Source organism: Trachypithecus francoisi, unplaced genomic scaffold, assembly GCF_009764315.1.
Source record: "Trachypithecus francoisi isolate TF-2019V2 unplaced genomic scaffold, Tfra_2.0 Lachesis_group6, whole genome shotgun sequence".
Lineage (NCBI taxonomy): Eukaryota > Metazoa > Chordata > Mammalia > Primates > Cercopithecidae > Trachypithecus > Trachypithecus francoisi.
The window spans coordinates 26,503,362-26,564,309 of NW_022681471.1; the positions used below are offsets into that span (position 1 = coordinate 26,503,362).

General features: G+C 38.0%; 2 protein-coding genes across 3 annotated transcripts; both read left to right on the forward strand.

Annotated features, from left to right (window-relative positions):
- The first annotated feature begins 12,646 nt into the window (after positions 1-12,646).
- Positions 12,647-49,889, forward strand: CLIC2 (chloride intracellular channel 2). Of its 2 annotated transcripts, XM_033200953.1 has the most exons (6): positions 12,647-13,091; positions 25,317-25,426; positions 25,551-25,676; positions 47,039-47,145; positions 47,746-47,927; positions 49,033-49,889. In XM_033200953.1, exons 1-6 carry the CDS (start codon positions 13,035-13,037, stop codon positions 49,192-49,194), a joined length of 744 nt encoding a protein of 247 aa, XP_033056844.1. In that variant the 5' UTR covers positions 12,647-13,034; the 3' UTR covers positions 49,195-49,889. The 2 variants fall into 2 exon arrangements, with proteins under 2 accessions (XP_033056844.1, XP_033056845.1); XM_033200954.1 differs by lacking the exon at positions 25,551-25,676 and having other exon boundaries at positions 12,744-13,091; positions 49,033-49,862.
- A 5,039-nt stretch (positions 49,890-54,928) lies between these two features.
- RAB39B (RAB39B, member RAS oncogene family) lies at positions 54,929-60,664 on the forward strand. Its single transcript, XM_033201498.1, has 2 exons — positions 54,929-55,497; positions 58,257-60,664. Exons 1-2 carry the CDS (start codon positions 55,283-55,285, stop codon positions 58,681-58,683), a joined length of 642 nt encoding a protein of 213 aa, XP_033057389.1. The 5' UTR covers positions 54,929-55,282; the 3' UTR covers positions 58,684-60,664.
- Positions 60,665-60,948: the final 284 nt, after the last annotated feature.

A 60,948-nucleotide genomic window follows, 5' to 3' on the forward strand; every position in this document is an offset into this window, starting at 1 on the left:
CATCTCGGGTTTGTTTTGTTTTGTTTTGTTTTGTTTTTGTTTTTTCCTTTTGATGGACTCTTTAGTGTCCTCTATGTAAGAACATGTCATCTATGCATGTATGAATAGAGATGGTTTTACTTGTTCCTTTCCAATCTGGATGCCTTTTATTTCTTTTTCTCGACTAATTGCCCTGACTAGAACTTTGAGTACGATGTTGAATTAGAAGTGGCAAGAGAAGACATCCTTTTCTCATTCCTGATCTTAGGGGGAAGTCAACCAGTCTTTCACCATTAAGTATGATATTATCTCTGGGTTTTTCATGGATACCCTCTATCAGGTTGAAGAAGTTTCTTTCTATTCCTGGTTTGTTGAATGTACTTTCATGAAAGGGTATTGCGTGTTTTTGTCAGATGATCCTTTTTGTACATGATTAAGATGACCATGAGTCCCCCCCCCCCACGCCCCCCGCCGCTCCACCATGCATTCTGTTAATACGGCGTATTATATAAATTGATTTTCACATGTTGAACCAACCATTAATACGGTGTATTATATAAACCGATTTTCACATGTTGAACCAACCTTACATTTGTGGGACAAATCCTGTTTGGTCATAGTGTGTAAAGAGTGGTCAATAAACATTTCGTTGAAAGAACAGGGGTGGATCTGGCAAGCTTCTTGGAGGACAGTGTGTGTGTTAAAGAATCTGTAGCATGATGAGAAGCCAAGGCACTGGTGGGAGGAGGGGAGTTGCAACCAATTCATTAAGGCTGGAGAGTAGGATGCCAGTGGAGTAGCAGTGGTTGATGTGGCTGGGAAAGAGGTAGGCAGGAGCCAAGACATGGAGGCTCTATTATACCATGCTCAGGTTTTAGAATACACTGTAGGCTACACTGAACCCACTGTGGTCTTTCAGCTTGGGAGTGACATGGTCTGATTTGCCTCTAGAAAGATCACTCTGGAAGCTGCGTGGAGATTGAACAGAGAGGATTGCGTGTGGAGAATAGAACAGAGAGGACTGAGATTGGAATTAGAAAGCTGCTGTATTATACCAGCCAAGAATGACAGATATCTCAACTAAGACAATGGCATTGGTAGATAAGATTAGGGGACAGAGTCCGTGCAAAGTTTAGGTAGTAAAATGGCACACAGTAGGCACTCACTACATATTACTCATACTGGCGAACCTAGCTGGAGACATGATAATTCATTGGCTCATTCTTCAAAAAATATTGAAGGGTAGTGCCAGGCATACTGTGTTAAGCTTTGAGACAACACCAACGAGAAATATAGATCAGATCCCTGCATGCAGTCTGGTGGAACATACAGACAAGGAACCAGTGTATAATTACAACACTATACTGTGATAAGTGCTATGAGAGGGGAAGTTCAAGGTGCTGGTTGTAGTTTGGTTTGTTTGACCCCTCCAAATCTTATGTGGAAATTTGAAACCGGTGTTGGAAGGTGGGGTCTAATGGAAGGTGTTTGGGTCATGGGGTGGATCCTTCATGAATGGCTTGGTGCCAGCCTCACAGTAATGAGTGAGTTCTCACTTGATTCATTCCCACAAGAGCTGGTTGTTAAAAAGAGTGTAGCACCTCCCCCTCCACCCGCAACCTTGATTCCTCTCTCACCATGTGATCTCTGCACTTGTCAGCTCCCCTTCACCTTCTGCCACGAGTGGAAGCAGCCTGAGACCCTCACCAGAAACCAAGCAGATGCCAGCACCATGTTTCCTGTACAGCCTGCAGAATCATGAGCCAGATAAACCTCTTTTCTTTATAAATTACCCAGTCCCTCAGGTATTCCTTTATAGCAACACTGATGGACTAAGAAATTGCTGTAGGAACACATAAGAGGAGTACTTTACACAGACTTTTGGGATTGGGGAAATGTTCCTGGAGAAATGGTGTCCAATATGAAGCTTGAAGAATGAGTACAAGTTAGCCAATTGGAAAAATGGGGCATTGGTTGGCAGGGAAGGGGCGTGGTGATGGGGAAGTGAAAAAGCTCTAGCATGACTCCACAGGGGTAGAGTGAGCTGACTACAGACTTTGGAGTCATTCCTGGACAAATGGGATGAAGGAAGAGGTCTGCGTATGGGTAGGAAGATGAGTTCAGTCTCGAGCATGTGAAATTTCAAATGCTTGTGGGATATCCATATGGAGATGAAGGATATTGGCTTAGGAGTTCAGGAGCGAAGTCAATACTGAAAATAGAGATTTGCAACTCATCAGGGTAGTTCTTGAACCCATGAATGTAGTTGAGACCATTCAGAGAGAGCACATAGAATATATAAGGGGACCAAGGACAACTTCTTTTAAGGGGCAAGCAGAAGAGGAACATCATTGGAAGAAGACTAGAGGAGTGTCTCCACAGATAAAGTTGGTGCCAGGTGGGTGGAGGGGGGGGCATGCTGAAAGATAATCAAGCCAGAAAGAGATGAGAGCAAAGGTTCAGAAGGAAGCCAGAGGAACTGAACAAGAAGTGACAAACTCAGAAACACTTGCTGAGTTCCAAAATGATAAGCATTAAAACCTGTTCACTGAATTAAGCAATGCAAGTGTTGCTGGGGGCCTTGGCAAGAGCAATTTCAGTGGAGGGGTTGGAGGCAGAAACTAGACCAGACTTGTACTAGGAGCTGATGAGAAATTCCAAGACATATCTTCCCAATACTGGGCAGCATGATAAATGTCCACATTAGAGAGAACTGGTGAGCAGGTCATGCTCAGCCAAGGCATTTTACATGCCTAATGGAATCTCACGTAGAAACCTTCTCCAAGCGTAGAGGTAAGCGTAGGTCTGATGGCAACAATCTCACTTACTTTGCCTTCGTCTGCGAATGTCTTGATTTCCCCTGCATCCTGAAGGTAATTTCGCTTTGTAGACAGGGTTGCGGTTCTTTTGTTTCGCCACTGACAAGTGTTATGCCGCTTCCTCTGGCCTCCATGGTTTCTCATGAGAAATATATTGCCATTCTATTTGCTTTTGCCATATAGGTAAGGTTTCCTTTCTCTCTCTCTCTCTGCTTTTGAGACATTTTTCCTAGGTCTTTAGTTTTCACAAGTTTGACTGGGATGCTTCTTAGTGTAAGTTCCTTTAAGATTATTCTTAAAGAAGCTGATGTTTACTCAGCTTCTTAAATGTATAGGCGTGTGTGTCTTTTGCCATATTTAGAATCTTCCAGCCATTATTTATTTGAATAGTTTTTCAGTCCCACCCCCTTCCTCCTTTCCTTCTGGCACTACGATGACACAAAAGTTAGCTCTTTTGTCATATTCCCACAGATCCCCAAGTTTCCACTCATTTTTCCCCCCGTCACTTAGGCTTAGGTCACATGTTCTGACTGGGGGTTTTAATGTTAGTTCCACTTCAAAGCCTTTCCAATGGTATTTGGTTCTGTTAAGCATGATCAGCAGTCTTGAACTGGCGAGGTCTATATCCCTTACTCAGTGCAGTTCTCAAAGTCCTTTGTATGTTGTATAGGATCACATCTGTACATACACAGCTTGGGGGTAAGCCCAGAAGTTCATACACAGCTTCATGGGTTTACTTTCCCAAGCACTTCCTCCCTCCCTGCAATCTCCCCAGCACTTTCTGGTCCCCTCAGCTTCCCCTTTTTAACCTTCTAGCCAGAAAGCTGTTGCTATCGCTTTAGGTACTCTTCTCTGCCACACACTTCCTGTGCCTTTGCCTTCCTCTGGTGTCATTCGGCAGGAAGACCAAAGAGAGAAAAAAGAAGGCATGGGCACCCTCTTGGGACCTACAATCAGGGAGGAAGGTTACTTTCCTTCAGAGTTTTAATCACCTGAAGGCCCTGGCGGCTGCCACTGTCACTGTCTCTACCTCTGTCACCACCACTGCTGCCACAGGATTGCCTGTGGGCTAGAACATGAAAGTACGAAGAAAAGAAGAAAGAAAAACTGGGGATCCCCTTAACTATCGCTGAGGGTTAGTATTCCCTTTTCCCTCTTCTCAAGTCAGAACCAGAGCTCTCTCTGTTTACACCACTGTCTACTTCTAACTTGCAGGCTACATTGAGCCAAGGATACTAAAGGGGGAAAATGTCAAATTCACTGCTGTTTCAGTGGTGCTTCAAATTGTAGTCTTTCCCCAGTCTGCCTCCTTCCATTTACTTTTCAGAGTCTTCAAATAGCTGGCCCATGCACTGTGTCCACATTTTATAGCTGCATTCAGTAGAGTATGCATGCTTCATCTCACCCAGGAGCAGAAACATTCTGGATATGTTACATTTTACTTTTATATTTAAGTGGAACAAATTTGTTCCCTTGTAAGTAATTGATTGTGTGTGTGTGTGTGTGTGTGTGTGTGCGTGCGCGCTTAGGTGCAGAAACAAATTCTTTGTTTTTGAAGTACCATAACACAACTAGAATATATCTCAATATTGATTGTCCTGCATCAATTTTTCCTGGTAGAGACTTTGTCCTTTTGAGGAGCAGGTTCAATTCTTCCTTTATTTCTGGAAACTTTTCACATACAGCATCTGTGGATATTTTTCTATTCCATTTATTAGGCTCTTTACTTAAGGCATGTAAATTATCGTAATGTTGGATAAGCATTAGCATGACCACCTAAAGTTCTTCCTCCATGCGCTTGTTTTGATTTGTATGCATGTCTCTTCTGCATCTTGCTCTTCCTAATTTACTTCTTTGATCCACCATGTGGTACTTTGGGTTCTCGGTTTCTTTTCTGAGCTCAGTAATCTCCTTTTAAATCAAATTTGGTTACCAATCATCTGGTCTTTGAAACTTTGTTAAGTTGAAATCGTATTTTACATGGCTTAGAGAAGTCTAGGATTATTAGTTGCATCTGTTCCTTGTTTTATGCATTCTTCCAGTCTGTGATGGTTATCTGTCTTTTGTATACTATGATGATTTCTTTCCTACTCTTCTTTGTTTTCTTTCTTTCTTTCTTCTTTCTTTCTTTCTTTCTTTCTTTCTTTCTTCTTCTTTCTTCTTCTTTCTTTCTTCTTCTTTCTTTCTCTCTTTCTCTCTTTCTCTCTCTCTCATTCTCTCTCTTTCCTTCTTTATTTCTTTTCTTCTTTTTCTTCCTTCCCTCCTCCCCTCTTCTCTTTTCCCTCCTTTCTTCCTTCTTTTTTTCCTTCCTTCCTCCCTCCCTCTCTCTCTCCTTTTCCCTCTCCCTCTCTATCCCTGTAGATTGTCAGCATCATTGCTAAACCATTTATTTTTTATTTCAATTATGGAAAACATTGTCAGACTTTCTATTTGCTCTAACATTCTGAGGCTGATAATTTGAGGGCAGGCGGGATGTTGATTTCAATCTACCTTTTTTTCTAAGATCTTGCTAAATATCGTCTATCATGCTCCACTCCATCCATGCAAGGGTGTGTCTTACTCTGAGGGTTTTGTTTTGTTTGCCCAACTCAGCACAGTGTCTCGGAAAATGGAAAGAATTGGGAGCCTTCCTACCACTGGTGAAATCTAGGAGTGGCAATTGAGGGCTTCTATTCCCAAAGGTATTTACTTAATTTTTTTCTGCTTAGTCTCTCAGTCCATTTCTCCTCAAGTCAGAGAGTCTTACATCCCATTCTCAGGATCTAACTGGCTCACATTGTTTTTCCTCAGTATTGCTTGCAGGGGGTGGGGACAGAATCAGAAGTGTGCTAAACCAGCCATCCTCCCCACTAGTGTGTGTGTGTGTGTGGTATACACACACACACACATTCCTGGGAAGCCACTTTCCTCCCTCTCTCCTTCCTTCTCCTGCTTCTCCTCCTTATTCTTCTCTTCTTCTCATTCTGCTTTTTACCATTATTTATTTATTTATTTATTTATTTATTTATTTTTTATTTAGTACGAGCGGGGAAGGGAGATTCTTTTATCTTTCTTCACTCTACCATCTTTTACAAATAAATTGTAACAGTACTGACTCCAAGTTAGATAAAAGCTTGCGTGCTTGAATATGATTATTGCTTTGCTTGAGTTTGTAGATTATTCACTAAAAATAGCCTCAGGAAAACGGGACCTTCAACAGAGACAAAAGAAAACACGCCAACCAGCAACTCTGGGAAGGGGCTGACCAGCCTGGTAAGAATAGGCTGACGGTGCCTGTAGAAGGTCAGAAAACATTGACCAAGAAAGCAGTGATTAACTGCCCACCTGAGACTGAATACGTTTTAGAAGAATGTTTTGATCATTATTTCCCCTACTTTCCCTGAAAAACCCCTAATCCAGAGGCACAACTCAGAGAGGTGATCACTGAACTCTAGTTCACTGACTCCTCCGGGTTGCTGACTTCTCAAATAAAGCTAACTTTCCTTTCATCAAAGCTCCTCTCTTTGAGTTTTTGGCCTTCAGGTGATGAATGGCCTGGACCGGAGTTCAGTTACAAAATCTCTGGTTTTGGAGGGTTATTTTTTGATTCCTGGGATATATTCTGGCTGACTTGGAGTCAGTTTTAGATAAATGTAAGCTTTCTAGTGGATCTGAATCCACACTAAGGGATATGAAATTTTCAAGGTCTTTTTATTTTTAATCGCAAACACTTCATTTTATCAAATCTTAATCGTCTCCAATTTCACCACAAACAATACAAGGACCTTGTCTTACAAGTCAATGCTGTCCAGTATTTAGTTATAATTTGGTCAGTTATATGGTTTTCATGCAGTGTTTTTTTTTTTTTTTTTTTGACTCATAGCCATGGTTACTAGTTTCTTTGTTTACCGTTCCTCTGTTGCATCTTGCTTTGTTATTTTCGTTCAATTTCCTTTTAATGGAAGAACATCTTTAAGTCATTCTTTCAGTGAGGGTTTGTGAGTGGTCAGCCCTCTCGACCTTTGTTGAAGAATACCTTTACTGGCTGGGTGCGGTGGCTGACACCTATAAGCCCAGCATTTTGGGAGACCGAGGCGGGAAGATCACTTGAGCTCAGGAGTTCGAGATCACCCTGGGCAACATACTGAGACTTTTTCTCTACAAAATAATAAATAAATAAATAAATAGCCGGGAGTGGTGGTGCTCACCTGTAGTCCCAGCTACTCGGGGGAAAAAAAAATTAGCCAGGCATGGAAGTGCACACCTGTAGTCCTAGCTACTAGGGAGGCTGAGGCGGGAGGATCCCTTGAGCCCAGGAGATCGCACCACTGTACCCCAACCTGGTCGACAGAGTGAGACCTTGTCTCAATAAATAAATAAATAAATAAATATTTTAAAATATATCAAAAAGAATATCTTTACTTCACTCATTCTTGAACTGTAGTTTAGTTGGGTATGACATTTCCCCCCATTCCCCGAATGCATTAGTGATGTGATTCCATTTTTATTGCAGTTGGTGAAAAGTCTGCTGTCAGTTTACTATCCCTTTGATAGCACTGTCACTTTTCTTTCTAGTTGATTTTAGATCTTTCCCCTTTTCTTTGTTGACCTGCACCGGTTTCCCTGTGATTCAGTTTTATTGTTTCTTGCTGTGGCTCATGCTTTTAGAATATGAGGAACTATGTCTGTTTTCAAATCTGAAAATTTCCAGCCAGTATCCTTTTGATTATTGGTTTACCCCTATTCTCTTTATTCTCTGATTCTGTCATTCGTATTAGAGGTTTTTTGGACCTTTGCATCATTCTCTGTATCTCTTAACCGTTTATACATTTGCTATCTTTTCTTGCTGCCTTCTGAATAATTTCCTTACTTCTATCTTCCAGTTCACTAAAGCAGATGAATCTGCTTTTAAACCCATCCTCTGAGCTTTTGCTGTCACTGGAAATAATGTATTTCATTTTTGGAAGTTCTACTTGGTTCTTTAAAGAAAGAAACCGGCCTCTTCTTTTTCCATAGAGTCTTGATCTTTCTCATATGTTTGGATTACTTATTATTTCTAAGTATCTTACACAAACTTATTTTATACTCTCGGTTGGCTCTATTCTCTGAAGTTTTTGGTAGTCTAATCCTGCTCATCATTGTGTTTGCTGATACTCAATCACAGGCGACTTTTTTTTTCTCAGGTGTTTTATAATTTTGTTTGTGAGTTCAGGGATTTGTTCAGATGACTTCATCTCTGTGACTTCAGTGAGGTTTGACTGGGCATGTATCTCTGGCTGTTATCTTTTTGATGTTAATTTGTAAGCTTGGGGTTTTCAAGACCTAAATAAGAGGTATTAATTCCAACCCTAGACCTACATGACAATAGCCTTAGAGTTACAAATGACCAGGGGAAGCATTTTATTTTCTCCCACCAGAACCCATGAAGAAACAAACTCTCTTGTCATCTCACCATGGTGGTGGGAAGACTTTTTTTACCTAGTCCATCCTTTCATTGACTGTGTAGCCCTTGTGAGGCACCGCAAGGCTTTTCTCTTCTCCCTGGTGGTTATTGAATCCATTCCCCTACCAGCCTAACATAAATTCAAATGCCCGTTGAGCTGCTCTTTAGGTTCCTCTTTGTTTTTTGACACCTGAGGGTCAATTTCCACCGTAAGTTCATCATATGTGCATTCAAAGGAATATTTATTAAATTTTATCCTGCCTTTTAAAAGGTGCTTTGTAACAGGAGGGTTTTCAGGTTATCTAGTGTGCCCTGTTTTCAGAAATGGAAATTAATTTCCCCTTTAAAACTCCAGAGCACTAAGAAGCTCCCACAAATTTTCTGGAAGAGGAATGTGATGGTGGGGAAGACTTTTCATGAATATGTAGCCTCAAAGAAAGATTGGTGCTTTGGGGTGCCAGACACTCAATGACAGCTTAAGATAAGTGAGGAAGGGCCTAGGAGTTGAAGGAGCCCTAATCGCTCAAAGCCACATGTCACAAGAAATTTTGGGAAGAAGAGCCACTTTATGAGCTGGTTACCTTCATGGATTTTTCTTCCCTAGGCTCAGAAGTGGAAAAATATGAAGATCCATTGCTGATGGGAATCCTGCCCTAAGCAAATGGTGGTGAGACATGGCTGCTTTTAGTGCATTTATTATATGTGACCATTTAAAAACAGGTACTGAAGGCTGCGGAAGAGTCACGAGGTGGTACTCAAAATATGGTTATAGGTAACTGGGTGTGGCTCTTCCCTGAGGCACAAAGAACTGATTTTTGTAGAAACTAAGGCACAGAGAGGTCGAGCAATTTGCCTAAGGGCAAGAGCGAATACGTAGCAGAGGTGGCCATGAAATCAGATCATCTGCTTCAGTCTGGTTCCTAATCACAGACTACGTGTGATGTCGAGAAGTTGTCATCCACTGACTACAGCTATGTAGGTCAAAGAGCTTAGCACATCAGAAGAGTGAGCAGTGGGTGAGGAGTCAAAGAGGAATCTCATTCCACGTGAAGAAAAGCATGAGCTGAATGACTGGGATTGTGGAAGAGTGTGTATTCAGGTTAAAAAGTCTAGGAGAGGAGAAAAATACAACATCATATTGTAAAAACGAGCTCATAGTCTAGCAAGAGGTCCTCCTATTCTTTTGGTGCTAGGAAAACGGGCTAGCCATATGTAGAAGAATGAAACTGGACCCCTATCTCTCACCATATACATGAATTAACTCGAGATGGATTAAAGATTTATATTTTAGACATGAAACTGTAAAAATCCTGTAAGAAAATGTAGGAAAAATTCTTCTGGACATTGGCCTGGCTTAGGCAAAGAATTTATGACCAAGTCCTCCAAAGCAAATGCAACACAAACAAAAATAAACAGATGGGACTCACTTAAGCTAAAAACCTTCCACACAGCAAAAGAAACAATCAACAGAGTAAACCTACCTAATGAGAAAAAATATTTCCAAATTATGTATCTAACAAAGGCTAATATCCAGAATCTGCAAGAAACTCCAACAACTCAACAAGAAAAAAAAGAAAAAACAAACAAACAAGCAACGCCATTAAAAAGTAGGCAAAAGGCCATGAATGGGTGTTTTTTGAAAGACATACAAGTGGCCAAACAAACATGTAAAAGATGCTCAATATCACTAATTATCAGAGAAATGCAAATTAAAACCACACAATACTATCTTACACCAGTCAGAATAGCTATTATTTAAAAATCAAAAAACAACAGATGTTGGTGAGGATGTGGAGAAAAAAGTAAAGCTTATGCACTGTTAGTGGGAATGTAAATTATCACAACATTTATGGAAAAACTATGGAGATTTCTCAAAGAACTAAAAATAGAACTACCATTTGATCCAGCAATCTCACTACTGCACATCTGCCCATCTACATTTTACATATACATGGAATACTATGCAGCCACAAAAATAATGAAGTCATGTGTTTCACAGTAACATGAGTGGAACTGGAGTACATTATCTTAAGTAAAATGATTCAGAAACAGAAAGTCAAATATCACGTATTCTCACTTGTAAGTGAGAGCTTAACAATGGGTACACATGGACATATAGAATAACAGACATTGGAGACTACAAAAGGTGGAGGGTGGGAAGTTGACAAGGGTTGAAAAATTACCTATTGGGTGCAGTGTTCACTATCAGGTGAATGGTACACTAAAAGCCCAGACTCCACTACGATGCAATATATGCATGTAAGAAATCTGCACTTGTACCCTCTAAATCCATTTTTAAAATGGAAAAAAAATCACCGTAGGATACCACTTCATAGCCGCTGGAATGACTATTATAAGCAAACAAAGCAAAGAGCAAGCAAGTTTTCGCAGGGCCCTGGTGGGAGGTGTTTTCATCATGGGGGCAGGTCCCTCATGGGTGGCTTGGTGCCACTCTCATAGTAATGAGTGAGTTCTCCCTCTGAATTCATGCAAGAGCTGGTTGTTTAAAAGAGTGTGGCATGTCCCCCCACCACTTTATCTCTTCCTCCCACTTTCATCATGTGAGATCCATGCTCCCACTCTACCTTCTGCCATGATTGGAAGCTTCCTGAGGCTCTCACCTGAAGCAGATGCTGGCACCATGCTTTCTGTACAGCCTGCAGAATCATGAGCCAATTAAACCTCTTTTCTCTATAAATCACTCAGCCTCAAGTATTTCTTTATAACAAAGCAAAAATGGACTAACACAACATTTATATGAAATATCTAGAATAGGCAAATCCATAGGCACAGAAAGTAGATTACTGGTCGTCTGATGCTGGGAGTGGTAATGAAGACTGACTGCAAATGGGCAAGGAAGATGTTACTGACGTGATGCAAATGTTCTAAAATTAGATTGTAGTGATGGCTGCACCACCCAATAAATTTATAAAATCACTTTAAATACATGAATTTTAGGGCACGTTAATTATCCTAAACATGTTTTTAAACACATTCAGCATCAAGAAAAAAAAGAGAACATTCATCTCTTTACTTTGCCTATTTATTAGGGATCACACAGAGGTCTTTAGGCTGTTTGTTGTTGTTGCTGTGGCGGTGGTGGTGGTGGACAGTAAGGGTTGTGGTTTTCTCATGAGCGTCAAAGGTCAAGCAACCATTTGGTCTTTTAAAATAAAAATTTTAAAATCAATTAAAAAAGAATGTTGCTGGCTTGAAATCTGGAGTAGCCATAGGGGCAAAGAGAAGAGGATGGATTTTTTAAATATTCAAGATGTAGAAGTGACAAGATTTTGTAGTGGTTAGATATAGGGAGTGGGGAAAGGTGAGGAGGCCTCAGACTGAGTATGCTTAAAGTTGAATTCCTGTTGTCCTCCCGAACTGGCTGTCCTCCCGTGCTGCCAATCTCAGTGAATGGGTCAGCATCCTGGCACAGAGCTGACATTCATTGATTGCCTTTGGAGTGAACGAACAGAGTATGATGAATAGAGTAAAAATATGGCTAAACGAGGCAGACATCAGGTCCTGCCAAATAGCCAGTACAAAACTCACCCTTAAGGTTGGCTCAGTAGATGTCCAGCACAATTTTCTTCTCACTTTTCAAACCATCTGGGGAATCATGAGGGCTTTTCCCTCATCCAGAAGAACATTCACCTACATATCAGTCACTCCTTCCCTAGAACCTCCAGGTATGGAGCAGGCTGAGTTCTTTCAAGAGTTTCTTATCCTGTAAATCTTTACACAGGGCAATGGCAGGTGCATGTACAGCCCATATGAGCAAGGGGGATGCTTAGTGTTCTAGAAAGGGGACCACAGTGGTGCCCAACTGATGGATCTGCGTTCTGTTTTGTGCCAAGCAGGAAGAGACTCTTTCCACCAAAGAGGTTTGTTGTTCCCGGGGTCCTCCTCCCAGATCCTGGAGGCATCAGATACAGCTGTCAGAAACATTGCAGACACAGAGTGATCTGTTTGACTGGTTTTGCTGCTGTTCCCAGGGTTGACAAGCAGAAATACAGAACAAATGGTGGTTCCTGAAACAGACGCCAAAACAAGGAAGTGATCTGTTCCAGTCCAAGCTTCCAAGAAATAAAGAACTAGGTGGGGCACACTAAACAAGCCCCCAGACTCAACCACCCCAGTGAACATTCTCTGGTTGTAGAGAGAAGTGAAATTTGCAACCCAGAACAGAAATCTGGCTGTGTGAGCAGTAGAATTGGGGGTGGAAACATTTAATAAAGTACAATTTTTTAACCCTCTTTTAGACAGTATCATTGGATAAACATCCTTTTCAATAATAAAAATCCAAGTCATTTCTGGCCCTTTTCCTGGAAATGCTTTCAAGTTACAGGAACACCAATAAGAGGCCCTTTTCTGGGCATGGAGCCCAGGACTCAAAGGGAGGCTCTAGAGAACATCTGGTCTGCTTGATATATAGAAGCTAGCACTGCATGTGTGTGTTTGTGTGCATGTGTTTCTCCTATGCTGACTCATGGCATTGAAGCCTCTCTGGAAACACCCCCACCCTTCTAGCCAGCCAGTTTATACACAGCCCTTTGGCTCCTCCTTGATTTAAATGTTAGGTCAGGAGGAAGAAGGAAAACGAATTCAAGAGCTGCACTTAAGCATCTAGAATTTTCTGCGTCACACCTCTTGAGAGAAGAGACTGGCTCCAGGTCTGACTCAGTCCACTACAAACTAGACTCTCTTCTTAAAGCACCAACATTACTTGAGTCTTTGGATAAAATTGAGAAAAGAGTCTACAAGTATTGTGGACTCTACGGGAGGCAGGAGGCTGACAACTGGCAGTAAAGACAAAGATGTCAGGCCTGAGGCCCAGCACTCAAGTGGACCCTGAGATTGAGCTTTTTGTAAAGGTAAGTTTTCCAGCTATAATAACTGCATGTAGAATATATTAGTTTTTGACACTGAAGTCCAATGTTTTTAAAAATTCTCCACATTTGGGCTAGAGATAGGAAAGAATGTTGTGATTATTTTCCTACTCTTGAGTTCTAGAAAAATGCCCGGGTGTGTGACTGTTCTTAGATGACGACAGGAAAAGAGAACTCTTCTGAAAAAGGCAAGGTGATATGGTGGAAAAGCACTAAAGCACTAGACTGGTTTGTAGTGAGCAACTAACTTATCTTCTCAATGGCTTCCTATATAACCTTAGAAAAATCCCTCCCTCTCTCCAGACCTTTGTTTCTCCATCTATATAATGAAGGAGCATGACAAGATGATCCTTAAGGGCTTTCCAAGTCTCAGAATCTGTGTTTTATGAGATAGGTTTTGAAAGGCCTGACTGGGTGGAGGAGAGGGTGGAGAATGACCTAAGAACTCCATTCCCACACATAGCCCAGACAGAACTTTCTAAACTTCTACAATGGACAAACATCACAGCAGGGTCACATGGACACTGTGGGAGAAAAAAACAGGAGTCTATGTGCCTGTTATGTGAGGAGGGGGACATTTTAGAATGCTCTGCTTCTTCTTTTTGGTCTGCCATGGAGTTTTTTGTTTTGTTTTGTTTTTTTAACATGTCTTAACTTTTCAGAAAAGCACTTTGGAAAACCCCTAAATCAAGAGAAAGGAACATGTGTTTCCAATTAGCTCATCAAGGAAGAAAAACTTATATGGTTATTCCCAGTAGAAATTAAATAGTTACTAAATCCTTGCTTGCATTAACTGTTTAGCTTTTCCCTTTATTTTCATTGACTATTGGAAGTATTCAGGATAATAAGAACAATAACAAACTCATATTGTGCCTGGCTCTTTTCTAAACACTTTACATATGTTACCTAATTTAGTCCTAACAACTTAGGAGATAGGTTGTTATTAACGGTGCTTATATATTACTAGCATCATCAGTAGTAGTGGTGATAGTAGTAGTTATTACTACTTCATTACAACTTTTAGTTATTACAATATTATAATGTTCTCATCATTTCTAGATAGGTAAACTAAGGCAATAAAGTTTAAGTAACTTGCCTCTAAAACTATACAACTTCCTGATGGCTTACAAAGACATAAAATGAGATATACTTACCAATGTTAAGTTAAATACCTATTGGCAAAAGTATGTGTTTACAGCCATTTAGATTATTTAACAGTTTGTCACATATATACACCAAGGACATCATCAACCTGTCTTTTCAAAATTGTAAGAGAAAGACCCTTGAATTCCTGCAGTGTTAGGTAATGCGATTAAGTGTTTGCTAAACTATCGGGCATAAGAGCGACTTCTCCTGTCTCTGGGTTGTAGCAAAACATATAACTGCTCAGATAGGATATAAATGAGCTGTAATTTCCTAACTAGCTTTTTACATTTACCAATTCCAAATCAGAAGTAATGTCTCTTCACTGGGTAACTAAAGTGTTCCCTTTGTCCGAACTGTTCATTCAACTCAATTAGACACCTTAAATCAATTGTTGGCTTTGATGTATGTGTTTATCTTCATAGACTTTTTATATTTGGGTGGTAATCTGGACAGGAAACTTTAGCAAGTCACACATGGATGAGAAAATGTTGAATTAAATAATAACTTTCAAAGTAACCAATAATTCATTGAGTACTTACTATATGGTAGGCACTGTGCTAAGTGGTTTATTATTAACCCTCTTTTATGAATACAGAAATTAAAGCAAAGAGCAGCTAAGTAACGGTGTCCAAGGTCACATAGCTAGTTAGTGGCAGAGTTAGAATTCCAACACTTTAAAATAACTATGTCTAATATTATTCAATTGTTTTCAGTTGTGTGAACTTTTTAGTAAACTATTCCAGACTTTTATCAGGTGGAGTGCTCTAGATGTAAGCTTATCTGATGACATTGATACAAACTACAGATTTTCTGGAAGAACCTCAAATATCATCTGGTCCAGGTTTTTGTTTTATTTTAAGCTGTGTTCCACAGATCTCTAGAAGTTTCATGGAAGATACTGGGAGGGGAAATAGGGGTTGAGAAGGACTAAAAGTGCTAATGAGTAATTTTTAAAAGGCATTACTACAAGAGATTAAGCATTCTCCTGTCACAATTAAGAATTTATACCACAATATCTATGTGTTCTGTGTAGTCAATAAAACATTGTCTTTTAGCTCTGAATGATTTGAGCAAGGTTTCTATCTAATAACTAAGAACAAAGGATTTGATAACACACATTTTATCTTCTCTAAGTGCAGGGATGAAATAATCTTAATGGTTTGTTGTTTGTTGTTATATGGAATGTTTGCATTCTGTACCAAAGACTCTAAAATTAAGTTTTAGTATATTTGTACATAAAATTATGGAATCTAATATTTGGACCAAAATTCTGAATGTAATAATTTTGTCAGAAATTTTTTTAATGTGTGGGGGAAAGAGGGAAAAGATGATACTCTTCTCTGAGTGTTCAGACCATTTCAAAGTATCTTATAGCTATTATAAATACTCATAAAGACTGATTAATATAAAATTCAACAAAACTATTAAATGAGAGAAGGCAGTGTTTAAGAGTATAGCGTATGGAGGATATAGTCCTAGTCCTGAATTTGCTAAGTGAGAAGAGGATGTATGTCATCATTAGCCGACTGTACTTGAGCAAGTCAGCCTCTCTGAGCCTCAGTTTCCTCACCTGTAAAACAAGAGTAATAACAGAGCCTACCTCATAGCATCATCCTATTTGTAAGCATTAAATAAAACAAGTATATAAAGCACAGTAGTTGGCAATGTAGTAAATACTATATAAATGTTAACTATTGTTACCATTATTATTTTTCATGTTTAAAAACTTAGATCACAAACACAAAGAGAAAAAAAATTGTTTTGGTGAATGGCCGCAGCCTGTCTTTGCCAGCTGAAGATAATTAAGAGGTCGGTAATTCATCAGTCAGGCTAGTGAATTTATATCCTAAAATTTTATGTGATGGCACTTTAAATCAGCATAACATTACAGAAAAAAAAAAAAAAAACTTCTGTTTTCCTGTAAAACTTTACTGCATTTCCCCCACACCTCAGTGTTTTGATTCTCCTTTTGCCAAAGGCGATCCACCCTTCCTGCTGTGTCTATTATCAGACTCCATTCTTCTTCCTGCCTCCCACCCTTAATCATGTTTCCCCTCACTAAACCTAGTTTTGATTGGATCCTTAGTCTGACTTCTATTACAAAACAAATGCAGCTGCTAAGGTTGGTTGCCTCTTCCCATAACTCTTCACACCCCGCCATCACAAAGATCAACAATATCATTTTCTTTTCACATCCACTACCGCGGAAAGAAAATTTGTCAAAAAAATTGAAATTTTGTCCAGTGTTTCTGGACCTTAATAATGCTACGCATAATAGATCAGAGCAGCCGTAAGATGAAGTACCTTTTATTTCCTTGTATAGGCTACTCTCTCTAGTCTTTCTTATCATAATTCTTGGTGATTTTGATATCTACACAGATGATTTTTCCAACACTCTAGCCCCTCAGATCCCTGACTTTCCCTCCTCCAGGGATCTTAGTCCTTATCATCTCTCAGGTGCTTCTTCCCATAGTCATATCCTTACCTTTGTCATTGCAATGTCTGCAACCTCTGCATAATATCATTTATTTGGGGGTGTTTTTTGTTCTTCTTTTTGAATTTCTCTATATTCATATATTTTATCAAGGTAAAATTTACATAAAATAAATGCATGCATTAAGTGTACAGTTCAATAACTTGACAAATGTATATGCACATATAACCACCATTCCAATCAAAATATGGAATACGTCCATCACCTCAGAAAGTTCCCTTATGTCTCTTTGCAATCTGTCTTCCCTACCCTACCCTTTACCTCTCTCCGCCACAGCCAACCATTGATCTGCTTTCTGTTAGCCTTACATTTTCTAGAATTTTCTGTAGATGAAATTATATGGTATGTACGCTTTTGTGCCTACTATCTTTCACTCAGCATAATTATTTTAAGATGCACCCATGTTGTTGTGTGTTTCAATATCTCATTCCTTTTATTACTGAAGCATTCCATTGCATGGATATACCATATGTGTTTATTCATTCACCCATTGAAAGACATTTGGGTTGTTCCCAGTTGGGGGCTATTGTGAATATTGTTAAGTATTCACTTACATATTTCTATGACCATATGCTTTCATTTCTCTTGGGTAAAGACCTAAGATTTGAATTGCTGGGTCGTATAATAGGTACATATTTAACTTTGACAAAATATTTTAAAAAGCAGTTGTACCATTTTACACTTCACTTCATTATGTGAGAGTTCCACTTGCTCCACTTTCCTGTCCACACTTGGTATGGTCATTCTTTTTCATTTCAGTTATTCTAATGTGTTTATCATGGTATCTCGTTGTGGTTTTAATTTGCCTTTCCCACATGTCTAATGATATTGGGCATCTTTTCATGTCTTTATTTATCATCTGTATATCTTCCTTTTTAAAGTGCTCAAATCTCTTCCCCATTTTAATTGTTTTTTAACTTTAATTTTTAATTTTTGTGAGTACACAGTAGGTATATATATTTATGATATATATTTATGGATTACATAGAATATTTTGATACAGGCATGCAACATGTAATAATCACATCAGGTAAATGGAGTATCCATCACCTCAAGCATTTATCTTTTGGGTTACAAACAATTCAATTAACTGTTTTAGTTATTTTTAAATGTACAATTAAATTATTTTTCACTGCAGTCACCTTATTGTGCTAGCAAATACTAGGTGTTATTCATCCTTCCTAGCTATTTTTTGTACCCATTAACACTCTTCACTTCCCCACACACACCTCCTCACTACCCTTCCCAGCCTCTAGTAGCCATCCTTCTACTCTCTCTCTCTCTGAGTTCTATTGTTTTCGTTTTTAGCTCTCACAAATAAGTGAGAACATGTGAATAGTGTCTTTCTGTGCCTAGCTTATTTTTTGTAACATATGATGTTCAGTTCCTTCCATGTTATTGCAAATGACTAAATCTCATTCTTTTTTATAGTCGAATAGTACTCTGTTGTGTATATGCACCACATTTTCTTTATCCATTCATCTGTTGATGGGATATTTCGGTTGCTTCCAAATCTTGGCTATGTGAATAGTACTGCAATGAACGTGGGAGTGCAGAGATCTCCACGATATGCTGATTTCCTTTCTTTTAGGTAGATACCTAGCAGTGGGATTGCTGGATCATAAGGTAGCTCTATTTTTATTTTTTTGAGGAACCTCCAAACTGTTTTCCATAGTGGTTGTACTAATTTACATTCCCACCAACAGTGTATGAGGATTCCCTTTTGTCCATATCCTCACCAGCATTTGTTATTTCCTGTCTTTTGGATAAGGGCCATTTTATTAGGTTGGTGCAAAAGTAATTGCGGTTTTTGCAATTGAAAGTAATGGCAAAACTGCAATTACTTTTTTACCAACCTAATAACTGAGCTGAGTTGATATCTCATTGTAGTTTTGATTTGAATTTCTCTGATTATCAATGACATTGAGCACCTTTTCATATGGCTCTTCACCATTTGTATATCTTTTGAGGAATGTCTATTCACATCTTTTGCCCATTTGTCAAACACAGTATTAGATTTTTTCCTATAGAGTTATTTGAGCTCCTTATATATTCTGGTTATTTAATCTCTTGTCAGATAGGTGGTTTGCAAATACTTTCTCCCATTCTGTGGGTCGTGTTTTCACATTGTTGATTCCTTTGCTGTGCAGAAGCTTGTTAACTTGATGTGATCCCATTTGTCCATTTTTGCTTTGCTTGCCTGTATTTATGGCATATTATTCAAGAAATCTCTGCCCACTCTGATGTCTTGAAGAGTTTCCCTAATGTTTTCTTTTAGTAGTTTCACAGTTTCAAGTTTTAGATTTAAGTCTTTAATCCATTTGTATTTGATTTTTTGTATATAGTGAGAGATAGGGGTCTAGTTTCATTCTTTTGCATATGGATATCCAGTTTTCCCAGCACCATTTATTGAAGAGACTGTCCTTTCCCCAGTGTATGTTCTTGGCACCTTTCCTGAAAATGAGTTCACTGTAAATGTATGGACTTATCTCTGGGTTCTCTATTCTTTTCCACTGATCTATGTGTCTTTTTTTATGCCAGGACCATGCCATTTTGGTTACTATAGCTCTGTAGTATAATTTGAAGTCAGGTATTCCTTAGGAAATAGCTTTGGCTATTCTGGGTCTTTCCTGGTTCCATATAAATATTAGGATTTTTAAAAATTTCTGTGAATAATGTCTTTGTCATTTTGATAGGGATTGCATTGAATCTATAGATTGCTTTGGGTACTATGGACATTTTAACTATATTTATTCTTTCAATTCATATAGAATATCTTTCCATTTTTGTGTGTCTTTTTTAATTTCTTGTATCAATGTTTTATAGTTTTCATGTAGCAATCTTTCAGTACTTTTGATAATTACTAGATACTTTATTTCATTTGTAGCTATTGTAAATGGAATTACTTGATTTTTTTCAGATTGTTCACTGTTGGCATATAGAAATGTCACTGATTTTTGTATGTTGATTTTGTAACCTGCAACTTTACTGAATTTATCAACTTTAGAGTTTTCATTGGAGTATTTAAGTTTCTCCAAATATAAGGTCATATCATCTGCGAACAAGATAATTTGATTTCCTCCTTTCCAATTTGGATGCCTTTTTATTTCTTTATCTTGTCTGTTTGCTCTGGCTAGGACTTCCAGTACTATGGTGAATAATAGTGGTGAAAGTGGGCATCCTTGTTATGTTCCTGATCTTAGAGGAGAGGCTTTCAGTTTTTCTCCATTCAGTATAATACTAGCTATGGGTTTGTCATATATGGCTTTTATTCTGTTGAAGTATGTTCCTTCTATACCTGTGTTTTTGAGGGTTTTTTGTCATAAAGGGATTTTAATATTATCAAATGCTTTTTCAGCACAATTAAAATGATCATAAGGTTTTTGTTCTTCATTCTGTTGATATGATGTATCTCATTAGTTGATGTGTGTATGTTGAACCATTCTTGCATCACTGGAATAAATTGCACTTGGTCATGATAAATGGTCTTTCATTTTGGTTTTGTTTTCACTTTTAAGTACAGGGGTACACGTGCAGATTTGATATATAGGTCAACTTGTGTCATGGGGGTTTGTTGTACAAATTATTTCATCACCCAGGTATTAAGCCTAGTACCCATTAGCTTTTTTTTTTTTTTTTCTGATCTGTTCCTTCCTCCCACCCTCCACCCTCCAATAGGCCCTAGTGTCTGCTGTTTCCTTTTATGAGTCCATGTATTCTCTTCTTTTAGCTGCCACTTAAGTGAGAATGTGTGGTATTTGGTTTTCTGTTGCTGCATTAATTTGCTAGGGATAATGGCTTCTAGTTCCATTCATGTTCCTATAAAGGACATGATCTCATTTTTTTTTTAAGTGACTTTATTTTATTTTAGTTACATAAATTACAAAATATCGCTAAGTGAAAATAAAATCAATAAAAATCATCCATGATACCACCCACTTTAACATTTATGTGTATAGCTTTTTATGCTTTATTTCTTCACATACATAGATAAATATATTCATCAAAAAGAGGTTATTTCATATATTAGGTTGGTACAAAATTAATTGCGCTTTTTGCCATTGCTTTTAATATATTGTTTTGTAAGCTATATTTATTTAACAATGTATTATGAATTTATTTCTATAACATTAAATATATTCTCTGGGTGTATATGTGTCTTGTTTCTTATGACTAAAATTTTTTAAAGTTAAGGTGTTATGTTGAGATAGTTGAAGATTCACATGCCATTTTAATGAATAATACAGAAAGATTCTGTGTGCCCCTTACCAAGTTTCCCTTAATGATAACATCTTGTAAAACTATAGTACGATAAGAAAACCAGGACATTATTGACATTGATGCAGTCAGATACAGAAGATTTTCATCACTACACAGATCCGTGTTACCCTTTTAAAGCCATATCCACTTGTGTCTCACCCAATCCCTCAACCATTAATCTCTTTTCCGCTTTGATAATTTTATCATGTCAAGAATGTTATGTGGATGGAATAATACAGTATATCACCTTTTGGGGTTGTCTTTTTTTCCCCACTCAGCATAATTCCCTGGAACTTCATCCAAGTTGTTGTGTGTATCAACAGTTCGATCCTTTTAATTGCTGAGTACTGCTCCATGATACTGATAGGCCACAATTGGCTTAATCGTTCAGCTGTTGAAGGACATTTTGGTTGTCACTAGTTTGGGGTTATTACAAACAAGGCTGTATAAATCCTCTTTTACAGGTTTCTTTATGAATATAAGTTTTCATTTCTCTGAGATAAATGCCAAAGGGTCTAGTTGTTTGGTTGCGTAGCAGCTGCATGTTTAGATTTGTAAGAAATTGCCAAAGTGCTTTCCAGTGTGGTCATAGTATTTTACATTAAACCCAGCAATATTTCTGTGCATTCTCACCAGCGTTTTGTGTTGTCACTATTTTTATCTTAACTATTTTGAAAGGTGTGTAGTGACATTTTACTGTTTAAATTTGCATTTCCCTAAAGGCTAATAAAATTGAACATTTTATGTGCTTATTTCTCATCTGTATGTGCAATGTCTCTTTAGTGCAATGTCTGTTCATGTCATTTGCTCATTTTCTTTTTTCCTTTTTTATTTTAGAGTATTTAATTGGCAAATAAAAATTGTATATATTCAATGTATACAACACAATGATTTTGTTTCTTTTTTAAAAAAAATTTTTATTTATTTTTCAATGGGTTTTTGGGGAATAGGTGATGTTTGGTTACGTGAATAAGATATATAGTAGTGACTTAAGAGATATTGGTGCACCCATCACCCAAGCAGTGTACACTGTACCCAATGTGTAGTCTTTTATCCCTCACTCCCCCACCCCTTTCTCTGAGTCTTCAAAGTCCATCATATCATTCTTATGCCTTTGCGTCCTCATAGCTTAGATCCCAATTATGAGTGAGAACATACCATGTTTGGTTTTCCATTCCTGAGTTACTTCACTTAGAATAATAGTCTCCAATTCCTTCCAGGTTGCTGCAAATGCCATTATTTAGTTCCTTTTTATGGCTGAGTAGTATTCCATGGTGTGTGTGTGTGTGCATGTGTGTGTGTGTGTACACACATATGTATGTGTGTATATATACACACACATATATGTGACACATACGTGTGTATATATATACACATATGTGTGTGTGTGTATATATATACATATATATGTGTGTATATATATATCACATTTTCTTTTTTTATTATGCTTTCAGTTCTTGGATGCATGTGCAGAACATGCAGGTTTGTTACATAGGTATACATGTGCCATGGTGGTTTGCTGCGCCCATCAACCCGTCATCTAGGTTTTGGGCTCCACATGTGTTAGGTAATGCTCTCCCTCTCATTTCCCCCGACTCCGCAAAAGGCTCCAGTGTGTGATGTTCCCCTCCCTGTGTCCATGTGTTCTCATTGTTCAACTCCCACTTATGAGAGAGAACTTGTGGTGGTTGGTTTTCTGTTCCTGTGTTAGTTTGCTGAGAATGATGGTTTCCATCTTCACCCATGTCTCTGCAAAGGACATGAGCTCATTCTCTTTTATGGCTACATAGTATTCCATAGTGTATATGTGCCATATTTTCTTTGTCCACTCTATCACTGATGCCATTTGGGTTGGTTCCAACTCTTTGCTATTGTAATAGTGCTGCAGTAAACATATGTGTGTATGTGCCTTTATAGTAGAATGATTTATAATCCCTTGGGTATATACCCAGTAATGGGATTGCTGGGTCAAATGGTATTTCTGATTCTAGATCCTTGAGGAATTGTCACACTGTCTTCCACAATGATTGAACTAATTTACCTTCCCACCAACAGTGTAAAAGCGTTCCTATTTCTCCACATCTTCTACAGCATCTGTTGTTTCCTGACTTTTTAATGATTGCCATTTTAACTGGTGTGAGATATTGTCTCATTGTGATTTTGATTTGCATTTCTCTAATGACCAGTGATGATGAGCTTTTATTCATATGATTGTTGGCCACATAAATGTCTTCTTTTGAGAAGTTCATATCCTTTGCCCACTTTTTGATGGGGTTGTTTGTTTTTTTTCTTGTAAATTTGTTTAAGTTCCTTGTAGATTCTGGATATTAGCACTTTGTCAGATGGATAGACTGCAAAAATTTTCTCCCATTCTGTAGGTTGCCTGCTCACTCTGATGACAGTTTCTTTTGCTGTGCAGAAGCTCTTTAGTTTAATTAGATCCCATTTGTCAATTTTGGCTTTTGTTGCCATTGCTTTTGGTGTTTTAGTCACGAAGTCTTTGCCCATGCCTATGTCCTGAATGGTATTGCCTAGGTTTTCTTCTAGGGTTTTTATGGTTTTAGGTCTTATGTTTAAGTTTTTAATCCATCTTAGTTAAGTTTTGTATAAGGTGTAAGGAAGGGGTCCAGATTCTGTTTTCTGCATATAGCTAGTCACTTTTCCCACCACCACTTATTAAATAGGGAATCTTTCCCCATTTCTTGTTTTTGTCAGGTTTGTCAAAGATCAGATGGTTGTAGATGTGTGGTGTTATATCTGAGGCCTCTGTTCTGTTCCATTGGTCTATATATGTGTTTTGGTACCAGTACCATGCTGCTTTGGTTATTGTAGCTTTGTAGTATAGTTTGAAGTCAGGTAGCGTGATGTCTCCAGCTTGGGTTTTTTGTTTGTTTGTTTTTGTTTTTGTTTTTGCTTCAGATTGTCTTGGCTATACAAGCTCTTTATTGGTTCCGTATGAAATTTAAAGTAGTTTTTTTTTTTAATTCTGTGAAGAAAGGCAATGGTAGCTTGATGGGAATAGCATTGAATCTATAAATTACTTTGGGCAGTATGGCCATTTTCACGATATTGATTCTTCCTATCCATGAGCATGGAATGTTTTTCCATTTGTTGTGTCCTCTCTTATTTCCTTGAGCAGTAGTTTGTAGTTCTCCTCGAAGAGGTCCTTCACGTCCCTTGTAAGTTGTATTCCTAGGTATTTTATTCTCTTTGTAGCAATTGTGAACAGGAGTTCACTCATGATTTGACTGTCTATTATTGGTGTATAGAAATGCTTTTTGCACAATGATTTTGTGTCCTGAGACTTTGCTGAAGTTGCTTATCAGCTTAAGGAGTTTTTGGGAAAGAATGGTAGATCTCATGTAAATTTAAATTTTATATAATCCATGTTTTTAAAATTACATGTAACATGTATCACAAAGAGTTAATGTCTTTAATATACAAATAATTTTTCCAAACAATAAGAAAAAGTCATTACCTTCATAAAAAAATTAAAAACTGTCATGAACAAACAATTAGCAAAATAAGGAAATGGTCAATGGCCATATGGAAAGATACCTTTCAGAAAGGAAATTTGGTAAGATCTATCAAAATGGGGAATGTGCATACATTTTACTCACCATTTTCATTTTAAAGATTAACCTTAAAGATATAATCTCAGAAGTGGAAGAAGCTATATGCCCAGAAATGTTTGTTTCTGAAGTACTTAGATTAGTAAAAATTTTGAAATATCTTAAATGTCTATCAACAGGAAAATTATATAAATTCTGATAATATATAAAAATTATTGGCCGGGCGCGGTGGCTCAAGCCTGTAATCCCAGCACTTTGGGAGGCCGAGACGGGTGGATCGCGAGGTCAGGAGATCGAGACCATCCTGGCTAACACGGCGAAACCCCGTCTCTACTAAAAAATAGAAAAAACTAGCCGGGCGAGTTGGCAGGCGCCTGTAGTCCCAGCTACTCGGGAGGCTGAGGCAGGAGAATGGCGTAAACCCGGGAGGCGGAGCTTGCAGTGAGCTGAGATCCGGCCACTGCACTCCAGCCTGGGCGACTGCGAGACTCCGTCTCAAAAAAAAAAAAAAAAAAAAAAAAAAAAAAAATTATTATTATTATCATGTACCCATCACAGTTGTAACTTTACATATAATGAAATTATTTGCTTCCCTATATCTCTCTGTCCATAGATGATGGAGTTCTTGAGATTGAGAATGTCCATGTTGTCTCTAGCAACTAGCTCATTTCCTAGTAGGCACTCAATACATACTTATTGAACAAACAAATGAACTGAGGTCTCTCTTTATCTTAATAGGCTGGAAGTGATGGAGAGAGTATTGGAAACTGTCCCTTTTGCCAACGCCTTTTCATGATCCTCTGGCTTAAAGGAGTTAAATTTAATGTGACAACGGTTGACATGACCAGGTAAGAGAAATCAGGACATGTTAAATTCTAGGAATTGAGATTGGTACATACCATAAAATATTGGTGTTTATTTAATGTGTACTTTATCTAGAGACCTAACTCTGCTTATTTTTAATAATCATAGAAAGCCTGAAGAACTGAAGGACTTAGCCCCAGGTACTAATCCTCCATTCCTGGTGTATAACAAGGAGTTGAAAACAGACTTCATTAAAATTGAGGAGTTTCTAGAACAGACCCTGGCTCCTCCAAGGTACAGCACTTACAGGATACTATTTTGCTGAAGATAATCTATTTTACTGGCTTGTTTATTGCAGATTGAGTATTCTTACCAATTTAAGTACTTTTGGATTTCTAGGCCTACATGTCAAATGACACACATGCATAAATATCCCCCTCCAACTTCAAATACAAAAGGATCATATGTATAATATTTCAAATAATGTTTAAAAGCTGCATAACATACATAACACAAGAAGGTAAGTTCTCGGTGGTCTAGAAATAGAGTAGGAACATATAGTGAGATGGGAGTGAGGGAGTGGGGTACTAACACTATGTTATGCATAAGGATTGGTTATGACTGGTCCTTAACACCACTGATGAAATGAAAGAACATACCCAACACAAGGGTTAGTGGCCAGGAAATAGACTTCAAGCAGTTAACCAGAGGCCAGAACTGTACTGCCTACACTTGAATGACAACCGCACATCTCTGTCTACCCAGGATAGGTCTAGAAACAAGAAGCATGCTGTATTAATTTTCTATTGCTGTGTAACAAATTACCACAAACTTAGTATCTTAAAATAACACCTATTTATTATCTCACAGCTTCCATTGGTCAGTGGTCTGGGTATGACCTGCTGAGGTCCTCTGCTCAGGGTATCAAAAAGCTGCATTCAAAGTGTTGGTGAGGAACACAGTTATCATTTGGGGCCCAGGTGACTCTTCCATCTTCATTCAGGTTTTTGGCTGAATTCAGTTCCTTGAAGCTGTATGACTGAGGTCTTAGGTTATTGGGTAGCTGTTTGTTGGGGCTGGCATTCAGTTACTAGAGGCTACCCCTCCGTATAGGCATTTCACAACATAGCTGATTGTTCTCTTCCTCTAAAACCCACAGGAGAATGTCTCTCTGATGGTTCACCTTCTTTTAAAATGTTTTTATCAGCACAAATTATGGGATACATATGAAATTCTATTATGTATATGTAATGCATAGTGATAAAGTCAGGGTATCTATGGTGTCCATAACCCAAGTACAATACATTTTTGTAACTATAGTCACCCTACTCTTCTATCAAACATTGAATTTATTCCTTCTATCTTATTTATGTGTGTACTTTTTAACACACTTCTCTTCATCTTCCCTTCTCCTCCCAATCACCTTCCCCAGTCTCTGTTATTTATCTCTCCATTCTGTATCTTCATGTGACCAACTTTTTTAACTCCGACATATAGGTGAGAACATGCTGTTTTTGTCTTTTTGTGTCTGGCTTCTTTCAGTTGACATAACAATTCCAGTTCCGTCCATGTTGTTCCAAATGACAAGATTTCATTCTCTTTTATGGCTGAATGCTATTTCATTGTGTATGTGCACCACACTTTCTTTATCCATTTATCTGTTGATGGACACTTAGGTCAATTCCATACCTTGTCTATTGTGAATAATGCAACAAGAAACATGAGCGTGCAGGTATCCCTTTGACACACTGATTTCTCATGCTTTGGGTAAATGCTAATTAGTGAGATTTTTGGATCTTAGGGTAGTGCTACTTTTGGTTTTTTCAGAAATCTCCATGTTGTTTTCCATAGTGGCTATATTTATATTCCCAAAAACAGTGTATAAGAGTTCCTTTTTCTCCACATGCATGCCAACGTCTGTTAATTTTTTCATCTTTTTAATAATAGCGATTCTGACTGAGGTGAGATGACATCTCATTTTGGTTTTGGTTTGCATTTCTCTGTTGATTACTAAAGTTGAGCATTTCTTTATGTACATTTTGGCCATGCCCTTTGCCCATATTTTATGAGTTTTTTTTATTGTTGAGTTGTTTGATTCCTTGTATATTCTGGATATTAGTCTCCTGTTGAATAGTTTGCAAACATTTCCTCTCATTCAAAAGGTTGTCTCTTCACTCATTTCTTTTGCTGTGCAGAAGCTTTTTAGTTTAATGGAGTCCTATTTGTCTATTTTTGTTTCTATTGCCTGTGCTTTTGACATCTCAATCATAAATTATTTGTCTAGACCAATGTCCAGAAGAGTTTTCCCTAGGTTTTCTCTTTTTATTTTTATAGTTTTAAGTATTATGTTTAAGTCTTCAGTCCATTTTGAGTTGATTTTTGTATATAGTGAGAGATAAGGATCAAGTTTCATTCTTCTGCATATGGCTATCCATTTTTCCCAGTACCATTTATTGAAAAAGGTGTCCGTTCCCCAATGTTCTTGTGAAATTTGTCAAAAATAAGTTGGCAGTAAATATGTGAATTTATTGCTAGGTTCTCTATTCTGACCATTGGTCTATGTGTCTGTTTTTATACCAATAACATGCTATTTTGGTTACTATAGCCTGGTAATATATTTCAAAGTCAGGTACTGTGATGCCTCCAGCTTTGTTCTTTTGGCTTAGAATTGCTTTGGCTATATGGAATCTTTTTTGGTTACATGTGAATTTTAGTATTCTTTTTTTCTAATTCTGTGAAAAATGACATTGGTATTTTGACAGGGATTGCATTGAATCTGCAGGTTACTTTGGGAAAATTACAATGTTACCAATATTAATTTTTCTGAACCATGAGCATGAGATGTTTTTCCATATTTTTTTCATTTTCAATTTCTTTCATTAGTATTTTGTAGTTTTCATTGTAAAGATCTTCCACCTCCTTGATTAAAATTATTCCTAGATATTTTAATTTTTAGCTATTGTAAATGGAATTGCCGTCTTCATTTCTTTTGTGGGTAGATCATTATTGGTGTATAGATGCTACATATTTTTTAGTGTTGATGTTTTTAACCTGAAACTTTACTGAATTTACTTATCAAATGTAAGAATTTTTTGATGGAGTTTTTAGGTTTTACTAGATACAAAATAATGGCACCAGTGAAAAGAAACAGTTTTACTTCCTTTTTTCCAATTTGGATGCCTTTTATTTCTTTCTCTTGGCTGATTGCAATACCTAGGACTTCCAATACTATGTTGAATAGGAGTGGTGAAAGTGGCATCCTTGTTTTTTTCCATTTCTTGGAGGAAAGGCTTTCAACTTTTCCCTATTCAGCATGATATCAGCTGTGGATTTATCATATATAGCCTTTATTATTTTGACATATTTTCCTTCTATGCCCCATTTGTTGAGAGGTTTTATTATGAAGGGGTGTTGAATTTGATCAAATGCTTTTTCTGTATCTATTGAGATGATGATATGTTTTCTGTCCTTTATTCTATTGATGTCATATATTGAGGTTATTGATTTGCACATGTTGAACCATTCTTGTATCACTGGTATAAATCCCACTTGATCATGGTGTATTATCTTTCTGATATGCTATTGGATTCAGTTTGCTAGTATTTTGTCGAGAGTTTTTGTATCTATGTTCATCAGAAATATTGGCCTGTAGTTTTCTTCTGTGTGTGTGTTCTTGTCTGGTTTTTGTATCAGGGTGGTGTTGGCCTCATAGAATGAGTTAAGGAGAGTTCTCTCCTCTTCCATTTTTTAGAATAGTTTCAGGAGAATTGGTATTAGTTCTTCTGGTAGAATTTGTCAGTGAATTCATCCAGTCCTGTGCTTTTCTTCATTGGGAGACTTTATTACTGACTCAATCTTGCTACTCATTATTGGTCTGTTCATGTTTTCCATTTCTTCCCAATTCAGTCTCAATACATTGTATGTTTCCTGGAATTTATCCATTTCCTCTAGGTTTATCAGTTTGTCAGCATACAGTTGTTCATAATGGTCTCTGGTGATCTTTTGTGTTTCTTACATGTATGACTTAATGTGTCATTTTTCATTTCTAATTTGTTTGTTTGAGTCTTCTACTTTTTTGGTTAGTCTAGCTGGCAGTTTATCAATTTAACAAAAACCAACTTTTTGATTCATGATGCTTTGTAGTTTTTAGTCCGTATTTCATTTAGTTCTGTTCTTTATTACTTCTTTTTTCTGCTAATTTGGTGTTTGGTTTGTTCTTGCTTTTCTAGCAGCTTCACATATATTATTAGATTAATTTGTCATTTCCTACTTTTTTGATGTAGGCATTTATTGCTATAAACTTCCCTCTTAGTGCTGCTTTTGCTGTATCCCACAGGTTTACGTATGTTGTGTTTCAATTTTCGTTTGTTTCAAGAATTTTTTTTTCTTCTTAAATTCTTTATTGGTCACTGGTTGTTCAGGAGCATGTTGGTTAATTTTTATGTATTTATGCAGTTTCTAAAGTTCCTCTTGGTGTTTATTTATAGTTGATTTCATTGTGGCCCGAGAATATCCTTGCTATGATTTTGATTTTGTTAAATTTATTGAGACATTTTATGGCCTAACATGTGGTCCATCCTGGAGAATATTCCATGTGCTGATGAATGTATATTCTGTAGTTGTTGGATAGAGTGTTCTGTAAATGTCTGTTTCATTCATTTGGTCTAAAGTCCAGTTTAAATCTAATGTTTATTAGCTGATTTTCTGTCTAGATTATCTATCTAATGGTGACAGTGGGATGTTAAAGTTTCTGCCTATTATTGCAGTGCAGTCTGTCTCTACCTTTAGATCTAGTAATGCTTGCTTTATGAATCTGGATGCTCCAGTATTGGGTGCATATATATTTAGAATTGTTATATCTTTTTTGCTGGGTTGATCTCTTTGTCATTATATAATGATAGTCTTGGTCCTTTTTTCCACTTTTTTTGATTTAATGTCTGTTTTATCTTATATGATTATAGCTGATCCTGCTCACTTTTGGTTTCCATTTGTGTGAAATATCTTTATCAACCCCTTTCAGTCTGTATGTGTCTTTACTAGTGAGGTGAGTCTCTTGTAAGTAATATGCAGTTGGATTATGTTTTTTAAGTTTAGTCATCCAGTGTATGTCTTTTAAGTGGAATATTTAATCTGTTTATGTTTATGTGTGAAGACTTGTTTCTGTCATTTTGTCATTTTTTTCTGATTGCTTTGTATATTCTTTGTTTTTTTCTTTCTCTCTTGTCATTTATCATTACAGTTTGGTGGTTTTGTGTAGTGGTAACATTTGAGTCCTTTATTTTCTTTATATCCAGGCAAGGATGGCCACTATTCTCACATTGGGAGCAGTGTGTAAGTGATTCAGCCTTTCCTTTCTTGTTGGACTCCTTACCCTTCAGAGAAATTCTACATATAGCATTTGGAATGACCTTTGGCTTGTACCCAGGAACTGACTTAGGCAGTACAGAACGTTTGGGACCATCTTTTCTTGGAGTGGCAGTTGTGTCTTTTGATTTCTGCCTTCCCTAGAAAGAGTCCTCCTGGCTGTCAGGAGAGCTTTCCCCTTCAGATTCATTGCCAGAGGAGCTGTCCGAAGTGCCTTTATTTTTCTGTTTCTCGTCACCTCAACCATCTTCGCCATCATCTGAATCACCGTCACTGTCTAGAGCAGGGAGCTTGGGATCCAGAGTGGGCTCGTACAGGGCTGTGTTTAATGGCAGATACCGCAGCTTATGTGGTGAGTACCTTTTATAGTATTCCTGGAACTGCCCGGGGATGAGAGCCGCTGGATAAGAACTGACGTTTGTTCGCCCTGTTGGCAAAATTTCCTACTTCCCTTGAGGCACCTGGATAACGTGTATGCAAGTCAAAATAAGCTCTTCTTTCTTCCATGCGTTCCTGGTTTAAGTTGCTGCTTTTTTTTTTTTTTTTTTTTTTTGGCAGCTTTCTTTCTTATTTATTTATTTATTTATTTATTGAGATGGAGCCTGGCTCTGTGGCCCAGGCTGGAGTGAGTGACGCCATCTCGGCTCACTGCAAGCTCCGCCTCCCGGGTTCCCGCCATTCTCCTGTCTCAGCTTGTAGCTGGGGCTACAGGCGCCGCCACCACGCCCGGCTCATTTTTGTATTTTTAGTAGAGACGGGGTTTCACCGTGTTAGCCAGCATTCCCCTTTAAAAGAGCACAAGACAAGGATGCCCTTCTTACCACTCTTATTTAAAACAGTATTGGAAGTTCTAGCCAGAGCAATCAGGCAAGAGAAAGAAAGAAAGGGCATCCAAATACGAACATAGGAAGTCAAACTATCCCTGTTTGCAGACGACATGATTCTATATCTAGAAAACCGCATACTCGGCTGCACTCGGCATCGGAGCCAGGAGATAGTGGCCGCCGCCATGTCCCACCAGACCCGCATCCAAGCAAGTGAAGATGTTAAAGAGATCTTGCCAGAGCCAGAAATGGAAAGTACAGACTTCTGAAAATATCCATTGAAAATGAGTAACTTGTGATTGGGTCATATAGTCAGCCTTCAGATTCCTGGGATAAGGATTATGATTCCTTTGTTTTACCCCTGTTGGAGGACAAACAACCGTGCTATATATTATTCAGGTAAGATTCTCAGAATGCCCAGGGACATGAATGAATATTCATTGCATGGTTTCCAGATCATTCTCATGTTCGTCAAAAAAGGTTGTATGCAGCAACAAGAGCAACTTTAACAGCCTTAGTAAATTATCTAAGGCTCTGTGAAGCCAAACATTTATGTTCAGATTGAAATTTAAATTAATATCATCCAAAAGGAAACAAAAAATGTTGAGTTTTAAAAATCAGGATTGACTTTTTTCTCCAAAACCATACTTTTATAGGCAAATTGTGTTCTTTGTCACTTCTGAATAAATATTCAGATTTAAAATGAAAGTCCTAGTGCTTAACAGGCTAACACAGATAAATACCTTAATAATCTTCTTTCAATTAATATGTATTTCAAACCACATTTAACTGTCTTCTAATGCTTTGCATTTTCAGTTACAACCTAGAGAGATTTTGATCCTCATATTTCTTTGATACTTGAAGTAGAAGAAGCTAGAACACTTAGTGTTTAGTCTGTTAAACCTGCTATAAGAACCATAACTTTGAGGCATTTTCTAAATGAACTGTGGGGATCCAGGATTTGTAATTTATTGATCTAAACTTTATGCTGTGTAAATCAGTTATCAGAAATGCATATTTCAAAGGGTGAAGCACACATTTTTTTTTTTTTTTTTGAGATGGAGTTTTGCTCTTGTTGCCCAGGCTGGAGAGCAATGGCGCAATCTCAGCTCACTGCAACCTCTGCCTCCTGGGTTCAAGTGATTCTCATGCCTCAGCCTCCCAAGTAGCTGGGATTTACAGGCATGCGCTACCATGCCTGGCTAATTTTGTATTTTTAGTAGAGATGGGGTTTCTCCATGTTGGTCGGGCTGGTCTCGAACTCCCGACCTCAGGTGATCCCCCCGCCTCCGCCTCCCAAAGTGCTGGGATTACAGGCATGAGCCACTGCACCTGGCCAAAGCACTCATTTCTAAACCTTATTATCTAAGGTAATATATGTACCCTTCAGAAATTTGTGTTCAAGTAAGTAAAGCATATTAGAATAATTATGGGTTAACAGAGTTTTTATATAGAATTTAGAGTATTTTTGTGAGGTTTTGTTTGTTTACAAATAATCAGACTATAGTATTTAAACATGCAAAATAATTGACAATAATGTTGCACTTGTTTATTAAAGATGTAAGTTGTTCCATGGATGCACACATAGACAGACACACATACACCCAAATTATTGCATTAAGAATCCTGGAGCTGTGTTGCAGACCATAGCTGAAGCAGTTATTTTCAGTCAGAAAGACTACCTGTCATGAAAGTATAAAATAATTTAGAAGTGAATATTTTTCTGTACCATCTAGACAATGAATAACATATTCCCAATAGATTTATATAGCAGTGAAGAATTACATGCCTTCTGGTGGACATTTTATAAGTGCATTTTATATCACAATAAAAATTTTTTCTCAAAGAAAACCCCATACTCTCAACCCAACAGGCCTTCAGCTGATGAACAACTTTGTAAAGTTTCAGGATGCAAAATCAATGTACAAAAATCACTAGCATTTCTATACATCAACAACAGCCAAGCTGAGAGCCCAATTGGGAAGGTAATCCCATTCACAATTGCCACACAAAAAAATTAAAAACCAGGGAATACAGCTAACCCAGGAGGTGAAGGATATCTACAATGAGAATTACAAAACGCTACTCAAAGAAATAAAAGAAGACACAAACAAATGGAAAAATGTCCCATGCTCATGAATAGGAAGAATCAATATCAACAAAATGACCATACTGCCCAAAGCAATCTAAAGATTTAATGTTATTTCTAAAAACTAACAATGACCTTCTTCACAGAACTAGAAAAAACTATTTTAAAATTCATATGAAACCAAAAAATAGCCCGAATAGCCAAGGCATGACCTTCTTCACAGAACTAGAAAAAACTATTTTAAAATTCATATGAAACCAAAAAATAGCCCGAATAGCCAAGGCAATTCTAAGCAGAAAGAACAAAGCTAGAGGTATCACATTAGCCAACTTTTAACTATACTGCAGGGCTACCTTAAGCAAAACACAGAATGGTACTGATACAACACCTGTAATCCCTGCACTTTTGGAGGCCGAGGCAGGTGGATCACCTGAGGTCAGCCATTCCAGATCAGCCTGGCCAACATGGTGAAACCTCGTCTCTACTAAAAATATAAAAGTTGACCAGGCTTGGTGGCACATGCCTGTAATCCCACCTACTTGGGAGACTAAGGCAGGAGAATTGCTTGAACCTGAGAGATGGAGGTTGCAGCGAGCCAAGATCATGTCATTGCACTCCAGCCTGGGCAACAGAGTGAAACTCCATCTCAAAAAAAGAAAAGAAAAGAAGAAAACAGGCACATAGACCAATGGGACATAATAGAGAGCCCAGTAATAAGGCCGCACACCTACAATCGTGTGATTTTTGACAAAGTTGACAAAAACAATGGGGAAAGCACTCCCTAGTCAATAAATGATGCTGGGCTGGCTAGCCCTATGCAGACGATTGAAGCTGGACCTGTTCCTTACACCATATACAAAAATCAAGATGGATTAAAGACTTAAGTGTAAAACCCAAAACTACAAAAACCTAGAAGACAACCTAGGCAATGCCATCCTGGACATAGGAACAGGCAAAGATTTCATGACAAAGATTGCCCAACAAAAGCAATTGCCCAACAAAAGCAAAAATTGACAAATGGAATTTAATTAAACAAAAGAGCTTCTACACAGCAAAAGAAACAATCAACAGAGTAAACAGACAACCTACAGAATGGAAGAAGATTTTTACAAACTATGCATCTAACAAAAGTATAATACCAGCATCTATATGGAGCTTAAACAAACTTACAAGAAAAAAATCGCATTCAAAAGTGGGCAAAGGACATAAACAGGTGAACAGATACACATGGGGCAAACAAGCATATGAAAAAAAAGCTCATTACTGATCATTGGAGAAATGCAAATCAAAACCACAATGAGATACCATCTCACATGAGTCAGAATGGCTAAAAATAAAAAGTCAAAAAATAACAGATGCTGGCAAGGTTGTGGAGAAAAGCAAACACTTATACACTGTTGGTGGGGTTGTAAACTAGTTCAACCATTGTTGAAGATAGTGTAGTGATTCTTCATAGAGCTAACAGCAGAACTACCATTTAACCCAGCAATCTCATTACTGGATATATGCCCAGAGGAATATAAATCGTTCTACCATAAAGACGCATGCGTGAGAATGTTCATTGCAGCACTATTCACAATAACAAAAACATGGAATCAACCCAAATGCCCATCAATGACAGAGTGAATAAAGAAAAGGTGGTACATATATACCATGGAATAGTATGCAGCCATAAAAAAGAATGAGATCGTGTCTTTTGCAGGAACATGGATGGAGCTACAGGCTATTATTCTTAGCAAACTAACACAGGAACAGAAATCCAAATACTGCATGTTTGCACATATAAGCGGGAGCTAAATGATGAGAACTCATGAACACAAAGAAGGGAACAATACACACTGGGGTCTACTTGAGGGTGGAAGGTTGGAGGAGGGAAAAGAGCAGAAAAGATAACATTGGGTACTGAACTTAGTACCTTGGTGATGAAATAATCTGTACAACAAATTCCCATGACATGAGTTCACCTATGTAACAAACCTTCACATGTATCCAAAACCTAAAATAAATTTTTTTAATGAAATAAATATGGTTTTTGAGGGGCCTCCTCTTTCGGCTTTGGAGCCCTCCTCCCTCTGTCTCTGTATGGGGGAGCTTCTTCCTTCTGTCTTCTCCCTTCCTTCTTGCCTATTAAATTCTCAGCTCCTTAAAACCGAAAAAAACAAAGAAGAAAAGAGAGAAAGAAATATGGTTTTTATTTTTCTCACATAAGAAACTCAGAATGAACCTGGGATGATAGCTCCGTAATTTCATTAGGGATTTCAACTCCTAATCTTTCTTCTCTGCCATCCTTCAAGTGAGGCTTCCAGTCTCAAAGTTAACTCATGGTGACAATACGTCTGCTGGAACTCCAGGCAACAGATCTAATATACAAGCCAGCTCTAAGGATTTTTCACAGAAGCCACACCCAAAAATTTCCATTTACATCTCATTGTCCAGAGGTAATTCATGTGGTCATATCTAAGGAGTGGTATATAAGTGTGTTATCTGCCATAGTTTGCCCCTCTGACCACCCAAATAAATGTATGTATCCTTCTTCTCATATATGGAACACACAGTTACTACAGTCAGCTCAAAGTCCAGGACCTTTGGATGATGTGCGATATCTCCATTAGGTATTAATGGTCAAGCAGTCAAATATATTAAAAATTATCTCCACCCACTCTTTGACACACCCATTTTTAAAAGTGAAGCACACAACAACCACTGGTTCATAATACTTCATAATAGTTACCATGACTTGAAAAAGGACTAAAATATTGTTTCTAAGTCAAAAAGGACTAAATATTGTTTCTAAGTTTTATTGTTACAAACACTGCTAAAAGGAATTGTCTATTTACAAGGCCCTCCACAGCGGTTGGTCTTCCATATTGCTGGATATGGGAACCCTTCCATATGAACTTTGTTTTATCTACTTTTTAAAAACCTTGTAAACACTCACATTAATGGAAATGGTGGAGTAGGGAACTCCAGAACTCCATTCTTTCATAAAAGCAATGAATAGGCTGGCAAAAACTGTCAGAAACAACTTTTTCAGCACTCTGGAATCTAAGCAAAAATTACAGCAGCCAGGAGAACACTTAATGAATAAAAATCTAAATTTCAGTGAGAGTTCTGTGGCATTTTTGGTTACCTTGATACCATCCTCCAACCCTCAGTCCATCAATAGCCTTAAAAATGGCAGCTTATATTGCAGGTGCAGGTTACTGGTACCAGAGGAAGTGATATTGACCTTACTTTCAATGAACTGTGATTGTGTGGTTTGACCTATCTGGTGGTTCCCTGAAGGATTACCTCAATGGTTTACCTTTTTGTCACCTGCACTAGAGCTTCCCCAGGGCTGAGTCACCTTCCCTGGTGGTGTTTGTGGAAAGCATTTTATTTTATTTTATTTTTTTAATTTTTTTTTATTATTATACTTTAAGTTCTAGGGTACATGTGCATAGCGTGCAGGTTTGTTACATATGTATACTTGTGCCATGTTGGTGTGCTGCACCCATCAACTCGTCAGCACCCATCAATTCATCATTTATATCAGGTATGACTCCCAGTGCAATCCTTCCCCCCTCCCCCCTCCCCATGATAGGCCCCGGTGTGTGATGTTCCCCTTCCTGAGTCCAAGTGATCTCATTGTTTAATTCCCACCTATGAGTGAGAACATGTGGTGTTTGGTTTTCTGTTCTTGTGATAGTTTGCTAAGAATGGTGGTTTCCAGCTGCATCCATGTCCCCACAAAGGACGCAAACTCATCCTTTTTTATGGCTGCATAGTATTCCATGGTGTATATGTGCCACATTTTGTTTTTTTTGTTTGTTTGTTTGTTTTTTATTATACTTTAAGTTCTAGGGTACATGTGCATAACGTGCAGGTTTGTTACATATGTATACTTGTGCCATGTTAGTGTGCTGCACCCATCAACTCGTCAGCACCATCAATTCGTCATTATATCAGGTATAACTCCCAATGCAATCCCTCCCCCCTCCCCCCTCCCCATGATAGGCCCCAGTGTGTGATGTTCCCCTTCCCGAGTCCAAGTGATGTCATTGTTCAGTTCCCACCTATGAGTGAGAACATGCGGTGTTTGGTTTTCTGTTCTTATGATAGTTTGCTAAGAATGATGGTTTCCAGCTGCATCCATGTCCCTACAAAGGACGCAAACTCATCCTTTTTTATGGCTGCATAATATCCATGGTGTATATGTGCCACATTTTCTTCATCCAGTCTGTCACAGATGGACATTTGGGTTGATTCCAAGTCTTTGCTATTGTGAATAGTGCCGCAATAAACATACGTGTGCATGTGTCTTTATAGCAGCATGATTTATAGTCCTTTGGGTATATACCCAGTAGTGGGATGGCTGGGTCATATGGTACATCTACTTCTAGATCCTTGAGGAATCGCCATACTGTTTTCCATAATGGTTGAACTAGTTTACAATCCCACCAACAGTGTAAAAGTGTTCCTATTTCTCCACATCCTCTCCAACACCTGTTGTTTCCTGACTTTTTAATGATTGCCATTCTAACTGGTATGAGATGGTATCTCATTGTGGTTTTGATGTTCATTTCTCTGATGGCGAGTGATGATGAGCATTTTTTCATGTGTCTGTTGGCTGTATGAATGTCTTCTTTTGAGAAATGTCTGTTCATATCCGTTGCCCACTTTTTGATGGGGTTGTTTGTTTTTTTCTTGTATATTTGTTTGAGTTCTTTGTAGATTCTGGATATTAGCCCTTTCTCAGATGAGTAGATTGCAAAAATTTTCTCCCATTCTGTAGGTTGCCTGTTCACTCTGATGGTAGTTTCTTTTGCTGTGCAGAAGCTCTTTAGTTTAATTAGATCCCATTTGTCGATTTTGGCTTTTGCTGCCGTTGCTTTTGATGTTTTAGACATGAAGTCCTTGCCCATGCCTATGTCCTGAATGGTACTACCTAGGTTTTCTTCTAGGGTTTTTATGGTATTAGGTCTAACATTTAAGTCTCTAAGGTGGGAACTGAACATGAGATCACTTGGACTCAGGAAGGGGAGCATCACACACTGGGGCCTATCATGGGGAGGGGGGAGGGGGGAGGGATTGCATTGGGAGTTATACCTGATATAAATGATGAATTGATGGGTGCTGACGAGTTGATGGGTGCAGCACACCAACGTGGCACAAGTATACATATGTAACAAACCTGCACGCTATGCACATGTACCCTAGAACTTAAAGTATAATAAAAAAATTTAAAAAATTAAAATAAACAACTGTCTTGACTATGTTTTAAAAGCTACAGAAAGCCAAAAAAAGTCTCAACAAATAAAGAATATCAATAAAAATGCAGAAATTATAAAAATAAGCCAAATAGAAATTCTGAAGCTGAAAAGTATAATAATGTTCAAAAAGTTCACTAGAAGTTTTCTTTTTTTAAATTTTATTTTAAGTTCAGGGGTATTTGTACAAGTTTGTTACATAGGTAAACTTGTATCTTAAGGGTTTGTTGCACAGATTATTTCATCACTTTGGTATTAAGCCTAGTACTCATTAGTTATTTTTCCTAATTCTCTCCCTTCTCCCACTCTCCACCCTCTGATAGGCCCCAGTATGTGTAGTTCCCCTCTATGTGTCTGTGTTTTCTCATCATTTAGCTCCCATTTATAAGTGAAAATATGCATTATTATTTGGATTTATCTTTCTGCATTAGTTTGCTAAGAATAACAGCTTCCAGCTCCATCCATGTCCCTGCAAAGGACATGATCTTGTTCTGTTTTATGGCTGCATAGTATTTCCTAGTGTATATGTACCACCTTTTCTTTTATCCAGTCTATCATTGTTGAGCATTTAGGCTGATTCCATGTCTTTGCTATTGTGAACAGTGCTACAGTGAACATACATGTGCCTCTGTCATTATAATAGAATGATTTATATTCCTTTGAGTATATACCCAGTTATGGGATTGCTGGGTCAAACTGTATTTGTTTTTAGATCTTTGATGAATCATCATACTGTCTTCCACAATGGTTGAACTAATTTACACTCCCACTGACAGTGTATAAGTGTTTGCTTTTCTCCACAACCTTGCAAGCATCTGTTATTTCTTTACTTTTTAGTAATAGCCATTCTAACTGGTGTGAGATGGCATCTCATTGTGGTTTTGATTTGCATTTCTCCAATGATCAGTAATGCACTTTTTTCATATGCTTATTTGTTGCATGTATGTCTTCTTTTGAAAAGTGTCTGTGCATATCCTTTGCCAACTTTTTAATGTGATTTTTTTCTTGTAAATTTGTTTAAGTTCCTTATAGATGCTGGATGTTAGACCTTTGTCAGATGCGTAGTTTGGAAAAATTTTCTCCCATTCTGTAGGTTGTTTGTTTACTCTGTTGACAGTTTCTTTTGCTGTGTAGAAGCTCTTTAGTTTAATTAAATTCCATTTGTCAATTTTTGCTTTTGTTGCAATTGCTTTTGGCATCATGAAATCTTTGCCTATTCCTATGTCCTGAATGGTATTGCCTATGTTGTCTTCCAGGGTTTTCATAGTTTTGGGTTGTACACTTAAGTTTTTAATCCATCTTGTGTTAATTTTTGTATATGATGTGAGGAAGGGGTCCAGTTTCAATCATCTGCATATGGCTAGCCAGTTATCCCAGCACCATTTATTGAACAGGGAATCCTTTCCCCATTGCTTGTTGGTTGCTGTCAGGTTTGTCAAAGATAAGATAGTTTTATGTATGTGGTGTTATTTCTGGGTTCTCTTCTGTTTCATTGGTCTCTGTGCCTGTTTTTATACCAGTACCATGCTGTTTTGGTTACTATAACCCTGTAGTATAGTTTGAAGTCAGGTAGTGTGATGTCTCCAGCTTTGTCCTGTTTGCTTACAATTGCTTTGGCTATTTGGGCTCTTTTTTGGTTCCATATGAATTTTAAAATAGTTTTTTCTAGTTCTGTGAAGAATCTCAATGGGAGCTTAATAGGAATAGTATTGGATCTATAAATTGCTTTGGGCAGTATGGCCATTTTAACAACATTGATTCTTCTTATCCATGAGCATGGAATGTTTTTCCATTTGTTTGTGCCAAGTAGACTTTATCCCTGGAATGCAAGGTTGGTTCAACATACAAAAATCAACATATGTGATTCGTCACATAAACAGAACTAAAGACAAAAACCTCATGACTACCTCATTACATGCAGAAAAGGCTTTTGTTAAAGTTCAACATCCATTCATTTAAAAAAAACTCTCAATAAACTAGGTATTGAAAAAACATACCTCAAAATAAGAGCCGTATATGAAAATCCTACACCCAACATTATACTGAATGGGCAAAAGCTGGAAGCATTCCCCTTAAAGATGAGCACAAGACAAGTATGCCCTTTCTCACCACTCCTATTCAACATAGTATTGGAAGGCCTGCCCAGGGCAATCAGGCAAAAGAAAGAAATAAAGAGCATTCAAATAGGAAGAGAGGAAATGAAAGTATCCCTGTTTGCAGGTCACATGATCCTATATCTAGAAAACCCCACGGTCTCAGCCCAAAAGCTTATTAAGCTGATAAACATCTTCACTAAAGTCTTGGGATACAAAATCAATATGCAAAAATCACTAGCATTCCCATAAACCAAAAACAGTCAAGCCGAGAGCCAAATCAGGAAAAAAAAAAAAAAAAAAACACATTCACAACTGCCACAAAAAGAATAAAATACCCAGGAATACAACTAACTAGGAGGTGAAAGATCTCTACAAGGAGAACTGCAAACCACTGCTCAAAGAAATCAGAGATTACTAGAGGTTTTCTACAACAAACTTGAACAGAGAAAAAAAAAATCAGCAAAATGGAACATAGGTCAGTTGAAATTATTTAGTCTGCAGAAAGAGAAGATAAAGAATAGAACTTGAAACCTGTGGAGCACCACCAAATTTACCAAGCTGTACATAATGAGAGTCCCAGAGGGAAGGGATGAAGAGAAAGAGGTAGAAAGAATATTTGAAAAAAATTATGGCTGACAATTTGATGAAGGAACTTGCTCTACACATCCAGGAAACTCAATGAACTCCAAGTAGAATAAACTCAAAGTGATCCATAACAAGATGCACTATAATCAAATTATATAAAGCCAAAGCCAAAGAAAGGATTTTAAAAGCATTAAGGAAGAGGCAATTCATCACATAGAAGGGATCTTCAATAAGATTAACAAAAGATTTCTCATCAGAAACCATGGTGGCCAGAAGAAGAGAGAAGACATATTTAAAGTGCTAAAAGAAAAAAAAAAAAAAAACCTGTCAACCAATAATTCTCTATTTGGCAAAAATGATCCTTCAAAAATAAAGGAGAAATTAAAACACTCTACATGAACAAAAATTGAGGAATTTATTGCTAGTAGACCTGCCCTACAAGATGCTATAGGGAGTCCTCCAGACAGAAATGAGAGGACACCAGACAGAAACATGAAGCCATATGAAGAAATAAATAATACCAGTAAAAGACAAAAAGTACATGATTATCTCAATTGATGCATAAAAAAAGCATTTGACAAACTCTAACACCATTTCATGATAAAAAATACTTAACAAACTAGGAATAGAAAATAGCTTCTACAATCTGATAAAGGCCATATATGAAGAGCCCACATTGCCAAGACAATCCTAAGTCAAAAGAACAAAGCTGGAAACATCATGCTACCTGACTTCAAACTATACTACAAGGCTACAGTAACCAAAACAGCATGGTACTGGTACCAAAACAGAGATATAGACCAATGGAACAGAACAGAGCCCTCAGAAATAATACCACACATCTACAACCATCTGATCTTTGACAAACCTGACAAAAACAAGAAATGGGGAAAGGATTCCCTATTTGATAAATGGTGCTAGGAAAACTGGATAGCCATATGTAGAAAGCTGAAACTGGATCCCTTCCTTACACCTAATTAATTAATTAATACAAAAATTAATTCAAGATGATTAAAGACTTAAATGTTAGACCTAAAACCACAAAAACCCTAGAAGAAAACCTAGGCAATACCATTCAGAACATAGGCATGGGCAAGAACTTCATGACTAAAACACCAAAAGCAATGGCAACAAAAGCCAAAATTGACAAATGGGATCTAATTAAACTAAAGAGCTTCTGCACAGCAAAAGAAACTACCATCAGAGTGAAGAGGCAGCCTACAGAATCGGAGAAAATTTTTACAATCTACCCATCTGACAAAGGGCTAATATCCAGAATCTACAAAGAACTCAAACAAATTTACAAGAAAAAATCAAACAACCCCATCAAAGAGTGGGCAAAGGATATGAACAGACACTTCTCAAAAGAAGACATTTATGCAGCCAACAGACACATGAAAAAATGCTCATCATCACTGGTCATCAGAGAAATGCAAATCAAAACTACAATGAGATACCATCTCATACCAGTTAGAATGGCAATCATTAAAAAGTCAGGAAACAACAGGTGCCGGAGAGGATGTGGAGAAATAGGAACACTTTTACACTGTTGGTGGGATTGTAAACTAGTTCAACCATTGTGGAAGACAGTGTGGTGATTCTCAAGGATCTAGAACTAGAAATACCATTTGACCCAGCCATCCCATTACTGGGTATATACCCAAAGGATTATAAATCATGCTGCTATAAAGACACATGCACATGTATGTTTATGGCGGCACTCTTCACAATAGCAAAGACTTGGAACCAACCCAAATGTCCATCAATGATAGACTGGATTAAGAAAATGTGGCACAGATACACCATGGAATACTATGCAGCCATAAAAAAGGATGAGTTCATGTCCTTTGTAGGGACATGGATGCAGCTGGAAACCATCATTCTCAGCAAACTATCACAAGGACAAAAAACCAAACACTGCATGTTCTCACTCATAGGTGGGAATTGAACAATGAGAACACTTGGACACAGGAAGGGGAACATCACACACCAGATCCTATTGTGGGGAGGGGGTAGTGGGAGGGATAGTATTAGGAGATATACCTAATGTAAATGATGAGTTAATGGGTGCAGCACACCAACATGGCACATGTATACATATGTAACAAACGTGCAGTTGTGCACATGTACCCTAGAACTTAAAGTATAATAAAAAAAAGAAATGAAAAAATACATTGCACAGATGAAATATGATCATGCATTTACAGCATTTAGCACAGTTTCTGACATAATAAAATACCCAATAAAACAACAACAAAAAAGAAAAACCCACAGCTGACATTGTACTCAACAGTGAAGGACTGAAGTTTTTCCCCTTAAGATCAGAAACAAGACAAGGATGTTCATTGTGGTTGGAAAAAATAATTGATATAATTTCAATCTTCTTAAGTGGTTAAGAATTGTTTTGTGGCCTAACATATGATCTATCCTGGTGAATATTCTGCATGCACTTGAAAATAATGGTTATTCTGCTACTGTTGCCCAAAGTCTGGGGTTGAAGAGGCCAGCTTAGTACTGGGTTGGACCTGAAGCCTAGGGCTGTGTGGGCCAGCCTTTTTTGGGCTGGGTTGGAGCCTGGTCTGGGCGTGAAGCCTGAGCTTGAATGGGCCAGCCTGAAATCTGGGGCCACCAGGGTTGGCCTGGAGTCTGTACCCATAAGGGCTATATTGGAGGCTGAATCTTTGGGTGCTGACCTGGTACCTGAGGTCATGGGGGCCAGCCTGGAGCTGAGGTCCACGGGTGTCAATGTGGCACTGGGACAGACTCAAAGCCTGGGAGTGTGAAGGCCAGCCTGGAGCTGAGTTGGTCTGGATACTGGGTCTGTGGGTGTTTGCCTTAAACTGGGGTCCAAACATGCTAGTCTTGTGATGGAGAGGGTCTGAAAGCTGAGTCTGGGGGTACAGTGGCTGTCCTGAAGTGAAGGGGCTGTCTTGGAGGGGTGCAAGCCTGGAGGTATGACCTGCTGCTGAAGGAAGCCTGGAGTCTGGGGCTACTGGCCCAAGGATGGGAGACTACATCTGCAGGGATGGCCTGGACACTGGGGCTACAAGGGCTGGCCTAGTGCCCAAGTCTGTGGGGACCAGCCTAAAGTCTGGGATAATCATGGCCTGTCCAGGGCTAGACTTTACTGTGTTGGGCTCAGTGTTTGGGTCTCAGGCAAAGTCTGGTGTTCACTTACTTCTTCTTCTCCCAAAGAAAGGGCATCTCTCTCCATATTGTGTTGCCTGGGGTGGGGAAGGCATAACACAGGTAATTTAAAACTGTCCTGCTAAAGAGAAAAATAGAGCAAAAGAGGAGAACTAGTGATATTATGGAAAGGAGTGATGTTGCAGTGTTACATTGAGCGTCCACAGAAAGGCTTCACTTAGAAAGAGATACCCATGAAAAAGACCTGAAGGAAAAGTGGGGGCAAGGCATGCACATATGTGAGAGAAAATGCATATGTCCCCCTCATCTAAGGGCAGACCAAGTTAAAAGGCTCTGGGGCAGGAGCTTTCCAGGCCTATTTGAATGATAGCAAGAAAGTCTGTGTCATAATTGAGCGAGTGAGGGATATGAGAGAAGTAAGGTGGGATCACATCATGTGGGTCCTTATAGGCTACTGTAATGAATTAGGCTGTGACTCAATAAGATAAGACAATTGCAGAGTACTGAGTAGGGGAAAGCCATCACTCTGGCTTCTGGGTGGTTAATAGAGTGGGTGGGAAAGAAGGTGGCTCATATCATGTGGGTTCTTGTAGACCACTGTGAGCACTTGGGCTCTAACTCTGAGATGAGGACATTGCAGGATAATGAGTAGGGGAAAGGCATGATATGACTTACATTTTAACATGATTGCTCTATGGGTGGAGAATATTCCTAGTGTACGAGGGACAAGTATGGGAGTAGGGATATTAGTCAGGAGGATGTTACAGTAATGTAGGCTTTGGACTGGGCAGGGGCAGGGTAGGTGGACAGATTCTGGATACATTTTGAAAGGTAAGCTGACCAGAGTTGCTGATAGATCAAATGTCGAGTTAGAGGGAAAGAGAGGAATCAGGGAAGATACCTAAGTTTTTGACCTGACCATTTCTAGCTTGCAGTGAGTTTTTTGTGTTATGAAAAGGAATTGAGTGTTTTAGCCTTTGTTTGTATTGTATATATTAAGGTATATCACATGAGGTCTTGATATACATATACATAGTGCAATGATTACTACAGTCAAGTAAATTAACATATCCATCGCTTCATATAGTTACCCTTTTTATATGGTAAGAGCACCTAAAATCTATCCTTTGCAAATTTTCCGTATGCAATATTATAGTCTTCATATTTACATTACATCTCTAGACTTCCTCATTCTACGTAACTGCAACTTTGTACCCTTCGACCAACATCTCCCTATTTCCTCCCCCCACTGTCCGTGGTAATCACTGCTCTATTCTTTTTTTCTATATATTTCACCTTTTAAAGATGCCACACATAAGTGAGATCATGGAGTATTTGTCTTTCTGTGCCTGGCTTATTTCACTTACCACAATGTCATCCAGGTTCATCCATGTTGTTGCAAATGACAGGATTTCATTATTTTTCAGGCTGATTAATATTCTAGTATACATATAATATCACAATTTCTATATCCATTCATGTATTGATGAGAACTTAGGTGGTTTCTCCATGTAAACATGGGAGCACAGATATCTCCATGAGGTGCTGATTTTTTCTTGAATACTTTTCCACATCTAGTCATTATCATGGGTTTTCTTATTTGATTTGTTAATGTGGTGAATTATATTATTACATTATTTTATTTAATTATGCTAACTGAGCTTTGTATTACTAAGAGAGGATATCTGGCTACTTTTTTCCCATTTTCTCCATCCAATTTATTCCATCACTTGTTTTATAAGTTGCAATATTTGAAATCATATTTTTCTTTTTCTTTTCTTTTTTATTGAGACTGAGTTTCACTTTTGTCCCCTAGGCTGGAGTGCAATGGCACGATCTCAGCTCACTGCAACCTCCACCTGCCAGCTTCAAGCAGTTCTCCTACCTCAGCTTCCTGAGTAGCTGGGACTACAGGCGCCCACTACCACGCCCAGCTAATGTTTGTGTTTTTAGTAGAGGCGGGATTTCACTATGTTAGCCAGGCTGGTCTCAAACTCCTGACATCAGGTGATCCAGCCACTTCAGCCTCCCAAAGTGCTGGGATTACAGGCGTGAGCCACTGCGCCCAGCCAAAACAGATAAATGAGCTTTGGATTCCAGGCAACTGATTTCCCCGTGAACTTTAGAAACTAAAGTGTTCTGAGATTGGAAAAAAATATAAACTTCTACTGAGAGACTTCTAAGGGTGTTTAGTTTCCAGCGCAATTTTCCGGAACTTCTATTTTCAGTATAGTGCAAGCTAGGGCACCTGGTCTCTGTCATGTTACGTGCAAATGATAGTTGACTCGTGTTTCTTTTTAAGGTACCCTCACCTGAGTCCCAAGTACAAGGAGTCTTTTGATGTGGGCTGTAACCTCTTTGCCAAATTTTCTGCATACATTAAGAATACGCAAAAGGAGGCAAATAAGAGTAAGATACCTTTCTTTAAATCTCTGTTTTTCCTCACTTTCATACTCTCACTCAGCAAAAATAGAATTTTCCTGAATATATAGTATATTTGGGGGACTAGCCTAGTCTTCCCCTCATTGTCTGTTCTCTCCTCTGAAATTCCCTTGCATGAAGTTTTATTAGATTTAGAACTCAAGATTCAATATAGCAATTACCAGGTGTGAACTAACTGCAAGACTGTGTACCTTTAAGGTTTCTTAAACTGTGGCACCTACCATTTCCCATGAACATTCTTAAATAGGTTTATTGTCCTCTGAGTCACAAGAACTGTGTTTTTTCTTTCACTTTCTAACTCTTCTGAGTTGGATAACATGTGTCACTTTTCTTTCTTTTACTCTCCTGCCAATGCACCTCCCTAAGAAAAACCCAAAAGATTTACACTCACTATTTGAGCTTACTTTGTCGTATCAGTGAGTAGTTGAGCATTCTAAATAGTTAACTAGATGTTGAAGAGCCAGTGTAAGCAGTATGTATAGATAGAGGTGTCTAAATGTGAGGAAAGCATATTTAGAATGTATTTAGTCAAAAGACAATACATTTACAAGTACTTCATTGTCTCAGATTTTGAAAAATCTCTGCTCAAAGAATTCAAGCGTCTGGATGACTACTTAAACACCCCACTTCTGGATGAAATTGATCCAGACAGTGCTGAGGAACCCACAGTTTCCAGAAGACTATTCTTGGATGGGGATCAGCTAACACTGGCTGATTGTAGCTTGTTACCCAAGCTGAATATTATTAAAGTAAGTCTTTATAGGGCAGGCTGAATGGGTGGGAGGGGTTTGCCAGTTGCCAGCACAAAGCACAGTGACCTTCCAGTGCAGTATTATTATATTATAGCTTTCTCATTATCATCATCATCATCATGTGTAGTATCTACATCTCTTTTTTCTCTTTAGACGGGAAATCCATAATGATCTCTTCTGGGAAGTATTAAAACTTGTTTCTTTTTTTTTTTCTTTTTTGAGATAGGATCTTGCTCTGTCACCCAGGTTGGAGTGCAGTGGCATGATCAAGGCTTATTGCAACCCCCAGCTCCGAGGCTCGAGCAGTCTTCCCACCCCAGCCTCTTGAGTAGCTGGGACTACAGGTGCACGCCACTACGCCCAGCTAATTTTTTGTACTTTTTGTAGAGACAGGGTTTCACCATGTTGCGCAGGCTGGTCTTGAACTCCTGGGCTCAAGTGATCCGCCTGCCTCGGCCTCCCAAAGTGCTAGAATTACAGGCGCGAGCCACCGCGCCCGGCCAAACTTCTTTCTTTCTTTCTAAATCAGAAGTTATTTGCCACTGTCTTGTCTTTATTTTATAAAGGATAATAATATTACCTAGTTTACAGAATTGTTAAGAGAATTAAATAAATTAAAGCATTTAAAATGCTTAGAACAGTGCCTAGATCATAATAGGGAATAATCAATTTGGGCTATTCATATTATGATGAATTAATCATAAATTTAACAAATATTTATTGCACAGACTTATGCAGAATTTGCTCTCTGAGTCCTATGCCAAACACAGAGAATACGTAAAGAAATAAGACATAGGACTCTAAATAAAGTCTTAGTCTAGTGGTGGTGGATATGTGCTCATTTTCTGTGCTTCCTTCCACTAAATATAGTCATAATTAAATATGGAATCAATATAAACACGACTGTAAGCATATGGTTTTGTCAACATTTGTAGACAAAACATCAAAATAGTCCAAGATTCGAGTCTACTTCATAGTTTATTTTATAGTGCTTTTTGTGTCGATAAGATGCCTTTGATAATCTTGACTTCTAAGATATATTTCTACATAGTAGACATATTACTGATGCCTTTCTTTTTCCTCTTTTTTTGCAAAATTCTAGGTTGCTGCCAAGAAATATCGTGACTTTGACATTCCAGCAGAATTCTCAGGAGTCTGGCGTTATCTCCACAATGCCTATGCCCGTGAAGAATTTACCCACACGTGTCCTGAAGACAAAGAAATTGAAAATACTTATGCAAATGTAGCTAAACAGAAGAGTTAGGACAGCTCTTACAGGAGAAAAGGCTGTATTTGTGATCAGATTTTACTTAATGACATATTAGAAAAGTTTTTGCAAATAAGAATATGAAAAATACTGTTTCTTCTGTCCAACTCTCTTATGAAAAGGAACTCTGTATTTTCTGTTAGCCATAAACAATCTGTCCACCGTATTTTACAGGTCTTCACACTTTTACTTAATTTTCTTTATTTGTATGGCAAACCACTGCAATCCTGAATGACATGGAAAGCATCACGATCTTTTGCCCTTTGCTTGAATTCCTGGAATGCATACATGTAAGCTAAACAGATGTCTGCAGTTATAAATGTCATAAGTAGAGGTACAATCTCACCCTGCTCCTTAGAAACATTTCCATATAAATTGCTAAAATAATTCCACATTTTTCTTAGTTTAATATATACATGAGTTTATTTCTGATACAAATAACAAATTCAGAGAGTGAGCATATCAGAGAGGCAGATTCTAAAAGAATGATTTTTAAAATCAGCTCCAGGAAGAGATCAAGATCAATTGGTCGTAGAACAGCATTTGACGCCTAGAACTATGACCATCTCATGGCCAGAGATGAGAATGTAGCCTTTGTGACCAGATTATATTATTTTTAAATGAAGAAGCACTCATTAAATAAAACGTAATTTTAAAAAACCAGAAACGAAGTCAACTGAATCTTTTATTCATAGAAATGAAAAGGAAAATAAGAAATGTGGCTGACCAAAAGGTCTTGTTGTTGTCCATAAAAGGATAAGGTAAACAGTCCTTAGATAATTATAAAACTTTCTACAAAAGTTAAAATGTTACATTACTATACATATTCAGATTCACTTGTTAAAGTACCCTTAAATCTGGAAACAAAAGCTGAACTTAACTCTTGCTCCCTCAAAGGAGAAACACAAGCATAAGTGCAGCATTTAAAAAGGAAAATATGGGGTTATATTTAGTTTTTGGTTGATAACCTTTGAGATACATCCTCTCATCAGCATATTTCAGAATACATGCAATACACTAGCAAGTTACAATTGATAGAATACATTTGAAATAAGCCAGGCACAGAAAGACAAACACCACATGATCTCACTCATATGTGGAATTTTAAAAAGTTGATGTCACACAAGTAGAGGGTAGAATCATGGTTACCGGGGGCTGGGCAGAGAAAGAAGGCAGAGGCACTGAAAGATGTTGGTAAGTGCCCATTATACATTTAAAAATAAATTTTAAAAACCTTCAGTTAAACAACTCTTGATTTAAAGGAAAAATATAAACCAAAACTACAGTACCTCTAAAACAAATAATGATGATGTAAACACTTCATATCAGAATCCATGGGATAAATATAAAGCAGTGATCAGAGGAAATTTTATAACACTAAACACTGCTATTAGTAAAAATAAAAGATTGAAAATAAATTGATTAAATATTGAGCTAGCAAAAATTTTTTAAATGTGCACAACAATGTGAATATACTTAACACTTCTCAACTCTCTGCTTCAAAATAGTTAAGATTATGAGTTTTAAGCTATGTGTTTTTAACACAACTTTTAAAAAATGTCCAAAGGGATGGTGGTAGAGCACCAGCAAAAAAACAAAAAGAAACTTATAATAAGTACAACAAATTAAGTAAAAGAACACAAGAAATTAACAAAAAAAGTAAGAATTAACAAGAGAATCGAAATAGCATACACCTAGTTAATGAATCAAAATCCTTATTTTTTAAAAGATTGACAATATAGACAAACCACTAGCTACATTAATCAAAATAAAACAGAGAAAGCAAAAGTATGCAAAATAAAGAATGGGGAAAAAACTAGTAGAAGAAAATTAAGACTTTGTAAGAGACTACTTTGCAGACTTCTATGCAAATAAATTTCAAAATCTAGATAATAGAGATAATTTCCTAGGAAAGTAATGATTACCAAAAACAACTTTATTAGAGATATAAAAATTAAAGAGATCAATCTTCATAGAAGAAACAGAGAACATTTGATTCTACGACCAGGACAGGGGAAATATGAGATGGACCTGGAGAATCTCATAGTACCAGAAAGTAAGGAATTTAAAAAAAAAGATGAGGGCATGGCAAAGGGATAGAGGAGTCATCCCGAAAGATTGCCAAATTTGGGAAAATTCCAGCAATAAAATATAGATACTCCTCACCTTCTGATGGAGCTATGACTTGATAAAGCCATCATAAGTTAGAAATATTACAAGTTGAAAAGGCATTTAATACCACAGCAAACCCATCATAAAGTCAAAAAATCATAGGTCAAACCATAAGTCCAGATGCTCCTCAGCTTACCATGCAATTACGTCCCAATAAACCCACCATAAACTTGAACTTACTATTTAAAATAAATAAATAAAAACTATTAGGACTAATAAGCAAGTTCAGCAAGGTTGGAGGATATAAAATCAATATACAAAAATTAAATTGCATTTTATAAACTTGCAAGGAGCAATCTAAAAATGAAAATAAGAAAACAAGGGCCGGGCGCGGTGGCTCAAGCCTGTCATCCCAGCACTTTGGGAGGCCGAGACGGGCGGATCACGAGGTCAGGAGATCGAGACCATCCTGGCTAACACGGTGAAACCCCGTCTCTACTAAAAAATACAAAAAACTAGCCGGGCGAGGTGGCGGGCGCCTGTAGTCCCAGCTACTCGGGAGGCTGAGGCAGGAGAATGGCGGGAACCCGGGAGGCGGAGCTTGCAGTGAGCTGAGATCCGGCCACTGCACTCCAGCCCGGGCGACAGAGTGAGACTCCGTCTCAAAAAAAAAAAACAAAAACAAACAAAAAAAGAAAACAATTCCATTCACAATAGTATCATAAGTAACAAAACACTTGAAGTACAAAACTTATACACTGAACACTATGAAACATTGTTAAAACAATTTTTAAAAACCTAAATAAATGGAATGATATCCATCTTGTGCTCATGGATGGAAACACTTAATTTTGTTAAGACAACAATACTCTCCAAATTGATCTACACAGTCAAATCAATACCTATCAACATTCCAATTGCTTTATTTGCAGAAACTGATAAGCTGTTCTTAAAATTCATATGAAATTGCAAAGGGCTCCAAATAACCAAAACAATCTTTGAAAAGATTGGATCCTCCTCAGTAGGAGGACTCACACTTTCTGATTTCAGAACTTTCTACAAAGCTACAACAGTCAAGACAGTGTCATACTGGCATAAGGGCAGATATATAGACCGATGTGTATTGGCCATTTCATTTCCTCTTCTGGGAATTGTCTCTTTATATACTTTGTATTTTTTATGTGTAATCTTTTATCACTGCCTTACTGTTTTAAAAAAAAATCAGCTTTATTAGCATAGAAATAGAAAGTCCAAAAATACATCCATACGTCCATGGTCAATTGATTTTCCAGAGTGTCAAAATCATTTCATAGAGAAAGAATAGTATCCTCAATAGAGTGCTGGGATAGCTGGATATCCACATGCAAAGGAATGAATTTGAACCCCTTCGTCACACCATGCATAAAAAATGAACACAAAATAGATCATAGATCTAAATGAATGAACGAAAACTATAAAACTCTTAGAAGAAAGCATGAGTAAATGTTCATGACCTTGGATTTGGCAAAGTATTCTTAGACATGACACCAGAAGCATGAGCAACAAAATGGAAACTCGATAAATTGTACTTCTTAAAAATCTAAAATCTAAAACTTTGTTTGGACACCCTCAAGAAAGTGAAAAAAAAAAGAACACACCGAATTGGAAAAAATATTTACAAATCATATATCTGATAAAGGACTTGTATCTAGCATATATAAAGAACTCTTACAACTCAATAATACAAAGACTAGCAGTCCAGTTTAAAAATGGGCAAAAGGGCCGGGCGCGGTGGCTCAAGCCTGTAATCCCAGCACTTTGGGAGGCCGAGACGGGCGGATCACGAGGTCAGGAGATCGAGACCATCCTGGCGAACACTGTGAAACCCCGTCTCTACTAAAAAAAAAAAATACAAAAAATTAGCCGGGCGAGATGGCGGGCGCCTGTAGTCCCAGCTACTCGGGAGGCTGAGGCGAGAGAGATGGCGTAAACCCGGGAGGCGGAGCTTGCAGTGAGCTGAGATCCGGCCACTGCACTCCAGCCTGGGCGACCAGAGCGAGACTCCGTCTCAAAAAAAAAAAAAAAAAAAAATGGGCAAAAGATCTAAGAATATTTTTCAAGGAAGATACACAAATGGCCAATAAGAATGTAAAAATATGCTTGAAGTCACCAGTCATTAGGGAAATGCAAATCAAACTACAATAAGGTACCACTTCACATCCATGTTAGATAGAATGTGGAGAAATTGGAACCACATATGCTGCCAGTGGGATGTAATATGGTACAGCCACTGTGAAAAAGTCAGGCATTTCATCAAAGGGTTAGACAGAGTTGCCACAGGACTGAGAAATTCCACTCTTAGGTATAAATCCCAAAAAATTGAAACCAGATATTTTTTAAAAACTTGTACATGAATGTTCAACGGTAGGATTATTTAGAATAGCCAAAAGGTGGGAACAACCCAAATGTCCCTCAATGAATGAATGGATAAACAAGATGTGGTCTATCCATACAATGGAATAGTATTCAGCACAAAAAGGAATGAAGTACTGATACTTGTTATAGTGTGAATGAACCTTGAAAACATTATGCTAGGTGAAAGCAGCCAGTCACAAAAATGCACATATTATGTGATTCCACGTATATGAAATGTTCAGAATAGGGAAATTTATAGAGACAGAAAGTACATTAATGGTTGCCAAAGGCTGGAGGAACATAGGATAGAGAGATGATAGCTAAAAGGTTCTGGGTTATTTTTTGAAGTGATAAAAATGTTCTAAAATTAACTGTGGTGATAGTTGTACATATTTGTGAGTATATTAAAAATCTATGCTAAGAATTTTTCACTATAAACGGGTGAATTCTACAGTATGTGAATTTCCATGTTAATAAGGCTGATTTTTTTAAAAGAGTAAGGCAATGATAAAAGATTACACACAAAAAATACAAAGGATATGAAAAGACAATTCCCAGAAGAGGAAATGAAGTGGTCAATACACAAGACTTGGTATTGACCTCATCAGTAGTCAGAGAAATGTAAAATAAAGCAATGAGACGTATTTTTATTTAACTACATTCTATTGACAAGAATTAAGAAAGAATAAAACATACATATGATGCTTGAAATAATGCAGAGCAATGACCTTTTCACACATTGTAGTAGAGTTTAAACTGCTAAATAGTTTTGGAAAGTAGAATGGCCATGTCCATTAAATTTAAAATACTCATACTCTTTGAATTCATGGCCCCTCTTTTAAGACTCTAGCTCATAGAAATAAAATACGTGTGACTACACTTTAAAGAATCTTTATTGCAGCATTGTTATGACAAAAGGGAAATTAGGTGGAAATGGAAAGATATTTATGATGCTTTATTAACTGCAGAAAGCAATTATTAATTGAAAGTAAGGCCTCAGTTTAATTTTTGTAAAAACAAACAGCAATAAATGTATATGGGAATACAAACACATATAATATTTGTGTGTTTACGTGAGCATGGAAACACTTGTAGACTAATATATAATTACGTACCTTCCCTTTCTTGAGTAGTTTTGTATTGCTTTGCTAGTTTCAATGAAAAGGTATGACATTTGCAGTTTGAACGACAGAAAACATTTTTAATTAACAGAAGGTGGGTGGGGTAATTAGAAAGAGAGGGAACGCGCTAATTTTGCAGCCATTTTGTGTGCGCTCCTCTTACAGACAGTGCGGCGGCCCAGGCGTCGCGTCTACGCGGGGGATTACAGTAACCGGGTTGTCAGTGATGAGTCAGAGTGCGTGGTGCTGATGCTGCTGCCATTTCATCACCTTTGCGAGCGCAGCATCCATCCCTCCGCTATCCGGGCGCCTGGGCCTACCCAGCTTCGGGTTCCCAGGTCAGCGATGCGCTCGCAGCAGAGCTAGATCCTGCCGAGCCGCGCTCTCTGAGGCGTCGGCTGGGCGCCCCCTCCCGCCGTCCCCGGTCCGAGCCAAGGAGACCTAGCAGAGCCGCGGCCATGGAGGCCATCTGGCTGTACCAGTTCCGGCTCATTGTCATCGGGGATTCCACAGTGGGCAAGTCCTGCCTGATCCGCCGCTTCACCGAGGGTCGCTTTGCCCAGGTTTCTGACCCCACCGTGGGGGTGGATTTTTTCTCCCGCTTGGTGGAGATCGAGCCGGGAAAACGCATCAAGCTCCAGATCTGGGATACCGCGGGTCAAGAGAGGTTCAGGTGGGAGCGCAGTCCGGGCCCGCAAGCAGTGGGAGGGTCTTCGGGGTTTACACAGCCTCTGGGGAGAGAGACCTTCCTGGTCCTAGTCGCGGTCCAGGAGGGCAACACTAAGGGTCTTGGGGATTCTACCGAAGCCCACCTTTGGCTAACCCGGAGTTCAGTGCAAGGAAAGAAGCGCCCTGGCAGGGAAGGCCGGTCAATAACGCATATTGCTTGCACCACAACTCCACCAACCTGCCCCTTGGTGGCTAATAAACTAGCTGGAATTGATTTCTGTATCTGTAATTCATCCATCTCAGTCCCTATGTTATGTACTTTCAAAAATGTTCCCAGGTCCTCCTAACATAACTGACAGAGATTTAGATACATAAATACATGTGTATTATGTTTTATTTCCATGTCTGTGTGTGTGCACATATATATGCTAACATATGTTCTAACATAAAGGAAATACATACGATTGATTCCTTCTTGCAACCAGCACACATTCAGTGATCATCTACTATGTGCCAGACTCCGGGCTTGTTTCTGGAAAACAGTGTGAGGCAACTCACACAAGGGGATGCCATGTAATCAAAACAGACAAAGCCCCTTCACTCTTGGAACTTCTGTGCTAACATAGGTGAGGGAAATAGATAATCAGCAATTACAAAAATGTGTCTTGTTCATATTTGTATGCCCACTCCCTACTGTAACACTTGGCACATAATGAATATGCTTAATTTCAATTGAATAATCAATGAATATGTTTACTTTCACTCAAAACCCTTTGCTTTGCTTTTGTAGCATGTATTATTTGTAATTAAATGTATGAACACAGAGGAGGAAAGGTTAACTGGAGAAGATAAGACCGGATGAGTATGACTGCCCAAGCAAAGACAGGAAACGCCCAGGGATAGGAAACAGCATGAATAAAGACAGAAGTGAGAGGGAGCAGAGTGTACACAGAAAACTTTACAGGGAACAATTTGAACTAAAGTAGAGCAGCAGGAACCAGATCAAGAAAACTCAATAGCCCAAGTTTATGATCATTTGCTCATTTATCTATTGAAAACTAACTAAGCATAGAAGATACTGGTTGGGTAATTGAAGAGTGGTAAGGAGAAATAATTACAAATTTAAGTTGCCTCCAGCTCCTCACTTCCACAAACAACACTGTGGAAAATTCCTTGTACAGGTTCACTTTGAACTTGTGATTGCATTTCTCCTAAGCAAAGAAAGGTATCTTTTATGTGTTTGTCGGAATTTCTTTCTATATGAACAGCCTGTTCACATCCACTGCTTATTATTTATTGGGCAGTATGGACTTGTAAGAGTACTTTATAGATTAAGAATATTAACGCTTTCCTGTCATGTATGTTGTAACATATATTCCTAGTTTATCATTTGTCTTTTCACATTATTTAAGATTTTTTAATGTAAGGAGGAATTTAAGGTTTATGTAGCCTTATGTCCATGCTTAGAAGGCCTTTGTCACTTTCTTTGCTAAGTACTCACAAACAATTGATTTCTTGAATCAAGCTTTTCACAAATCAAAACCTTTGTTTGTTCATGTCTACTTTTCTGGTAAATCTACCATTCTCCATGAATATTCAAACCTAAGAGACAAGAAATGCTTTCAGTCCCCAAGGCTGATTTGCCTGATTCTGGAGACTTAAACTCATTTGTAAGTTTTACTTTTACCATCATCTAGCTTGGACTGTAGGTCCCTGGACAATGCTTGTTCTGTTAACACTGGGCCATTTTCCCTAAGCTATTGAGTCCTTCATTGTCTATCTTCTTTATCTGAGAAGACAGAAAACCTAAAAATAGACATAGATTAAAAAAATCACAGTAGTCTAAAGCAAGTGATTGCAGAGACAAATAGGTCTGTACCCTGTAATAAGCTTTAATACACTGTAAGCAAAGTGCCATAATGTATATTTATAATGAGGCTCCTCAAGTCAAGAAGTTAAAACATGTGAAGTTTCTTCTGATGGCTCCTGAGTTGGCCTCTCTGAAATGTGTCAGGAAATAGGGCTGAGAGGCACTTTGCCTGAACCCTTCACCATCTTTCTTTTTCCATTCCCACAGGCCTGGAAAATAAAAAATAAAATTGTGTTTCTCCTCACAGAAGAGATTGAGGATCCCTGTTAGCTAATAGTAATAATTAATCATAATAATAATGGAAAGAGAAAAACATGGTAATGATAAATGGAAAAAATGGAGTATAGAGCAAGATACCTACTTTAAATATTTTGTTAACTATCATAAATTCATTTCTATGTTTTAAAAATCCTGTTTCAACTACTAGCATTTGTAATGAACTCTCTACGTCACAGAACACTTTAATATCCATTGTTTCATTTTGCCTCATGGTAACACTGTGACTTAGGTATCCTATTTTGCAGAAAAGGAAGTTTCTGTCAGTTATTCAGATTTGGGGGGTGGGAGAGTTAGTTGTAGTTTTACCTGAAGGCATGAAATAGAACTAAGTTATGTCCCAGGGTCACTCTCCAGTGCTGAATCCATGGAAAATGCCTAAAAGTTCATGAGTGTTCATTTCTAGAAGATACCCATCTCAAAGTTTTACCCAATTGGAAACTCACATATTAGTAGTATTATGGAGTGCCATTTGTATTCCCTTGTTTAAAAAAAAAAGAAAATCATTTTTATCAAAGGACTGTGTCAATAACCAGGAACACTTGAATAGACTGAGTTCATTGACATGCAGAAGTTTGGGCACGGCCTTTATTCTTTACTTCTTTCTTGTGTTTTAGATCCATCACTCGCGCCTACTACAGGAACTCAGTAGGTGGTCTTCTCTTATTTGACATTACCAACCGCAGGTCCTTCCAGAATGTCCATGAGTGGTTAGAAGAGACCAAAGTACACGTTCAGCCCTACCAAATTGTATTTGTTCTGGTGGGTCACAAGTGTGACCTGGATACACAGAGGCAAGTGACTCGCCACGAGGCCGAGAAACTGGCTGCTGCATACGGCATGAAGTACATTGAAACGTCAGCCCGAGATGCCATTAATGTGGAGAAAGCCTTCACAGACCTGACAAGAGACATATATGAGCTGGTTAAAAGGGGGGAGATTACAATCCAGGAGGGCTGGGAGGGGGTGAAGAGTGGATTTGTACCAAATGTGGTTCACTCTTCAGAAGAGGTTGTCAAATCAGAGAGGAGATGTTTGTGCTAGTCAGCTCTTCTATTTCCAAAACATGCTCTCCTACTTGAACTGAAAAGTAAGAGAAATAAATAGAATCTTTGTGTAACTGACGAGAACTCAACCTCCATTTGGATACCAAGTGAGCCTCCTTCTCAGGGGGACTCTGACAGACTCATGTGCGGGTGGATGGGGGTGCCTGCGTGCTGTGACCAAGGGACTGAACTGTGGCCCATGCTAGGCAGTGGCTGCTCCATCAGCCCTTTGTGGACCACATGTTAAGGGCCTGGGGTTTAGGAAGCTAAGTCCCAGGAAAGCATAGCTACAGACAGGACAACTATTACTTGGTATTTGAGCTCACTCACAGGCCATGAACATAAAGAAACACATAAAGGGGACAAAGATTATGAGCTCTACTTATTCCATGAGAATACCCTGCACCAAAGGTGTTTTCTGGGTTTGGTTAAAAGGTACCAATTAGCTTTTAACAGCTTATCTGTAAAATGAGGAACATAGACCAAAAGGTCTGGTGTTCAAGTAAAGATGATGTGAATATGAAAGAAAGGCTATCTACACAGTTATTAGCACATTTGAACACCCTTGTGATAGAATTACCAGCTGTATGAAACAAACTGTCCCGTGCAAATTACCCGATAACTAGGAAAGGGACAAAGGTAAAGCCCATTCAGGTATTATTGACAAGAGGGCTTTAAACAAGTGAATAATTGCACAACTAAAAAGACATTCGAACTGTGTGGGCTATAAGGTGTTCTTATCACCAAGACACTGGATTTTTATTGAAAGGAACCACATACAGCAATGGCAATGGGGAGTGGGATAGGGATAAAATACTCACCCCAAATGACCTTGGCCACCTGTCTGCCGTATATGTACACTGAGCTCCTGTCTACCCAAGAGAGTCAGCCCTTAATTCTCAGGTGAACAAACAGCTAACTGCATCAGCAAACTGGAATGGCTGGCTTGAAGTTTCCATTATTTTCTTGAAGAGAGGTGATGCTTTAAATTACTTTTTGGATTGTAGCCAGTTCAGCTAGGCAAAAGCCATACTTTTCACAATTAAAAAAAAACTATTCTGATTAGAGTCAGGTTTCTCATATCCATTGTGATAGGAAGGCCTAAGAATGGCAAATTGCTTTGAGATATAATATTGAACTTCAGCATGAATGTGACTGAATCTGAAAGTTTGGGAATTTGCTTCAGCCAGAATAAAGAAGCCAAATCATGAAAATTATGGAAGACTGTTCTGCCACCTGTGCCCCAAACCACTTTGGATCAATTCACAGCATTAATTACAAGTGAACTGATCATCTTCTCTATATTCATTTCACAAGAGCTGGCTTAGGTGGGGTAATTAAATTGCCACCTTTATGGTTGTAAAAGACAAATAAAACATGGCAAATTTGATTAACACAAAATTTCATCAACTGCTATACTTAAGTATTTAGAAGATTCTGAAAGCAAGATTATCCAGTGGGTAAATGAGAGTTGAGTGGATTCTGTCAGTTCAAAAAAGGAAAGAAACAAAACTTCTCTACAATTTTCTTGACTAAAATTTATTGTATGTACACTATTCCCACTCCTGGCATTTTTTGGCAGGTTTAAAAATATTCAGCATAAATCCAGCAGAGGTGGCTGAGCTTAATTGCTTAAATAAGTTCTAGAAAATTTAAAAATCATTTTAGTAGAATTCAGTACCGTTGTCACTGCAATAAGTGGGTTTTAGAAAATAAGTGTGAAAAAAATCAGGTGTTAATATAATACTAAGGATAAAGCTTTAGAAGCTATTTTACTACATAGGTAAAGAAAAGATAAACTAACTTGTAACAAAGACCACAACTGCATGTTGGATTAGATTGTCTCATATTTCAGAATAAAATGTACTGTATACTTTTCCTCACTTTGTTGTGCACTGTAATGAAATGTGAACAATGCTTTATTTAGCTGTATGTGAATGAAAATATGCTTGTATTTAGTAAAATGATTGATTATGTGACTGTGAGATTCCAAGTGTGTGTTATAGCTATTTCCAGAATCTGTTACTACAGTGTAGCAACTCTACTACCAAGGATATCAATAAGATGTAACATATACCATACACAATCGTATTCACCATTATCTTAAAGTCAGAAAGAGAATGATTTTTGAAAGTTATCTGACCATTATATCAAAAGTCACTGGGACCTCAGTACTTCCTGGTGAGCCTAGGCCACTTTGAGAAAAGTTGGTTCCGTCAAGCCTAAATCTTCATCGTGGTGATTTTAAATCAAGAGTCTTAAT

Coding starts and splice junctions, on each gene's coding strand:
- CLIC2 (XM_033200953.1), top strand. CDS start 13,035: ATGTCAGGCCTGAGGCCCAGCACTCAAGTGGACCCTGAGATTGAGCTT. Junction 25,427..25,550: donor ACAACGGTTGACATGACCAG/GTAAGAGAAATC, acceptor TAATAATCATAG/AAAGCCTGAAGAACTGAAGG. Junction 47,928..49,032: donor CCAAGCTGAATATTATTAAA/GTAAGTCTTTAT, acceptor GCAAAATTCTAG/GTTGCTGCCAAGAAATATCG.
- RAB39B (XM_033201498.1), top strand. CDS start 55,283: ATGGAGGCCATCTGGCTGTACCAGTTCCGGCTCATTGTCATCGGGGAT. Junction 55,498..58,256: donor GCGGGTCAAGAGAGGTTCAG/GTGGGAGCGCAG, acceptor CTTGTGTTTTAG/ATCCATCACTCGCGCCTACT.